This window comes from Saccostrea cucullata, unplaced genomic scaffold, assembly GCF_032062105.1.
Source record: "Saccostrea cucullata isolate Sc308-1 unplaced genomic scaffold, CSIRO_AGI_Scuc_v1 ctg3511, whole genome shotgun sequence".
Classification (NCBI taxonomy): domain Eukaryota; kingdom Metazoa; phylum Mollusca; class Bivalvia; order Ostreida; family Ostreidae; genus Saccostrea; species Saccostrea cuccullata.
Genome location: NW_026925935.1, coordinates 5,187 through 77,275, shown reverse-complemented (window position 1 = coordinate 77,275; position 72,089 = coordinate 5,187). Strand labels below are relative to the sequence as shown.

Sequence of the window (72,089 nt, the reverse complement as noted above, 5' to 3'; positions counted from 1 at the left end):
CACCCCAGTCCCCCGCCAATATTTCACTTCACAACTTCGGCTAGCTCTTAAATTTAGCAATTTAGATCTTTCGAAATATCAGGCCCACAGTTTCAGGATAGGTGCAGCAACAACAGCCGCTGCAACGGGATACACAGAAATTCAAATTCAAAACATGGGTCGTTGGAAGTCCAGTGCCTTTAGGAAGTACATTCGCATCCCTTCTATTACCCCGTATTAAGATTATCTGGAGACAGGGGCTTCAGGTGTTTTTGCCACAACAACTCGTTTTTTAGCTCACCTGAGCCGAAGGTTTAAGTGAGCTTTTCTGATCACATTTTGTCCGTCGTCCGTCCGTCTGTCCGTCCGTCTGTCCGTCTGTCTGTCTGTCCGTCTGTAAACTTTTCACATTTTCGACTTCTTCTCAAGAACCACTGGGCCAATTTTGACCAAACTTGATACAAAGCATCCTTGGGTAAAGGGGAATTTAAATTGTTAAAATGAAGGGACATATCCCCTCGCAAGGGGAGATAATCAAGAAAAGACAAAAATAGGGTGGGGTCATTAAAAAATCTTCTTCTCAAGAACCACTGGGCCAGTAAAGCTGAAACTTATGTGGAAGCATCCTGGGGTAGTGTAGATGCTAAATTGTTCAAATCATGACCCCAGGGGGAAGGACGGGGCCACAATGGGGAATCAAAGTTTTACATAGAAATATATAGGAAAAATCTTTGAAAATCTTCTTCTCAAGAACCACTGGGCCAGAAAAGCTGAAACTTATATGGAAGCATCCTGGTATAGTGTAGATTCTAAATTGTTCAAATCATGACCCCCGGGGGAAGGGCGGGGCCACAATGGGGAATCAAAGTTTAACATAGAAATATATAGGAAAAATCTTTGAAAATCTTCTTCTCAAGAACCACTGGGCCAGAAAAGCTGAAACTTATGTGGAAGCATCCTGGTACAGTGTAGATTCTAAATTTTTCAAATCATGACCCCCGGGGGAAGGGCGGGGCCACAATGGGGAATCACAGTTTTACATAGAAATATATAGGAAAAATCTTTGAAAATCTTCTTCTCAAGAACCACTGGGCCAGAAAAGCTGAAACTTATGTGGAAGCATCCTGGTATAATGTAGATTCTAATTTGTTCAAATAATGACCCCCTGGGGATGGGTGGGGCCACAATGGGGAATCAAAGTTTAACATAGAAATATATAGGAAAAATCTTTGAAAATCTTCTTCTCAAGAACCACTGGGCCAGAAAAGCTGAAACTTATGTGGAAGCATCCTGGTATAGCGTAGATTCTAAATTGTTCAAATCATGACCCCCAGGGAAAGGGCGGGGCCACAATGGGGTATCAAATTTTTACATAGAAATATATAGGAAAAATCTTTGAAAATCTTCTTCTCAAGAACCACTGGGCCAGAAAAGCTGAAACTTATGTGGAAGCATCCTGGTACAGTGTAGATTCTAAATTGTTCAAATCATGACCCCCAGGGAAAGGGCGGGGCCACAATGGGGAATCACAGTTTTACATAGAAATATATAGGAAAAATCTTTGAAAATCTTCTTCTCAAGAACCACTGGGCCAGAAAAGCTGAAACTTATGTGGAAGCATCCTGGTATAATGTAGATTCTAATTTGTTCAAATAATGACCCCCGGGGGATGGGTGGGGCCACAATGGGGAATCAAAGTTTTATAAAGAAATATATAGGAAAAATCTTTGAAAATCTTCTTCTCGGGAACCACTGGGCCAAAAAGCTGAAACATATGTGCCCATGGAAGGATCATGTGGTAGTGTAGATTTCAAAATGTCTAAATTATGATCAGTGGGGTAGGATGGGGATGCATTATGTATAACAAGGGTGAAATCTGCTAAAGAACAGAATGGTCAAAGCTTCTCAGGTGAGCGATGTGGCCCATGGGCCTCTTGTACCTTAAGACAGGGGCTTAAGGTAATCCTTAATATGAACATTGTTACTTAGAGACAGGGGCTCTAAGTATGGTTAATGTTAGTAGTTTTTCTTGAGACAGGGGCTCAAGTAAAACCTTAACTTCTAAAGTATTGTCCTTTCATGTATTTTGATTTTGTGTTACACTTTCATTTGATCCTTATAGTAATTGTCAGCAAGAGAATGGTGTGACATTTAATTTTTGTTTTGTCTATGATGATGTTGTTGGATGGGGGCGGTAACAAGCCAGCATGAGCTTCTTTTCCTTCTTGCGCCGGTATTACAATGCTACCTTGTTACGGTGGCAGATGACGCCCCATATTGTCTTTGTGTTGTACATGTATATATGCTGACATTTTTTAGATAGATGTTTTTTGGATTAACAATTTTTACAATTGAGACTCAGGGACGTTTTTTTAATTTTAACACAGGTGCTTAATTGTTGTCAATAGTATTTTTTGTTTCTTTTTCTAGTCAGAATCGTGCACCGACCTTGCGGTTTCATAGCATAATATTTTTGTCTTTAGTCCTTTTAATTTGATTGTATGTATTTTTATTGTTTGTCATTTATTGCACTTGTTTGAATAAATGACCATTCTTATTCCTCTACTTTTTGTTACTGTTATATTTTCGGGGAGATTGCCAAACAACATAAAACACATTTATATATATAAATGGTTTATGGTGGTTGCACTGTGTGTTCATTTTTAGTTTTATACGCAGTACTAGCTATTAATAGATTCAGCTACTGCTCTACATAGCTCCTAGTGGAATTTTCCATGCGCATGCGCATTGGTTATTTTATTTGTAAACATTGGCTGCATTCATTGTCTAACCACCACCCTCCCCTTTACCTTTTTTATTTTGTTGTATATATTTTAAAAATGCCTTCTTTTTTAGGCCATTTTAGCCGCCAGAGCAGATGACGCCCCATATTGTCTTTGTGTTGTACATGTATATATGCTGACATTTTTTTTTAGATAGATGTTTTTTGAATTAACAATTTTTACAATTGAGACTCAGGGACGTTTTTTTAGTTTTAACACAGGTGCTTAATTGTTGTCAATAGTATTTTTTGTTTCTTTTTCTAGTCAGAATCGTGCACCGACCTTGCGGTTTCATAGCATAATATTTTTGTCCCTAGTCCTTTTAATTTGATTGTATGTATTTTTATTGTTTGTCATTTATTGCACTTCCCATATTGTCTTTTTGTTGTACATGTATATATGCTGACATTTTTTAGATAGATGTTTTTTGGATTAACAATTTTTACAATTGAGACTCAGGGACGTTTTTTAGTTTTAGCACAGGTGCTTAATTGTTGTCAATAGTATTTTTTGTTTCTTTTTCTAGTCAGAATCGTGCACCGACCTTGCGGTTTCATAGCATAATATTTTTGTCCCTAGTCCTTTTAATTTGATTGTATGTATTTATATTGTTTGTCATTTATTGCACTTGTTTGAATAAATGACCATTCTTATTCCTTTACTTTTTGTTACTGTTATATTTTCGGGGAGATTGCCAAACAACATAAATGAATTTATAACAGTTTATGTGACCACTTTTCATCACATAGCTTCATCGTGAGAAGCTGGGAAACAAGGGCTATTCGAGACACTGCATTAAGAATCAGTAAACTAGAGTGAAAATAAAAGCTTCATTAAAGCACCTGTAAAACGTCTTAAAAATCCCAAAGAAATTTTAACTGAAATATGTGACATTTACATCAACCAATGCCTGTTTTATAGACAAATAAGCAAGTGGATTTCAATGATAAAAAATTATATAATGGGCATCAAAAATGGGTGCCGTCCTTGCCAACAAAAATTACAACAACTTATGTACAATTTGCCCAATTTCAACAAATAATATCTGATGATGTATGACTGACTTTAAGACACATAGCAAATTTGATAGACATCATATCGGGAGTAGTTTACAATGTTTATAAGAAACGTTTGACGGTAAAAAAGCTTGGTACTCAAAGATCACCCTATATTTTGAAAAAATGAGTGAAAACGACAGTGTGTAGGAATGTCTTAAAAATTATTTTAAAATATCAGTAATTGTAGTTATCCTTGTTTGTTTTATATTCAAATAGATAATGGAACAAAATTCTATTGCTTAAAACACTCAACACAAAATTTACCATAAGACGTACTTGATAAAAACAGCAATGGTCCGAGAAGAGCAAAGGTATACAAGAGCACAAAGACAGATTGATATGCATTTTTAAAAAAAATATTAGTGGTACTGTTGTTCAATTTCGTATTCGGGGAGACAGTTTAATTTCGGGAGAAGTCTAGAAAGCAATTTTTTTACAAAAAAATCGAAAGGTTTACTAGAGGAAGGATCTAGAATCAGGAATCCACTTCAATAAATTTCTTCATGACAGCGTCCAAACCCGCACCCCTGAAGAGTAAAGGGGTTTTCGGGATAAAGGAAAGTTAATATTTTTTCACATTAACAATATTCGCCAGATCTTTTGACTTGTTTCTATTTCCAAACTTGAAATATCACCTTTTAGAAAGAAAAGAACAAGTCCAGGAAATCATTGGATCTGCCATTTTCCAGTATACTAAGGGTCATACCCAAAAATGAGTTCTAAATACAATCAGAAATTAGATGAAATATTTTACGGACATCTGTTTTAATCAAAAGAGATTAATAAGTAAAATCATGAATACTAAATCATTGAAAAGCGTCTTTTGCTTCTTTCCAAGCCCGATGACATTATTTATTGAACGTCCCTCGTAGTATTATATAAAAAAGCGTTGTTGAAAGTGTTTAAGGAATCTTGTTACAACAACTTAACTGCTAGGCCTTACTTGCTCTTGAAAACTTTATAAGGGGGAGGGGGGTTAACATCCATCTTTACGTAGCCAGTACATATGCCTTGATAAAATGAGACACTTCTTTGAGGTCAACGTGTCTTTTTCCTTGATCTTAACGACATTAACTTTATCATTCCTTTCATAAGGACAAGAATTTTCAAAAATAAAAGTTTCAATAAAGTAAAATCTTGAAGCGAGGGATTGTGTCAAACCAGAAGCGCTATTGATAAAGCATCTAGCCGTGTATATTGATTGATTGATTTTATATTGTTTAACGCCGAGTCGGCAATATTTCAGCCATATTCCGGCGGTCTACCCGTGTATAAAGTAAAGCAAAGGTTTATCTCATGGGTAGTATCCTCCACACGTATGAGATAAAAATGTATACTTTTAACTTTTTAACAAGAATCTGTTATTGACAATTAAAAGTGAAAAGTTTAGATAAAAGACCCAATACTGCCTGAGGACGAAACAAAAATATGGGAGAAGGTTGTTTTTGGATCGAAAAATGAAGAGACACTTCAGTGCACCATCGTCTTCTACTGCTGCAAATTTTTCGGTTTGAGAGGACACGATGAACGCAATTCTCTTGAGTGCAACCAGTCTGTCGTGGAAGAAGTCAGTCGAGGAGACATTGAGTTCACTGGAAAATAAAACAAAACTTTTAAGGGAGGATTGGCGCATAAGGAGCTTTACAACAAACAAATAAGACATTACTGCCAGCCTGGAAAGTTAAGTTCTGATTATAAATTATTGCTAGCAAGTATATTGTCTTTTTTACTTTATAGAGAATATTATATCCGCCCCCTTCATCTCGTAATGCCCCCACCAGATTTTTGAAATACCTCCCTTTTAATTTTTTTTTCTCTTACACTTACCCTAACAAAAAAATACTATAGTTAACTATAGTTTACTATAGTTAACTATAGTGATAACTTTGACACTTTGAAAAAAATTATCAAAAACTTTGACACTTTGAAAAAACTTTGGCGAAAACATTAATACTTTGAAAAACTTTGGCGAAAACTTTGACACTTTAAAAAAACTTTGGCGAAAACTTTGATACTTTGAAAAACTTTGGCGAAAACTTTGACACTTTGAAAAACTTTGGCGAAAACTTTGACACTTTGATTTACTATAGTTAACTATACTATACTATACTATATTATTGTAAACTTTAGTTAAGGTCAAGATCTAGTAAATAACTTTAGACTACTTTCTTGGTGCTAGATCCATTATGACGTCATAATCAATTTCAAGTTTCTTTTTCCCGTACTTTACATCTTTAGCAGAATTATGTAGCAAATAGGTTTTGACATGACATTCAATTTGAAATCATATGAAAAGTAAACCGGATACCTATATTAAATTTGATATTGATTTAAAGAAGAGGCCATGAACATACTAATTACCGTTTTCTGAGAGACTGTAGGCAATCTGGATGCATTTCGTATGGCGAATATGAAAAAACTCCTATATTTATGACTGGTTTTCTTAATTTTTCATTGAAGATGACAGTTTAAAATACAATTTTTCATCTTGTTTACCTTCAATTTATGCCCCGAAACACCTTATTTGACCAAGCTAAAAAATGTAAAACATCAATAAAGGAATTTATTTTTCAACTTTGATAAATCTGTAGGCACCCTTCATTTACTAGATCTTGACCTTAACTTTTGTAAACTATAGTTTTTTTTGTTAGGGTAGCCCCCCCCCCCACAACTTTCATTTTGCTTCCAATGCCAATGGAGTGTCGAGTATAGGTCTAAATTTGCAGCCCTCCACCGGCAGTACGTGGCGTTTCCATATGAGTGAAAAATCTCGAGAGGAACATTTAACAAAACACAAACAAACAAACAAACAATTCCACTACGGGACGTGGAGACTGTTTCTTCGGATGAGACCGTATAAACCGAAGTCCCCCGTAGCAGTTGGTGCTGACATGAAAAAGATCCCGCACTGCTCAATAGCCTTGAGTGTCGAGTATAGGTCTGAATTTGCAGCCCTCCACCGACAAGTGGTGGCATTTCCATGTGAGTGAAAAATCTCGAGAGGGAAGTTAACAAGCAAACAATTCCACTACAGAACGTGGAACATGGTCCTTCGGATTAAACTGTTTAAACTAGGTCACGTGTAGCAGTAGGTTCTGGCATGAAAAAGATCCCTCACTGTTCAAAGGCCGTAAGTGCCTAGTACAGGCCTAAATTTACAGCTCTCCACTAGCAAATGCTGGCAGCTCAGGGGACTTTAAGGAGGAATGCCACATCAAAATTTTAGTTCGTAGATCTTTAAGACATCCCTAATTAATTATGGTGTCAGCATTGAAAGGCCGATATTAGCTCTTGATTATTTTATATGATTTTTTTTTGTATTTTTTTCAAAGAAAATGAAAAAAAAATGATTTCTATCCCAATTAGATATTTTAGAGTTGAAAGTTTGCTGTAAATGAATGCATCATATGAACATTTAATAAAATATGTAAATAAAAGCCATATAGACTTTTGAATTTTTTAAATAAAAAATTATTTATGAAAATAAAACACACTATTTGTGAATATTTTTTAAACCTTTGGTTAAAATCTTCACAAAACCAGTCGCAACTAGGGAGAACATGTTAGTTTATCATATTTAGAAAAGAAATTGAAATGAAATCGCCAAAATTTAGAGAAATTAATTTTTTTTTTAATTTTCGGCCAATCCGGATCAAAATTAAACCGATCCCAACCAGAACTATGCAATTTTTGGAAATAAATAATATTTTTCCAAGAATACTAGTTTGATTAGATGTAATAAGGGTTAAAAAGTAATTGATCTTGACAATCAAATACATTTCTTAATTGTAAATACATGAAGGAGGCAATTAATTTTTATTTTATTAATTTTGTTTTAATTTTGATCGGGATCAGTTGAATTGTGCTGGGATTGGTCCAAATATCTATAAAAAAAATTTTCCTCAAATTTCACAATTTCATTTCAATTTCTTTTTAAAGATATCATTGACAAACATATTCTCCCTAGTTGTGACTAGTTTTGTGGAGATTTTAACCATAGGTTTAAAAAATAATCACAAATAATGTGTTTTATTTTCATTAATAATTTTTTATTAAAAAAATTAAAAAGTCTATCCAGTCTTTCTTTTTATGTTTTATTAGACATTCATATTATGAAATTATTTACAGCAAATTTTAAACCGTAAAGCACCTTATTTGCAAATAAAATATTTTTTTTATTTCTTTGAAAAAATACAAAAAAAAATCATATAAAATAATTGAGAGATAATACTTGTCTTTCAATGCTGAAACCATTGTTTAAAAGGGATGACTTAAAGATCTATAAAATAAAATATTGGTGTGGCATTCCTCCTTAACAACAAACAGACAATCAAACAAACATTTTTGTTCGACTACAGAGCAGAGCAGCACTTAGTGATCAATTTACCTGGCGTCTGACTGTCTGTCTAGCTGTCCGTCCGTCTGTCCGATTGTCACACCTTATATCTCGATAACTGCAAGAGGTATGGATTTCATATTTTGTAAATATATAGGTTGTCACAATGGCTTGTGTATATTACCATGGTTTCTGACCTAGATATCCTTGAACTTGACCTTTGACCTACTTTTTAAAATAACCAATAATGCCGATATACCACTTTTTTTATATTTGAGAGGTAAGTCTATGTTATTTAGAATGCGCACTGTTTGCCGTAAAACATTTTGAAAAATTCCAGCGTTACAGTCCACTTGACCTTTGACCTATTTTTCAAAATATACTGCGGAGGGTTAACTTTAACTAAATGTGTCTTTTGAAATCAGAGAGGCAGGTGTTTGATAATTGACTTTCATATATGTTTATGAGCTCATGACAATATACTTTGACACTGTATGAAATAGAGTAACCACAAAAACTAGAATTTGGTGCTATGAAAATACAACAGGATCGGTATTCCAAAATGGATGTTGAGGACTGATAATTGCGTATTGACAAACTGAAGTCTTCTTTGAAGGATTGTTGAAATCACGTACTTGATTAATTTATAAATAATTATTTATTACTAATAATTTTATTCAAGTTTCATTCATATCCATTTTACATGTTTTAAGCTCACAAGCCCACAAATTGAGGTCACATTGTTATAATGTAACATTGTGTATTGAGACATCAAAATACATTTAAAAGGTATTTGTTTACATTATTTGAGTTTTATTTCATTTACCAAAACATAATTCATACAGATGAATTGCTAGGACTTTAATATACATAACAACTATTTCCATTTGATTTTTTGTGGTTTCTTGCCAATTGCAGCTACCTTTTTGTCCGTTCTTTTGAAAGCAGTAGCTCTTTGCAGAGACATAGAACGGGTACAGTACAACTACTGTAACTTGTAATTTCTGTGCATTCGGACTCCTTAGCGCACGGTTGATAAAAGTATATTTCATCTGTTTGACTGCTTTGTATGTTAATAAGAGGCATTTTCATAGTCACCTTCTAAAATCTAGAATCGTGAAAGATTTATCCCACAGCAAAATTTTAACTTTTACACCGTAAATGCAGAAGAATTTTCCTTTTCATAGAAAAAATTTAATATTTAAAAAAAAAACAATACTTCATAATCTTACCCTGTAGTATGTTTTCTTTCTGCAATGTTATCCCTTTTCAGTGCTATATTTCGACAAAACCCAGATAAGTATGGTGAATGAGCAAAGAATTTTAAAATATACTCACATTTAAGAAAAAAAGTTTAAATTTTCAACTACATTGTATCAAAGAAAGCACGTTTTATATTATTTGTAAAAAACCTATGGTAGAGGCCTTAAGTAGAAACATCGTACCATTTATTGATAAATTCTCCTCTAAAACATCCACTTTGGAAACTTAAGATTATAATTCTAAAGGACATTCAGCCTGACTTTATAATGTAATATAAGCAGGGCTATGTCATCGTTCTGAGATTCGAAAATAGTAATTTTTATTGCAAAAATGAGATTCTAATTTGTTCGAAAAACCATGTGAGCATAAAAAGTGCGTTGAGTTGTATCTTAACCACAACCCCCTTTTATAAAACTGAATAAAATTTGATGATATTTTCACAGAATCTTTATTACATAATGCCACTGTGCACTTCCTTTCGTACTATTTGATCCAACGCATATTTTTGACACTTCCAGTTTAATAATATGAGGGGCGGGGGTATTATGACCGAGTTACATTATGATGGAACTGTAATTTTGGTTTCTATATATATTTACATAACAAATAAGCTGATTCTTGTGCGAGGCGGTAGTCTAGTCAGAAATCGCCGGAGCTGCAGTAGTTTGAATTTAGATTTGGCCTGCTTATATTACAAAAGAAACTATCGGATTTGATAGTTCATTATGATAATAGCCAATGAAAATTCTTAGCCAAAAGCAAATTATAGAGAGTGTTCAACTCAATCCACCTGCGCACCAAACCTAGCTAGCTTAACGTTCATTCTCAATAACATCGTCAAATTACTTATTTAGAAACATGTAGTTTAAAGGCAAAATTTTAATAAATATATTTGATTTATATAAGTCCACCTACAATATCGTTTAGTGAGCTCATTGCTCACAGTACCTCCAGTTTGATTTTATGAGTTCGATCATTGTTTATTATTGTGTCTCTTTTCCATATATATATATTAAAGCTTGATCTAACATTCATCATCTGATTTTTAATTTAACCGATATTGCAAAAAATGTAAACTTTGAATAAAATTTTTATATTTTGGAACACTAAATAAGGGATATAGAGTCAAAAGTTTTGTTTTTTTTTAGATTCAATAAAAATATTGAATATAACATTTAAAAAAAAAGATATACTACATTTATGTAGAAATCCCATTTAATTTAGTCAATACTTTGATTCTGAAGTTTCCAAAAGACCAAAATGTTTGGATCACGCATATGGAAAATACGTACTGTTTCTTTATAGACTGTTTCAGAGTAATCGAATTCTATTGAATATTCTACTCTATCACGACACACATTTTATTTCTATATATTTAGAGATGATAACTTATCTTCTCATTTTTGAAACACTTTTGTCGGAATAAATAATATCTTCATTTTGGATTTTACTGTTCTTTGTATACATTCAATCAGCAGATCAAATTGATCTACCATAGGATTTTTCTCAAATTAGAAATAAATTTATCTCTTCTTATAAAATGTTTGGATTCGGCAAATGAAGAATATGTATAAAACACATTCTGCATCATCTGCACCTTGTCATAATATGACTCGATCACGTATCTACAAATAACCAAAATATCTAATAGTATTTATGATATCTAATGGACAAACACCACTAAATGTTTTCCCATAGACTTCCATACAAACTTGAGCCCCTGTCACTCATACATATATTGAATTTCGGGCAAATGGCCTTTTTGTCGTGAAAGTTCGAGATATTGGAAAACAAAACATGACAGAAAAAATATACCGTCACGCGGCACTTTTACTTTCAATTTCCATTTGTTTACAACAAGGTGCGTTTGACACCAAATGAAAATCTCTAACCAAAGGGCACCCCTCCTTTCAAATTTTTACCTGTAACTCCTACATATCTCAAAGAAACCCAAGTCTTGATATTACATTTTTATCAACTTTATTTCACTTGTCAAATACATATCAAGTCTTTTCTCTTATTGACCAATCACGCGCCAAGTAGCATTTTCTCCTCCGCACAACTTTGGGTGTCCAAAATGTCTGCGCCCATGTATTTGTTTATGTAGGGGTTTTTCCTATAGAGTAAAAGAAACATTTATAAAAAGTGGTCAATTTAGTAAATTTAGAACACATATCCATTGCTTATCTCACCTCTTGAATATTGGGACTGACAGTCTTAGCTTAAGTACACCATTGGCTGTTACATTTCACACCCCAGTCAATCAGACCCTCATCTGTAAAACAGAAAAAATGTCAATAAATTGAAGCATTTTTCTATTTTTCTTTCAAACTTTTAAAATAAAATGATTAATCTCGCATATGTTTTGCTTGTTTTTCTTATTATCTCTAATAATTTCTCAAGGTAGATCATGTTAATCATTCAGGGTAGCAGGTACCCGTTATTAATGAAAAATGAAGAAAATCAGCAGATTTTTGTAAGAAAAAGCTGGGTTATGGAAAGAGTGAAATCTAATGTAGATTAAATAATCAATGGAAAGAAAGAGAATTATATGTAGTTCAAATGTACATAAGATTAAAAAAAAATCTATCAGCAGTGGGTTGATGGCATCAGAGAATCAAATACATCCCCACTGAAAATTTTGTAATTTTGAAGGGGGGTGACCTACATTTTAGCCAATTTTCATGGACATTTCATGGAATTGATGTTAAATATGTATATTCTCATGAAAGGCAAAGATATTCATTTGCATATCATTTCTTATTAATGACATAATTAATAAATTGATTAAATGCCAAGGGCAGATCAATCATATTGTCTGATTGAATACAGTGCTCAATTGTAAGCAAAGTGCTTAAATAACTGCAGTTCTGAAGAAATTTATTTTCTAATAATCTATCAAAAGTTCTAAATAACTTAAATATTAAGAGATTAACTAGATTTTCTAGGAAAACCATACCTTGGAACTCTTAATGAAAGCAAAGGCACCATCCTGAGAGTGTCCATGTGTTGTTCATTGTAAGAGGGGAGGGTTCATTAATCTCCTCCTTCTTGAGAATGCATCGCTGAAATACATTTTATTTTATTAAAACATACTGATAAATGCTTGTAGTAGCTTATATTATATTTTTTTTATTATTTACACCATCTTTTGAATTTTTTATAAGCATTAGTGATGAAATAGCTTTAAAATATTCATGTCTAAATAGAATTTACTGAGATAATTATTTTTAAAAATATCTAAGAAATTGAAAAAAAATAACTGCAGATAAGCATGACTCTTGTTGTTCAAATAAACCACATTTTAAAAAAATTCCTTCATTTTCCAGCATCATTAGAGTACAAAATCCACCCCCCCCTCTTTTCTGCAGAATAACAAGATTGGATATGGCAAGGAGGAAGGATATTCAGACATTTTTTTCATCATTTTTGCAATAATAATTTTGCAAATTTCTTAGATTTTCAATGTATTTTCTGCTAAGATATATTTTACAGTAATCTCAATTAAATTTCCTACTAGTAATCTCTCAGTTTTCCCCAAACTATAATTTTTATATCAAGCCAGCACTGATTACATGACTGAAATTGGCTTTGTTGCTGGATTAGACCCCTTAAGTAAAAACAAAGTAACCTAAATTACTTAACAGCAGTCTAATTTTGTTATAAATTATTCAATCAACTCTAATTTACACAAATTTGAAAGAGGATTAGTCAATCTGTTCCAATGTCTGCACTCATAAAATAAATGGATTTAAATGAATTTCTCAAACTGCGGGGGGGATATTCATATGTTCTGTGTATTGATGATGCTCATAAACATCAATTTTGTATTTTTTACAATATTCACAGTAAATTTCAGCTGAAATATTTATTTAAAATTATTTACATGTACATTTATTGAAAATATGAGAGCTAAGGCAAAAATTTTAGCATTTTTTCACCATGTGCAGCCCCCATTGTGGGCCTCAATTTACCCAAACCCTCTAAATTTTTTAAGAAATAGTAAAAACTAATTAAAATATGATCTCAATGCCAAAAAAATAGGAACTGATTGATTTTTTGGCTGTAATCAATGTTTTTCCATGAAATACATACCTATTCTATAGGACAAACACCACTAAATGTTTTCCCATAGACTTCCATACAAACTTGAGCCCCTGTCACTCATACATATATTGAATTTCGGGCAAATGACCTTTTTGTCGTGAAAGTTCGAGATATTGGAAAACAAAACATGACAGAAAAAATATACCGTCACGCGGCACTTTTACTTTCAATTTCCATTTGTTTACAACAAGGTGCGTTTGACACCAAATGAAAATCTCTAACCAAAGGGCACCCCTCCTTTCAAATTTTTACCTGTAACTCCTACATATCTCAAAGAAACCCAAGTCTTGATATTACATTTTTATCAACTTTATTTCACTTGTCAAATACATATCAAGTCTTTTCTCTTATTGACCAATCACGCGCCAAGTAGCATTTTCTCCTCCGCACAACTTTGGGTGTCCAAAATGTCTGCGCCCATGTATTTGTTTAAATGTAGGGGTTTTTCCTATAGAAGTATCATAATAACAAAAAGGGAAATGTTTATGTAATTAAAGCGTCTATATATCAGCCCCTAGAAACGAAGAATAACTCATTCTTCTTTCTCAACTTGGAAAAATAGAAAAAAAGAGTTATTTCTCCTTTTGATATGTCAATAAATTGATGAAAGTGGCCGATAGATTTTTTTCTTTATTTTTTTATTCTTTATTCGTTTGTCTTTAACTGAACCAGTCATATTTTTTTATCGAGCATTTCGAGTTATTCTTCTTCACAACAATGGCAAAATAATCTCATTGTATCAAAAAAGTTATATCAATAAGTACTAAAATAATAATTGTGTAAACATTCGTTATTGAAAGAAAAAGTTGTGATATGTTATCATTAGACACCAATACTGAAAATACTGACGCGTACAGAAAATATCAAACTATTTCATTTTAACCTAATTTGTCTTAAGGTATGGACAAATCATACATGTAGGGTCTATGCACAAGTATGTATCACTTTATTCCTTAGTTTTCCTTCGAGTATTTGCAGTCTGTTCAGTGCCCAAAACATACTCTCGTCAACTAAAAAAAGAAAGAAATCTGTGACATTTATACTCATACACAACTTTTGATGTAAAGGTGTATATATTTTTCTATTTTTTCAGCTTTTATTTAAAAAAAAACTCCAAGTGCAAATTTGTATTCCTACAGTCGCTTCTCAGTGACGTCCTGAGATGTTATTTTTAAAATTACTTCTTGTCTTATCCACTTGAATTCAATCAAGGAAGCATATCATAATTTGGTTTTTAAAATGATGTGACTTATCAATATTCGAATATGAAATATGTTAAATTTACATTCCACTTGTATTTTGCTAAGAAAGTGTATGGAAATTTGTGCTTCACTTGGGTGTTTCAAATGTTCTACGCCGTACAAGCGAACATCAGTGGTGAAAATCAGTTCAAGCTCACACTAAACAGAAAATGACGCCTGATATGACTCCTCATAGAATTATCAATTACAAAAAAAAAAAAAAAAAAAAAAAAAAAAAAAACAGGAATTTTGAAATATAAATGACATTTGCCAAAAAGAATGCTATATTATTATGATGTATTACAATTTCATTAATGAAATTTACTTGACCAATTTCATTACTGAATTTTTTTTGACCAATTTTTCAGTTTTATATTTCAAATAATTTTAATTTTAACGTTTAAGATATGTCATGATACATTTATTTTTGTTAATTCAAACTATCTGTATTTATTATGGAAATATTTTTTACGGAAATGGTTGAAATATTGAAATATGTCATAAGGAAATGTTATATGTACATGACAAAAGTCTACCCATTTTTTGAATAGCTCTTGTAAAATCCTGTTAAAAATCAAGTTTATTTTATTGATAATAACTATATCATTATAGAAAAATATGTTTTAAAAGAATGTGATATGAAATATTTGATTATACTGTTTCTGTAACTCAGTACAACCCACTTATTAAAATTTTTGTTTAATCCGGATTATTGTCTTAATTAGCTACTATGTATACGGAAAAGAGATTATGTACTGTAAAAAAAACTGAATCCAGTTGTCCTGTCATAATGGAATGTCGAAGAGCATTTGATATTGAAAAAGTGCTTCCACTTGGATTGTTATTTTATAATAAAAATCACATAGGAAAGTATTTCATTCAAAGACAAAACTCTTCATCTTCTAAACATAATTTTAAATGTATTTTTCTTTTTCTGATGATTCAGACCACGTTTCATAGGCACAAAGTCAAATTATTTTAATTCTGAAATTTCTTTTGTCAACCTTGTAATTTGGAGTGTAGTTTTCCTCTTCACATTCCGGGATGTGTTCTTTAAAAATGTATAGTTTTGTGATAAATACGCAGTATTGGAAAATAAAGTACAGTAAAGGAAGTTTCTAGATAATAATTAGATAATAATTTTTCCAATAATTGTATAATTTTAAGCTAGCAAACCCACACTCTGATTCTTACAAGTTGTTCCTATTAGTTTAACCTAGATTTACCATGTCGTGTTTCCTTAAAGAAATTGCATTTCAAGTACAAACTAAAACAATTATATGTATATGTCATGGTTTAATAGTTTGGTCAGTGATACGTTGGACTTTTTATATTTTAGCAGCACAGAATTGCAATTAAATTGTTTGCACGTATTTTTGTTTTCCCCGAAATTTCGTTCAGACTATGATTCCAAGTCATCATCATAAGTTGAGACAAACTTTCATTGAGAAAAAATAAAATTCCTCCAGTCTAGCCTTACAATTTATTCAGACAAAAATATGGGAATAAAAGATATTATGAGTACAAAGCAACAAGTAAAATGGATGTAAATGACTACTTATATTATGCAAACCATTCAACATGACTATTATTTTGTTCGTGTTAGTATATATTTAGAATGCAAATTATTACAGGAAATTCATTACGCTAACATATTTCTAAGTATTTCTTCATTTAGACAGATTTATTAAGGCGTTTATAAATTAACAAAAGCTACGTAATTGTGGCTTAATATATACAGATGATCTCAAAGTAATCATTACCAAGGAATCTGCAACATTCAATAGTACTATTTGACCATAGCCATCACAGTAGCTCAGTTGGTAGAGCTCTAGTGTCGCGAGGCAAGTAGTTGATCCTTACGTTATGGGTTCTAATTCCACTGTGGGATGTGAAGACCGAACCTTCGGATGAGACCGTATAAACCGATGTCTCGTGTCCCAGTAGCTGCTATAACGATATATCCCTTCGATAAGAAGGCTTATAATTTACTGGCATGTTTCATATCCACTTTTAGGATATACTCGTACTGTTTATGAACGGATATGTTCTTTTACCCGATCAATACAGAGGAGTCATGGCGGCAGTGGGCGGTGGGAAGGGATGCTTAAGTGTACTAGGCACATGATCCAAAAGTCAGATGTTTCTTGGTGTCATTGCTTTCCTTTGCTCATTATTTGTTTTTATTACAGGATTAAAGATAGAGATCAAAATTTGTTATAAACACTTTATTACTAAATGTCATATAATCCAAACAAGTGATAAGAGTTGACATTGTAAACATACATAGCTATTTTTGAAACAGTTTCAACTATTTACTTCCTTGAGTTATTCAATATAAAATGCAAAGTATGAATGATACTTAACAGAGGAACATAAATGATACTTATATATTTATTATTGAGAGTTGCATAAGGAAAGACATGCTAGTCTTAAGTTCTCGAAGTTGTGTTTATATACAAACATGAAAGTTCTCATTATTACTCTGATTTTGTTTTCAAAAGGAGATTTTGCAAAATCACGATGTTCTGGGTGGGTCTTTTAAAAAAGTGAACTGAAAACAATCTTGTATTGTAATGTGCCACTTTTCTAAGATGCAATTATATATATTTTTCAGGAAGGATGGTCTGGTCTGTTGTTCGGGTACGGTATGGGACAACTCAAAACAAGAGTGTGTCGGTGGGTACTTATCAAATGATTAATATAATAGAGAATATCTTTGCAATAATTAATATAAAAGTTAAAAACTATTGTATGGCAAATCAGTTTTCACATTACATTGTACATGTTAGAGATTTTATGCTTGTTTATTTTGTAGAATGCAACCCAGGATATTACGGCTTAAATTGCACGAGCGTATGTCAGTACCCTACATATGGCAAAACCTGTAAGTTTCTGTGTTCCTGCAAGAAAGAGTTATGTGATATTGCCATAGGATGCCAAATAAGAAAAGGTATTTTTTATCCTTTCGTTTCTAGAATATTTTTAAAATATATCCTTCCTTATCATGAAACTTTTAGAGTAACATTTAAAGATTCAAGGAGACTGTAAGAATTATTTCCTTTGAGTTTTAAATTTAAACTCTCTATACGATAATCAATCTTATCAGACCCACTTGTGTTGTATTTAATTTCATCAGATAATTTTTTGCGGAAAAATGTTAAATCACCATGGTTAATACTAGTAGTATAGCATAAACAAAAAAATAATAAACACAGAAACATTTATGCGTAAAAATAATAAGATATGCCCAATGATTTAATTCGGCTTGATATTTTCTTTATTCATTAATAAATGTTACCTAGCACTTTAGTTTCTTTTAAAATAAGACTTGCCCCGTACCCTTTTAAAAGTATCACAAATTAGGAATAATGATAATTTACTGATGATATCCGATGAATTGTGATACTTTGCTATAATCTCTTTGTTCCGCATCATATTTTATGTTTTTGTAATATTACATTGCTTACCATATATATTCTTTGAAACTGAAATTTAAAAGGGTTCTTTAAAATCAAAATTATCTAAGTTAAACAAACATCTTTGTTTGGATTTTTTTTTTGATAAATGTGATTCTTCACCTTCATAAATTTGCCCTCGGTTTCTCTTCCAATTGACAAAAACATTAAAATTCAGCATTATAAATAAGTTTTATCAAATTTATTTCCTCTCTGTTATGCTGATCACTTTTATGAGTATATGGCAATTTCAAAAAATGTTTAATACTGGAACTAAATATGAAAAAACTTCACAAACAATCTACATTGTTTTGGATTACTTACAAATATAACTTATTTTTTATAGTTATAACAAGCTAAATATCTAGGTGGAAAATATCACATCTGAATTTTTGAATTCACAGAAGAGAATGCAGACAGACAAGATTCAAAATTGGAGGGAGAAATAGTCGTGTCAAGAGAATCAAGAAAAGAAACATCCAATCATGAACTTGAAGTATCTTCTCTTCCCGTAAATGGTGGAAAGACTTTCGAGTCACTATCAATTGACGACATTAAACGTATAATAAAAGAAAGTGATACACTGACATGGAGATTAGTATTTATAATTTTCGCCAGCAGTAGCACTTGTGTCACGTTTACCATCACATGCTTCGTTTACAAGAGTTGTAAACCAATGGAAAGATCCAAACGGGAACAAAGTAAAACGTCATCGGTTGGCTCGGGTGAATATACAGAGTGCGAATTGATGGAGTTGAACATCAAAACGGAGAATATTATTTTTGAAGGATTGGTTAATGCAAAGATAGGACACAATGCCACTAAAAACGTTTATGCAATTCAACTACATGGGGCTTGTCCAAATTCTGAAGTCGATCCGAGTGCACAAAAAAATGAAATCAAATTTGGAAGTTCTCCACAGTGTTGCAAGTGTCATTCCCTTTCTCATGAACATGGATATGTTGAACCAAAGATACATGATGAAACCAGTAATTTTCTAAGAAAATATTCTGACCCTGAAAACAGTGTTACAGATGTTCCGTTGTTGGCCGATGAGGATAGAAATCATTATCTCATTGTTACAAAGTAACGAATTCAATTGCTTACTATTTCTTTATTAAATACATTATTGTACAGGCAAATCATTAAAATTAAGATATTATATCATCAATATTCACTTTAACTGTGGTAATTATATGTCTTACAATATCAAAATTCTTACTAAACAAAATGCATGCCATTCTAAATAGTTTTTGTATATTTTTGGTGTGCCCTCGGGAAAAGTTGCCTGTCGCAGGTTTGATAAAAGAGTTATTCCACTCAGAACTACATGTAGTTGATAAGACGTACACTGTATCTGCATCGTTATATTGCGAAAAATCGTTTGATTTACGTGTGTGATCATGCAGGGATCATGTATGATTTGCTATTTAGTGTATGTGATCATCCATAGAGCACCGTAACTTTCTATACCACCCCCATTTGAATAGCGGGAGGGTATATGGTATTCAGGAGGTGTGTCTGTCCGTTTGTTACGCCTTGGGGTTCGTTGTCTAGTTTGTTGGGAATGCTAGGGACATAAACGATAGTTCAAAACGTGGGAGAATTTATGCATATATAAATTTTATTTTAATTTCAAAAGCGCCGAAAATGGGGAGGAGGGGAGCTAGGGGGATTAAGCCCCTCCCTCCCACTCTCCACTTTTTTGCAAAGGTGGACATGATATAAAAATTAAAGATTTGGACGTAGGTTTAGCCTCCCACTTTCCACAGGCACGTTGCAGTATAGTCAAATTAGGGTAATTGGTAATGTTTGGTACTGAAAAAATGTAGCATTCTACCCCCCCCCCCCCCCTCCCGCCCCCTCCATCTCCAAACAAAAAAGCACTACCACCACAAAATAGGATTTTTGGATTTGGAGAATGGACAATTTTTCCTTTTTTTTTTTTTTTTATAATTTTTTCTCTCTTTGAATTAGCCACCCTACCCACTTTCAATTTGCTCCCAACGCCAAGGAATTTGATGAATCAATTTGAGTATAAGGGCCTGTGTACGATGGCCGATATCAGCCTGTACATATTTCGACTGCTATTGAAATTTGTATTGACATGTACATTTTGCAATGACAGTGCACACTTCGTGTTCTTAACTTTTTTCTGTACATGTACATTTTGCAATGACAGTGCACACTTTCTGCTCTTAACTTTTGTCTGTACATGTACAAAATGACAAAAAAGGCAAATGTCAAAACGTGAACGGTTGAAACACATTTGCTTCTGATTACAATTCCTGGTCGGCGAAAAACGATTAAATATGAATTAAATTAGACAAGGCACTGAGAAGATTAATTTTGCGATAAAAAGGATGAGAAACATTAAAAGAAAATATAAACATTCTTAAGAACATTAAAACTTATGATAAAATTTGTCTCCTTTTACTGAAAAAAATTAAATTCCCACAGATTAAAATCACCTTCCACAAACATTTCTTGTACAATGAATTGCCCCCATCCAACCCAGAAAATGATGACTGTATAGTTTACACTCCTTTTTGATCAAAAGTAAAGGGAAGTTGCAAAGGACATTTTATAATTGAGTAAGAGTCTAACCATAATATAACGTAAGATTAATTTGTGACCTCAACTGTAACCTTTGACCATCATTTGAAAAACTATAACATTGCGTTTCATAAAGTGTTCAGTAATTAACCATATCACAATACTTTCTTGAAAAAACAAAAGGTCTTAAGTGTTTTCGACTTTGCTAACCTTAAAACATCTTACAGGTGTATACTACGTCTACGTCCCACCCCTGAATTGTGTTATCATTGCTGGCATATAGTGTTTTACAAAACAAATCTTGTTTTGATATTAATTGTTCAACTTTTCCCCGTTGTACACTTTTATTCATATCTAATGGTTTTTCGCCGACCAGGAATTGTAATTAAGAGCATATGTGTTTCAACCGCTCACGTTTTGACATTTGCCTTTTTGCCATTTTGTACATGTACAGACAAAAATTAAGAGCAGAAAGTGTGCACTGTCATTGCAAAATGTACATGTACAGAAAAAAGTTAAGAACACGAAGTGTGCACTGTCATTGCAAAATGTACATGTCAATGTACATTTTAGACGTACAAATTTCAATAGCAGTCGAAATATGTACAGGCTGATATCGGCCATCGTACCTGTGGCATGCGTGTCAATTTCTTGGCATATTATTTTGTCTGACGTCAGTAACTAGGATTTTTTTATTAGACTAGAATGATTGTTTGTTTTTTTTTTTCAATTCTACTAGACAGCATTTTTGACTTTTATTTACATTTATATTTTACAGAGAAATGTATATATAAGGAAACACTATTTAAGACATAATCGATCTTTGCAAACATGGGATAATTAATGCATAACGGGTTTCGCCGTTATGCAAATTATGCTGCGTTACCTGCTGTCGTTAATTTATGCCCTTGTATCCAAACAAATTAAACTATAATTTAAAAATAAAAATCATTTAAATGGAACTATATTTAATTTAAGTTTTAGCAAATATTTGAAATGCAATAATTAATTTATTAATGTTAACTATCTGGCATATTTAGCTATTTTTTCTATTTCTATTAGATTGTAAACATTGCTCTAATGAAAATAAAAAGGAAAATACTTAAAACATGTTTTTTAAGTTGATGCATAATTATATAGTCTGTGTGATTATATTCATGCTATAATCATCATTATCCCCCTTCTTTAGTTTTTTTTCTTTAATTATAGACGTTGCTGCTACCAATGTTGAATTTCTTCTCGTATGTATATATATTTCTCTTTACTCGTATGCTCTGGTGGGCCTAAAATTAGTATTAATAAAGCTTATCTTGCCTTATAACCATCTCTTTTGTTTTAATTTTGTGTGCAATCATACATATAAACCGTTTTCCCCTGAACAGTATATACATGCCAAGTTGGATTTTAACCTCTTCAACTAGAAGTAGCTAAAACCACAACTTTTAAATCGGACTTTATAAAACACAATCATAAACTTATTGTCGCCTGGAGGGTCTGATGATAAAACATATAAATAAATATTACCGGTATATTAAATTGTTTTGACTATCAGATGAAATCCTAACTTTGATATTTTTCATGTTTTCAACAACAAAAACAAACAAACAAAGCTTTAATAATTTGATTTATATATGCAAAACATTTATTGATGTTACGACAAATAGATAATCCCATCTCTGGGAATTGTCAAGTTAAAACAAATAAGTTTATTATTATTATTATTGGTGCTTTCATTTTCTTGTGTATGTTTACGACATTGATAAGAACGTTAGCTCCCTTTGAAGCATTTAACCAATCAATGACTAATATAAGAAAAACTCAAACGTTCCTTAAATAGCTTTGAATTATTGGTAAGTCATATTTTGTTTACGAATCTGAGTCGATTGTAAAACAAATCATTAATTTACATATCTTGTTTTAAATATATCCTTTTTAAGTGGCATAGATGTAAGTCAAGGTTAAAGAGGTCAAAATTGGAATGAGGAAATAGCGTTGTTTTACAAAACGAAAGTAAGTAATTTAACATCTCGGGAAAATATGACGTGTTATCATGCATAGAGCATGGCACTGAAAAGAATGCATAAGGCCTGTGTATGATACAAATTTATATATGTATAGAAATTGAAATGTTTCAAAATAACAGTAATAACTAGAAACGGATGCCGAGCGGATTAAAAAATGCGAGGGCTGTTCAATGTCTATAAAACAGGCATTGGTTGCTGTAAATGTCACATATTTCAGTGAATATTTCTTTGGGATTTTTAGCAAGTTTTACAGCAGCTTTAATGAAGCTTTTATTTTCACTCTAGTTTACTGATTTTTTACCATTCATTTATAATGCAGTGTTTCGAATAGCCCTTGTTCCCCAGCTTCTCACGATGAAACTATGTGTTGAAAATTGGTCACATAAACTGTTATAAATTCATTAAACATTCAATAATGAGAGAAAGTCAAGTTTAATGCCATATGATATCTGTAGTGTATGTCATACAGTTCAGGACATTATTTATTGAACAGCCCTCGTATAAAAGAAAGAGACTAATATATAGAGAAACAGGTGAAAGTGAGAGATAATGAGAGAGAGGGAGAATATTATGAATGTAACATAGGCTGCCCTGCTTGTGTGTCTTCACCACCTTATTAAATACATATAAAAAATGGTTTCTTTTTATCGAAACTAGGGTCATGGACGCATTTAAATCTAATTTTTTATGAAGCAATTTTAGTCGACTGGAAATATTTTATTTGTTGCTAACTTGAATTTAACAAAATATTTAAGTCTATAGGATTTTTAGATGCTAACTTCAGTTATTACCGTCATGTAAACGTATAGTTATTTGTCAAACGGATGTGCATTAGGTTGCATGTAGCTGTGTTTCCCTTGCTGGTGCTCTGCACAAACTAAACAAATTAAACCACAATTTCCGCTCTCTTCATCAAAACGTATTTTATCGAGTGCTTAATGTAAAAGCATATTGTTTTAAGAATGGAAGTTTTATGAATCCACTCTTAATTCGTCTTGATTTTGGGAATTCGAAGTGTACAACAATTCTATATAAAGTATCTTTTGTGAACAAGGAATCAATCAACCTATTGTCGAAAGAAGAAACATGTAAACAAACGACAGCTTCTCTTCTTATCTTGGTTAAAGGTGCATGGACACAGATTTGAAGTTAATATTTTCTTTATTTTATGTAATGAGAATACAAAAATAAAATATATATTCAAAATTTTATTTCATCTTAAAGTTATTGAAACATACATCAATGCACTCTCACTTTTACTTTTATTCTTAATACTTAAGAAATCGGCAATTTTGGTGTGTATTGATGAAAAATATTAGAACTTTAATCCAGAAAAATAATTATATTCGGAGTAGAAATGTTAGTAAGCAAAACATCTTCACAAGTATCGTCATTTCGCGTTAAGTGTTGTGTACAGAGTTTGGCAAATTGATCACACCCATGACATGTATACAGTTTTTGTAAAAAGGGCACGAGCTCTGTTATTTGATGCTGATGTTTACGATGCATGCGTTCAATTGTTAAAGTCTGCTCACCAAAACTGCACGGACTGACAACACACTGTGTGTATACTTCGTTCTCGAACATTTCTACTATGAATTTTCTGTAATCTAGTTTAATATTTTTTTCATTTATACACAACAAGATCGCCACTTTTCCAAAGTATTCAGAATAAAATCAAAATTTGTGAAAGTGAAAGGATTTGTCAATCAAACCCGTCTGAAATTTGAAGCTTTAATAACTATTAGAGGAAATAAAAATTTTGAAATGTTTTTGTGAAATGCTGTTGAAATATATAAGTCGTAATATTATACAGAAAATATTAATTTCAAATCTGTGTCCATTCACCTTTAAACTTAAATGAATATACCGTATATACTCGCCTATAAGTCGGTATTTTGGGAGTTAAATATTGGTCTAAAACTCTATGTCCGACTTATAGGCGAGTCATAAAGAGATTGGTATTTTTCTTGAGACTAAAAGGTAGTATCTTATTTGCATTTCCGACCATTATCAAAGGAAATGTCATGATATGTAAGACAATTTATGTATTCTAAGATTATATATAATTAAAAGTACACGTATTTACATATTTTAATAAATTTTATTTTGTATTTTAAGAGAGCATTGCCTTTTTGTTTAATAATTTTTATTAAATATCAGTGTCATGTCGAAAAAATATTGAAACCAGGTTAAAACATCAATGAATTTACTTCATATTGTCACTAAATTTTAGCAAAAAATTGTACCGACTTATAAGCGGGTCAAAAGTAAATCCCACCAAAATAACGTAAAAAAATACAACCGACTTATAGGCGGACCGACTTATAGGCGAGTATATACGGTACATGCATTATGTGTGATCTAATAGAAGATGTAAATGTAAATTGTTCACATATTTTAACAGCAAATGCTTGGTTCAAAATGTAATTTTTTTTTTTTTACATATTTCAACATATTTCAACAGCAAATGCTTGGATACAAAACTCTTTAATATGGTTATTCTACTACTAGCATTTTATAAGCGAGTCTTACCAGTAAATTGGTACCAAGTAGATTAGGTGTATTGTAACATGTTTTTATGAATAAAAAAAGGAAGAAATAATTTCTGATGAAAAGGTTTGTTTCAAACAGAACTGATCTAACAAATCTAAGAATGATATCAAAACATTAATTATTTTGTTTTTAGCTCACCTGAGCCGAAGGCTCAAGTGAGCTTTTCTGATCACATTTTGTCCGTCGTCCGTCCGTCCGTCCGTCCGTCTGTCTGTCCGTCTGTCTGTCTGTCAATCTGTCTGTCTGTCTGTAAACTTTTCACATTTTCGACTTCTTCTCAAGAACCACTGGGCCAATTTTGACCAAACTTGGTACAAAGCATCCTTGGGTGAAGGGGAATATAAATTTTTAAAATGAAGGGACATATACCCTCGCAAGGGGAGATAATCAAGGAAAGACAAAAATAGGGTTGGGTCATTAAAAAATCTTCTTCTCAAGAACCACTGGGCCAGTAAAGCTGAAACTTATGTGGAAGCATTCTGGGGTAGTGTAGATTCTAAATTGTTCAAATCATGACCCCCGGGGGAAGGGCGGGGCCACAATGGGGAATCAAAGTTTTACATAGAAATATATAGGAAAAATCTTTGAAAATCTTCTTCTCAAGAACCACTTGGCCAGTAAAGCTGAAACTTATGTGGAAGCATCCTGGGGTAGTGTAGATTCTAAATTGTTCAAATCATGACCCCCGGGGGAAGAGCGGGGCCACAATGGGGAACCAAAGTTTTACATAGAAATATATAGGAAAAATCTTTGAAAATCTTCTTCTCAAGAACCACTGGGCCAGAAAAGCTGAAACTTATGTGGAAGCATCCTGGTATAGTGTAGATTCTAAATTGTTCACATCATGACCCCCGGGGGAAGGGCGGGGCCACAACGGGGAATCAAAGTTTTACATAGAAATATATAGGAAAAATCTTTGAAAATCTTCTTCTCAAGAACCACTGGGCCAGAAAAGCTGAAACTTATGTGGAAGCATTCTGGTATAATGTAGATTCTAAATTGTTCAAATAATGACCCCCGGGGGAAAGGCGGGGCCACAATGGGGAATCAAAGTTTTATATAGAAATATATAGGAAAAATCTTTGAAAATTTTCTTCTCAAGAACCACTGGGCCAGAAAAGCTGAAACTGATGTGGAAGCATCCTGGTATAGTGTAGATTCTAAATTGTTCACATCATGACCCCCAGGGGAAGGGCGGGGCCATTATAGGGAATCAAAGTTTTACATAGAAATATATAGGAAAAATCTTTGAAAATCTTCTTCTCAGGAACCACTTGGCCAAAAAAGCTGAAACATATGTGCCCATGGAAGGATCATGGGGTAGTGTAGATTTCAAAATGTCTAAATTATGATCAGTGGGGTAGGGTGGGGATGCATTATGTATAACAAGGGGGGAAATCTGGTAAAGAACAGAATGGTCAAAGCTTCTCAGGTGAGCGATGTGGCCCATGGGCCTCTTGTTATAATTAAAACAAAAGCGGTTTAAAGTGAATAAACATGATTTCCATTTAATCAACAGTGAAAGACACTATCAAGATCTAGAGAAATGAGTTTGTCAGTTTGGCTCCTGGTCTTCATTCTGGTTGTGAAGATAAAACATGTAACTATGAAAATATATTTCTTAAATCATATACTTATTTCATTTATCATTTTTACCAAGATATACCAATCTGACTTATATTTAATTTGATTGACACGTTCTTTATTTTTAATGGTTAAGTTCATTCTAACCCCTTATCTAGTTTAGTTTATCAATTCTTTATGAATTTAATTTTGGTAAGAAGTGTAAAAAAATCAATTGTTCCATACACTTCTTTCAAGTAACATTCAAGTTGATGCTGCTATATTATTCCTTTTCACTCCTTTAGAAGACTTTTTTGCAATCATTATAGATAAACATCAAAATCCGCATTTCCTTCAATATGATGTTGTCATCTATGTGAAGCAAAGGAAGACATCCCATTCCATTTGAAATATCATCGTTTTTTTCTCCAATTGTTTAGGTTTATGTTTTGACACGTTGTCCAGAATCCTTGTCAACGGTAGTAAGAGTAGCACGCTGTCCTAGAAATAAAGCTGAATGGGAAAATCAAGCAAAGAAAAAAGATTGTTCAAAGGTTTCCCAGTCTTGTGTCAAACCAGCAGAGTTTTTATACCACTGTTTGATTAACGAGTACATGAATATGACGATTGAAGTCTGTGCACCTTCAGTTCCCATATTAGGTAATACAAACGGTCTAATATTAAAAATGCATTTCAGCAGTACATTACATGCATTGTATATAGCAATTTATAGATTGTCTGATGAGTATAGTACCAAATTAAATACAAAATTAATTTCCTTGATTATTTTATTTTCATTATTTGAAAAATGAATTGTTGTTTAATACAAATATAAAAATCTTTAAATTGAAGGTCAAAAGTGTGCAGAATTCAATACGGTTGGAGCAATTATTCAGGATAACGTACATACCAAATGCGATGACTCAGATCCACCCTGCCCATTCAGATACAACTCCACTGACGTGTACAAATGTAAGAAATATGATTAAAAGGAATGAAAAAGCTAAAAAGTATAAACTAAAATGTTTTCATACTCATACACATACATTATTTTTTCCTTTTTAGCTCACCTGAGCCAAAGGCTCAAGTGAGCTTTTCTGATCACAATTTGTCCGTTGTCTGTCGTTGTCGTTGTTGTAAACTTTTCACATTTTCGACTTCTTCTCAAGAACCGCTGGGCCAGTTTCAACCAAGCTTGCCACAAAGCATCCTTGGGTGAAGGGGATTCAAGTTTGTTCAAATAATCGGGAATTAATGAAAATTTTGTGGTATCTTTAAAAATCTTCTGCTCAAGAACCACTGTGCCAGGAAAGATGAAACTTATGGGTAAACATCCTCAGGTAGTGTAGATTCAAGTTTCTTCAAATCATGACCCCCTGGGGTAGGGCGGGGACACAATGGCCGATCAAAGTTTTACATTGTAATATGTAGGAAAAGTTTTTAAAAATCTTCTTCTCAAGAATAACAAAGCCATAATTGATCATATTTATTTGAAAGCATCCTCAGGTAGTGTAGATTCAAGTTTGTGCAAATTATGACCCCCAGGGGTAGGGCGTTGCCACAATGGCTGACCAAAGTTTTACCTAGAAATATATAGGAAAATTCTTTAAAAATCTTCTCAAGAATAACAAGCTATATTTGATCATATTTATATGGACTCATCCTCAGGTAGTGTAGATTCAAATTTGTTCAAATCATGACCCCCAGGGGTAGGGTGTTGCCACAATGGCCGACCAAAGTTTTACCTAGAAATATATAGGAAAATTCTTTAAAAATCTTCTTCTCAAGAATAATAAAGCCATAATTGTTCATATTTATTTGGAAGCATCCTCAGGTAGTGCAGATTCAAGTTTGTTCAAATCATGACCCCCAGGGGCAGGGCGGGGCCAAAATGGCTGACCAAAGTTTTACATGGAAATATATAGGAAAAGTCTTTAAAAATCTTCTGAAGAATAACAAAGACATAATTGATCATATTTATATTGAAGCATCCTCAGGTAGTGCAGATCAAGTTTGTTCAAATCAAGACCCCCAGGGGTAGGGCGAGGCTACAATGGCCAATCAAAGTTTTACATAGACATATATAGGAAAATTCTTTAAAAATCATCTTATCAAGAATAGCAATGCCATGATTGGTCGCGGCTACTTTTGGATATAATCTATTCAATTATAAACCAATTTCTACCTTTCCCCAGCCACAGTGCTCGGGTGAGCGATGCGGCCCATGGGCCTCTTGTTTTATTACTATCAGAAAAGTTTTCTCATTATAAACAACAAGGCTGTTAAAGTGAAGAGTGGAGTGCTTGAATAAGTATAACGTGGATGTCCATTAAATCTATCCGTATTGTAGTTTACTATCATAAATTGTAACAGATATAGAAGATCAAATTGATTGTAAAATGTAAAAGATTAAGCAAATTACATGAAATATCATTTCTTCGTCCAATCAAATATATCTTAATAAAACCAGACTTATTCTTATATGAATATGTGCATGTTTAGAAATGATGGTCATTAAAACATTTTTGCAGTGGGAATTATAAATTTCCAAATCCTTTCGCACTGATTCTCAGCATCGATATTTTATACAGAATTGTTTGCAATTATCTTAACGGAAAGTAAAGCATAAAGGCATCACCAGTACTTAACATGATTATAATATAATAATAAAAACCATATAGTATAAATAGCATAAATTTTCGTGCAATAAAGCTATTTTTTTATTTTGTTTAACAAAGGTTTAAAGTTACATGTATTATCTGAATGTTAATGAATTAGACATACAATTTGATAGCTAGTTTTTCCTCATTTCTTCACGTATTATACCATTTATTTCAGTATTTGATAGTGAATGTAAATTGCAACATTAAAAGCAATGCCGTTCGAGCAAACATACAAATTTGTAATGCAAACAAAATTCATAAATCTTATTTCTTTTGAATTATATGATCACTGTATGATACACTTATATATACTAATTATTTTTTTTTAAGTCTTTCTTGACTTTACACGTGTATTTAATTAGCAACAAATCTTTATTTTAATAATTTGTACAATAACATATAATACATGTACTGTATTTTTTAATATTTTTTTTGATTTGCAAGGACGAAGGTAGCCCAATATCAACGTATTTTGTAATCAAATTAACACCTCAATCTTCGCTTTCAATTAGTTTGTAACAACTAAAATTGCAAGTATGCATAAGGACAAAGTTAACTCTTATTTTGCAATGCAATTCTGTACAAATTAGAAGTTAAAATGTGTTTTCATGATGATGAAAATGACATTCTGTACCAATTATTCTAAATTGAAATTTCAGACCAACGGTGTTATAGCTACATCAATAGCACAAGCAACACACACGTCTTACCAAATTGTCCTGATTACATAAGGTAAACTTACTTGAAAACTATAATTCTTACAAATCTAAAATGCAGTGTCTCAAACTGTACATTGTATTGAAATTTAACAATTTTTTTTTGTTTTTTGAAGGGAAAAATGCATATGTTCCTCTGACCAAAACGTATGGCTGGCCATTTCAATAGTATTTATCACTTTATTTCTGATAAGCTGTGGTTTAGCAGGGATAATGCTTTATAAGTATAGAAATCTACTTCACAGCACTCCCGGTCAAGAATACGAAGGTAACCCAAATTCAAATAAAATTATCTTTTATTTAACCTATATTTATTTCGAATATATTAGAAGGAATAATACATATAGAAGGGCGGATAAAATTTATTTTTGTAATTTAATAAAAATATAGGGTAAAGAACAATTTTCGAGGTCATGATTTAATCCTTCTGATACATTGTGTGTAATCAAATGATATTTTTCTAGTAAAATACTTTTTTTTACTTTGAAGTGCTTATTGTGCTATTGTTTGTAAATATTATAGAGAATTACATTATCAACTTTTTTTTCAAAACATGCATTCACATGTTTTGAAAAGTATTATTTTTATCATCATCATTTGTAAATTGATGTATCACTTATCTTTGTTTTTATGAAATTACATGAAGTAAAGAAATAAAAAAAGTATACAAGTCCATGTAGATATAAAAACGCTAACATATCTCCTTTTTCTTTTGTCAGTTCATCCACTATTTTCAAAAGGGGAAGATGGTAATTATATTATTAATCAAATCATATTGAAGCATGCCTTTGTAACATTATGTATATATGTATAAGCTAAACATATTACATGATCATTCTTATTTTCAGCAGAAGAAATTCATGCGTATTGAAATTAAGGTAGAGCTTCTAAAATCTTTAATAAAACACTTTCAATATTAACGACAAATCTATTCAATGGGTCATTTCAAAATAGGACTAAGGCTTCTTACATGGCACAAGAATCTGTATAGTGCTTACCAATAACATAATTGTCTTTTTATTGCCCATCATCTGTGAGATGATACGCCTGTATATTTTGCACAATTGCCTTTTAAACTTAAGTTGTAATAACAACATTTATATAGACGCCGCTGCTTGGAATATCTATAAATACATGTGCAATAAATTTCAATTGTAATAGACAAAAATTAGCTGAAATGTATGAAAATTTTACTACAGTTTATTTTTATCTAACTTTATTATTTCAAATTACGAGGGACTCATATGTAGGAAGCATAATATAATACAGGTTTTTGTATTTTTTTTTTATTTATCTATATCCTTAAAGGCGACAAACAACTGAATCAGGAAAATGCTCAGGGTAATTTTTTACTACATATTTATCTTCTTTTAATTTTTAAAATCATTAAAAAATAATACATCCCGTCCGTTTTGGCCGATATCTACCTACAGAAATTGATAAAGGTACATTAATATTTTCCTCCAAATAAACATTACTTTAAAAATTAAAATTCTATTTGTTTAGTCAAGTGTTGAAAATGTGATGAAAGTATATATAAGGGGTGTTAAGAAAGTTCGTTCCATGATGAAATATTTTCAAAAATTTCCAAATAGTGCCTAACTAAAGAGATTAATTTTCAAGTCTGACAAAATCACAAGAGTTTGCTTTAAATTTAAAGGAATTCATTTCTAGCAGAAAACTATAGAATTGTTCATCCATACGAAAAAATATATAACATCTTTAAATCACCCGAATGATAGAAATGCTGGTCATTTTGAGTAAAAATAAAGGCTAATTTACTTTTGTTTCTTCATAGCTTATCTTGCATCAGACAAGCTGATGAAGGATGGAATAACAATGATAGATAACTTTTCAACAGAATAGGTTTGTCATTTTAAATTTTCCACAGAATTGATAATTTTTGCATAGTATTTGAAAGGATGTCCTGACTTGTGTGCTTAATAAATGTCACAAATTTACGCCATCTCTGATTTTTTCTGAACAGACATCATCTGTTTTAATACTTGTCCTTCCCTTATTGATTTAACAAAAGACAGTTAAAACCTTATCATTAGCAAGAATGGACTCTTTAAACATGAAATATCACAAATTGTAAATATCTTCTCTTCGTATTTCTTTTCGAAAATAAAAGAAAACATGTGGAACGAACTTCCTTAACTACGGAAGCCGGTAGGTGCCAGGTAGAAAAATATTTTATCTGACGGCCGTCAAATGAATTATTTTTTTTTTACCTGGCACCAAATCGCCTTCCGTACCTTAGTTAGCAAGGGGAGAAGTTGCATGTGATTTTTTTTTTACCAGAAATACAGGATGCAGGAATACAAAGAACAAATTAAATAAATAGATGAAAAATTTCTACAAGAAATCTTTTTTTTTTTTCTTTAAACAGATACCAATGTTGCTCCACTTAATCCAGAAGAGAAAGGTATTTTTATTGCAACACTACTCAACTTAAATCCTGATTCTGCACAGTCTGTGTATTACTGGTTATACGCATTACGAGGTCATTCTAGTTTCCAGCTATTTTGATTTCATAAGTTTTGAAATAAAAAACGGATTGTGAAAAATATTTTATGGGGTTCTTAAATAAAACACTTTCCATTTTCTGATGAAAATTTTTTAGTTTCTTACCAAACAAAGGACTTAGGGGGTTCTAACGTGAAACACGAATGGAAAGGGAGTTTGAAAGTAAATATTATTTAATTAGCAAAATAACTGAAAAATCACTCTGTTACACAGAAGTACTCTGCAGCTAACATCAACAAAGTGCTGGGATTCCAATTGGCACTAATTATGCTCTTTTATACGCTGACCTGTTTTACAATCATTTGATGCAGAATTAGTTTATAAATTTTTACACGAGAAGAGGAAAACACTAGCCCCGGCCTTCAATTCGACATTTACATTGTAAATGTACAGTAATTTTGAGTATTCCAAATCACCTTTTACATTTTGACTGCAAACAAATTTATTAAAAGTTTATATAAATGGTTGTTTCGTACAGCGATCAAAGCATGAATTATATTTACATCACCTTTTCAGTGTATTGCATGTCACTTCCGGGTATTTTGAATGACCGAGTAAATTTATTAAAATGGAAAGTTAACTTTATTATAATTAATAAAACTTTTGGTATTATTTACCAAAAGGCCACACAAATAAAACGAATTCTAAATGTCCTTGTTAATTGTTCTTGTAAATGTTAAAGTTATTTAGCCCCCCCCCCCCCCCCCCCCGGTGTAGTTGCACTATTTAACAGTGTTCTCGAATGCAGATTTTACAGAGAAGAAATTTTATACCAACAAAAATGATAATAATGGATTCAAAAGTCGTTCTTGGATGTATTCCTGACTACAAATGATAAAGACTGTAATATCTAAATTGTATGGCAAACAAGATGTTTTCATTTTTTCCATCTTCACCTTCTCTTATTGATATAGTAATATTCCAGTATCACATGCTTCTGGTGTTTATATCTCTTTATTCGCTAAACAAGAGCTTGCTCTGAATGTAATCAATTTTTAAAGCAACTCAAAAGTTGATGGTACGAGGAATTCAAGAAACTTGTTTAAAGTCGGCATTTTGAAACTTTTGGGCTTTGTAAATGAAATTTTTAACAAATTTATTTAAAAATTGGATCGTACATGGATTGCCTTGTTTTAATGGTTTTTCCCCTTTGTTTTAATACTTAATTGTCTACCTAATCTCGAAACAAAGGGCTTAGGACAGGAGTGACCCGCATGCAGGGTTTTTTTTTTTTTTACTTCTCCTTAATTAGCACCTATTCCCACCGCAGAAATTACCAGGGTTTTAGTTTTATGTCTTTGTCAAATATATTTATGGGGTTTATAGGTTTTTTTGAAGTCCATCACTCTTCGTTATCTTAACATTTTACTAGATTAAAACAAATTTACATATCGACATTAATAAAATGCATAACACGTGTGATATATTTGTTCATTTCCTTTTGGAACTATTGTTCATAGTCCTTGTTATCAGAATAATAAAATACTACAATCAATTCAACTGTAATAGACAAATATAAATTTTCTTTTATGAAACTCCTCTATGTCAAACACCAAGGAACACAGATGCAAAACCGTAATTGTAACATATGTACTTTTATTTTTGAAGGCACTTTTAAGACGGATCAAAAAGCTGTTCCAGGTAGGCCTTAAATGTCCCTTTTGTTTGTTGATATATTTATTTTCTACGTAATCGAAAAAATGCATCAAGAAATTAATTTGATATTTTTTTCTTGAATTCATGATGAGACTAGCATGTAGCTGTGCGACATCTGATAGAGATTTAAACCCCTACTGATATTTTCTCACTGTCTTTTAGTTTATAAAAGGGAGTAAACTATTTTTAAGAACTTTTTTCAGAAGAGGAAAATTAGGGGCGGGGGGGGGGGGATAACTACACTTTAAATCTTATTTCACTGTTAAAAGGCCCCTGCGGTGTTTTCACTGCCCTTCGTTGCGCCGTAACGTCATCAACCGTCGCCATTTTACGTCTGATGTTTTAACCATTTTTCAATTTTGAATACTTTTATTCAGGAAACTGCCAGAAATTAAGCAAATGCCTTAAAATTTTCCAAGAGACTACACAATAGATAGTGGATTAAAAATAAGATACTTTTTATCCCAATCTTATTTTACATTTTTATTTTTTTTTTAATTCTGGTTGTAACACTGTATTTGATTAGATAAAAATTTACTTTATATCGTATTAAATGGGTTGCCTACGTCACAATGACTTGTGTTAAATATGAATTAATTTCAAATTATGTAAAAGTCATTAAAAAAAAAAAAACCAATCATCGTTTTTTCTTACACCAAATGAATGAAAAATTAAATTGTAAGGAACGAATTGAATAACTACTCATTTTATAGGGTATAAATTGGTTTAAAACAGCATTGCAAGTATATTTAACTGGTTGACACTTTAGATCATTTTGTCATTGCAGAAAACTCAAGGGTGTACTCGATTTATTTTGGTGACAAACATTTTGGAATGGCTTATTTCGATCCAAGATATCCTAAAGATGTAAAAAGCCTAGGAAACCATGAAATCATTGGAGCTCTTGTTACAAATACTGGGGAAGTAATAGAGTTTGGAGATCAAGCTCGTAAAATGTTTACTGAAAATAGAGAAGATTGCAGAGATTATATTTTTCTTGATCATCACGAACTGGATAAAGAATACTGGAATGATAATGTAATTATACAGTTGCGCATAGTCCTGTGTCTCGAGACAAGCCCGTGTCTGTAGGACAATCAAAATTTTTTGAGGGTTTTTTTTGTTGTTGTTGTTGATTTTGCCAACTTTTTAATTTAAATACTTCTTAATTTCTAACAATTTTATTATCACAGATTTCTAAACTGGGTTCGATGAAAGTGAAGGAAGTTTTTCAGAATATAATTGGCTTCCTAGTGAAGAAGATTCTCAAGGATATTGCTGACCATGGTTCTCAGACACAAGAAGAGTCGGGGTTATTTAACATGCACTGTGTGATCACTGTACCTCATCACTGGATAAGCCACGTCGTAGATCTTAGAATTGCTTTTGACAGAACAATGGTAATAATTATTCATGTAATTTTTACATGTACATATAATATTGGAATGATTTTAATTGTACACAATAGTACGAAAAAAAGAAGCCTTAAAAATTTGAGAATATTAAAAATACGAAAGCTGACATGTAAAAAATATTTTATTGATATTTAAACTTTCAGACCTTGGAGCAAACATTAAAGCATTGTAAGTTTAAAAAATTTATTAACGTAAAGAGTTTTAAAAACATACTCCTAATAATACAATTCACACATGGTCTAGGCCAAAACGTAGTAGAAACTTTCTATACCACTTGACCACTTGGTATTTTTTTTGTTTTTTTGCAAACAAGTGTATTTATCATTGGCGTTGCAACAGGGGGCTATTGGAGGCTTAGACCCCCCCCACTTTTTTTTTTTACAAAAATAGACAATATATAGGCATAGAAAATTAGAATTTACCTTTTTTTGTTGGTTAAGCCTCTCACTTTTGACTAGCCTCTCCCTTTTCAATCTGCTTCTGACGCCCATGTTTATACATGTAGGAAAGTTGCGTTTGTCAGTATTTTTCTCATTACATAACAACTCTTCGTACAATCTTATTAATGCTTATGATCAAATAAAGGTGTATAGCGTAACACAACACAGGTTTCAATACTAAAAACTGTCTTTAAACACAAATGTAATGATTTTGACATATTTTCCTGCAAATATGTATGACCTTTAAACAAGTGCATTCATTGTAAATTCATGATGATTTTAAAATATTTCTTGATACATTTCAAAGTTTAAATACCTTACAAACGAATCAAATTTATTGCTTAAACATGTTTAACAAATTTGGATAAAATATATGTACCATTTACTAGTATGAAATTTAGTAATCTAACTTTTCAAATAGCTCTCATGCATATTGTATAGATATGTAAATCATTCTGGCATTTATTTTTGTTACCAATAGAAAGATCTGAATAAAGACGTACAGAGAGACCAGTTGCACATTAAATCGAGAGAGGTGGCCATTTCTCCATATATTCATGATGTTAAAGCGCCTGTCACTTGTTTGATTTTCAAAGTTGACAACTTGATATTCAAGGACAACACAACATATGTCAATTTACATGTGGGATCGAGTAAGTATTTAGCAAGAGCCCATTAATCAGCAATGCAACATATGGTTTTTCCTAATAGAAGTAGATGCACTTAAATGGATTACTCTCAGTATTATTTTTTTATTTGAAAGTTGGAAGGTTCTATTCAGGACCTCTTCATCACCAATTAAAAACATGATTTTTCCAGATTATGTCTTTAAAAATCACATAATAAAAATATACTCAGCTCTAAATTATTTCGAAATGGTCTCTGTCAATACTTTAATGAGGGCGTTTGAAAATTCGAAAACTTTACTTCAATAAGAAATAAAATCGCGCAAAAACCACATGAACGTATGTTTAGATATATCAGAAAAGACTACTTTTTAGACTGTATTAAGCAGTCGTTCAGATTGTATATTTTTATATGTATGCCTCTGTGCTTATAAGAAAAAACTAAATGCTTTCATAAATCAGTTACATCCACACTATGTTTGCTTCTAAAGACACATTTCTTCAAATTTCGATGACAAGAAAACGTCACAAATATTGTATAATTACACAGGACATGTATCATCAGGTGAAACTATGGCCTATGGGCCTCTTATCTTATACTAAATTGATTAACCTTTTGCTTGTATAGAGGGGTTATATTGGTTATGCCTGCTGCCCAATCCATTAAAGTTTTTATTACATAATAAAATATGTTCAACTAAAAATAAACATTATAACTAGTCTGAAATTGAAGAACTTAACTAATGATGAACATTATGGGTTTTTTTTTTCATAAAAAGAGGGAGGATAAAAACCTTGGCACAAAATTAAAAAATTATATTATTGAAGTGCATATTAAGTTTTTGATAAACCAAAAAAAAATGAGACCAACTTTCAGAGGTGATAAAATAATACAACCTTTTATCAATATATTGGTGGAGAAAGCCCCTTTTAGAATTTGAACCTGATCAATCTTTTTTTCAAAACCATCTCCGTCCCAAAGATTTTGCCTGGTTTTTTTTTTTTTTTTTTTTTTTTTTGAAATCAATGTTATGTTAATACATCTTTTGCAATTTTGATAAATAATATAAGAAATGTGTACCCCGGGGTAAATGAGGCATGTTTCAACTGTGTGAAAATCTCTAGACCTGCACCTCACATTGACCTTAAACTGTACGTCACCATCCGGGTACTAGTTTTACAAGTATCATCTCATGTTTGCATTGTGCACATCATTGCTGTAAATCACCAGTGGCGGATTTAAAGGGGGGGTACCCGGCGCCACCCCCCCCTCCCCCTCTAAAATTGTCAAAGTTAACGTAAATTGCAGTTTCGTCTAGAAAATGTAAATATGTCTACTTGGTAGACCTTATTTTTACCCTTAAAAATCTCTAGAACCCAGGACCTTCCGGGGGCTTCACCCTTGGGCCCCCACCAGGGCTTTGCCCTTCACCCACTTGGGGCCTCAAGGCGGCACCAGACCCATTGCCTACTTTTGACGCCCCCTCTAACTTCAATTCCTGAATCCGCGCCTGATAACGTTTTATTCGTTAGAACTTTATTTTTGCGAAATTATGCGAGACAGTGAGCACGCAAAAATTTCATTCTCGTGTAGAATAATTTTCCTTTAGAAATAAAGAGAAATATTAACAATTCATGAAAATTATGTCTCCCCTATAAAGAGTCAATGACTATCTTGCGAAAATAAAGTGTCGCAAATATTTAGTGTGCTGCAGTATATTAATAGGATAAAACTCATTGTATGTTGTAACTTGATTATATCAAATGATGTTAACAGTACTTATAACAGGCAGTAAGACGTCGAAGAGAGTAAAAATTCTGAAATGGAAATGGATAGGTTATAGTTTTAAAAAAGGTCAAAGATCATCGGATGTCACATAGAGTTATACATTGAATCTAGTTTCGAGCTATGGATATGGAAACAATGAAATTGTTTGAAATAAAATGGAAAATCTAAAAGCAACAGACTTAACCAAAGGGCTACTATAAAATAAGGATATACGTTAGAAATTGTGCATTTGACAAAAGTGACATTAAACTTTATTAAACAAATTAAGGCGAGGCTAAGTTTCTATCAGTATATCCTCTTTGCACAAATGTTAAATCCATCGCCAAAAAAATGCAGAACTGTTTACTTTTACGATTTCGCCGTATTTTGTAAGGATTTTTAATCCAAAATAAGTCTCACGTTTTGCTACTATGAAAATACAGAAATCGGAAATACATTCATTTGGAATTAAGCAAGTCGTTTTTAATGATCTAAAATAATGCCAACTCGGCGTAAAGCAACAATTTATCAATAGATATGATATGGTCCCCGCGTGGCGCAGTGGTTAGAGCCTCTGCTCTAAGAGTCGCGCAGTAATGACTTGATCCTTACGTCGAGGGTTCGAATCACACTGTGCAACGTGGAGACCGTATTAACCGAGGTCCCGTGTCGCATTAGGTGCTTACACGAAAAAGACCTCTCCCTGCTCGATAGCTTGAGTGCTGAGTATGGGACAATTTGAAGCTCTCCACCAGTAAGTGATGGCGTCTCCATGAGAAAAAAAATCTTGAGAGATGTTAAACAATATTCAATCCAACATACATCTTTATGATCTGGCTAAGTTTCACGCCTTTTCATCGCTATAAAAAGATTTCAAGCACATCTTAAGGATACCCTTAATCATCTTTCAAAAGATAATACGTAATGTGGCGAGTACATGTACCTCGTAGTTACCCAACTTACTTAACCGCTCAAATTTTGCAAGATTTCTGGGGCAAATGACATTGTTTACAGAAGTGAAAATCGAATGATTCGAACAATTTTATGCAGAATGTATATGTTCATGTATGTCATTTTTCTTACCCCGTTAAAAATGAAAATTGAATCCTTATTGCACATAAACAGCTAGGATGCCAGCAATCATCTTCTGCTTAAAATAAAAGAGGAGTTAAGGAATTTTAAGGAAAGAATGTGTGACAGAAGGACGGACCAGCGTAATAAACATGTGCGGATATAATCAAGAAAATGGCCATATAATGGTTTCAACCTGAAAGGAAGTTATTTTACCCCACCTCTGTTGATTTTTCCGTGAAATCCTGGCTTACGATTGGTTGAAGTCTGTCACGTGAAGGCGGTGGATTACTTATACCCGGTCAGTTGTAAATCCATACCCGGTCAGTAGAAATCTGTACCCGGTCGATGTATAACGTCACAAACACAAACGTGACGTCATAATAGGCACAGTATAAGCGCGATAAAGCATTTAGCAGAGAAAACATTTATAAACTACAGATCAAACGTAAATGTTACATCGGTGGGGTAAATTCGTTACATAGTCTTTTAGAGACAGGGTATGGGATGATACCTGGTTAGTAAATTTCATACCTGACTCGGCCCCGCCTCGCCAGGTATGAAATTTACTAACCAGGTATCATCCCATACCCTGTCACTAAAAGACTATGTAACTAATAATACCCCCGCTCCAAACTGTTTTACCCTTGTGTGTTTGTCTGTCCGTCTAGCTGTGTATATAGCTGTCTGTTCGTTACAATTATTTCGTAGCAGTTTTCTCGGGAACTATTCATTGCAAATGTTTAGTTTTAGAACAATCTTTGTTAATGCAAGTCATATGGTGAGGCTGATTTTTGTTCAAATCTGGCCAGTGTAACCATCTTGTTTATCCGCGTGTATGTGCGTCCCATACATAACAAATTTTTGTCACAGTTTTCCCTAGAACTACTCATTGCAGACGCATGAAAATTATTTTGTACAAATCCTATGTCAGCTTCCTGTTAATATGTCCCTCCGTACCAAACATAACAAATTTTTGTTAAAGTTTTCTCGGCAACTACTCATCGAAGATGCTTGAAATAATTAAGCGCATTGACTAGGCATGCCATATTGTGGGATTCATTTTTGTACGAATCTTGTGTCGACTTTCTGTTAATGTGCTTGTCTGTCTGTACCTTACATTACAATTTTCGTCTGTGTGTCTGTTTCTACAATTTGTAGTGGATTTTTTGACGGTTTTCCCAGCAACTACTCAAGTTTGAAATGTAAGAAGTGGAAAGACACAGCAATCAAAGGAATCTGTCGTAGCGTAGTACGCGCTTGCTAATATAACCTCCTATTTCCTGTCACATGACTCGAATTATCCAATGAAAATATGCCGTACGAAATATTAACCAATCAACAGCTTGTACGGGAAGCTGAGTCCCCACACAAGTTCCCACACAGAACTATTTTTGCTACACAAGATACCGCACAACATCGTAACAAGTAAAACTCTGTAAAACAAACAAGTGGAAATATAACACATAAAATAAGCTTAACTAGACGAATTAATAAATTCCTTCAATGTTATTAAAACATCCCTAGATTGTACAGTATATGCTAAACAATTTAGCGTATGACTATCGTAACTACCGACACTAGCGTAAACAAATGTAGTCCCGATAAAGCTGACTGATCATAAAGTTAATGCTCAAAATAAATAACAACTTGTAGCTTCAAATTACAAAACAACTCAAATCAAAATGTAGAATACGTTCCCATATTCATAACTTCAATAGAACAATACATTACTAGTAAATACATATAGGTCAACAAACCGGAAATGACGATCCGAGTAAAGTATGATGGCTTCCAAAACATGAAATGTAAAATCCACCCTCTATTCCCCTATATTATGACTCCTACGATATTACATGAAGCGACAACTGGTAAAATATGATGATAATAGCTATTACTAAAATCGTATCTATATAAGCTGACATATTATTTTCAATAAAATCATAAACGAACAACTTTTCTGGCAGGCACATGTTGAACATAGATTTAACAAGAACTGGACGACCGCATAATATTACGTTTAAAAATCAAGTGATATAACAATACATTTTATTATCTTCATTTCAGAATATTGCAACCTAACATTCCTTAGAGCTGTGACTTCAGAGAAACCAGACGAGATTATTGGTAATCCATACATACGGAAATGGAGAATACATCTAACAGCAGAGGGACGATTTGAAGAGTTGTTCGAAGATATATTTACACGAGATATTTTTCATAAATGGAAAACAAAATATGAAAGGGATTATATTTCTTTGCTTAGTCTATTTGAGGATCGAAAAAATAAAATGCGCGAGAACATGGACGAAAATGAAAAATATGAATTTCCTTTGTCCTCAACGTTATTCGAGCTATTTCAAGAACGTAGATCAGGTACGACTGATCTTGAGGACCGTGTGGCAAAACAAAAAGGAGAGGTTAAAGTGGAAAATAGTGGACGAACCATTATTTTTAAATGGTCTTTATTGAAAACATTTTTTACTCATGTCAAAGACAGTACCAAGGAAATCATAAGAGAACACAAAGAACAATTTGAGGAGCAAAACGTGCGTTGTGTGATAATGACTGGTAGTTATTCTCAAATGAAACTGTTCATGCATGAGGCTGAGAATGAGTGGTTTAATGAATTTAGTTCACCAGTAACAGTTGTCATTCCAGTGCATATTGGTTCAACATATGCTATGGGCGCTGCATATTTTTTCAAGAAATATCCGACATGGATATTTCATGACCTTATAAATTTAAAGTGATTCTTAAGTGCTCTTAAATTTGCGAAATTTATCAAGACAATGCAAATGAACTTGAGTCTTATGTTTTGTGCAATTTAGGCCTTGTTGACATCTTTATATTTACATTTATACTGAAAGGAAAAAAAACGCATGATAACATAATGTGCGAAATATTTTGGACTGTTTTCCCAAAAATAATGAAAATTTGCCACTGATGTTTATTGGTTATTGTGCACTTAAATCGTCTTTCAGAATTACTCCAACATGAAATGCTGCATATTTGTAGTCAGGATGAATTTCTTGCAATCTTGGTACAGCTAACTGAAATATCACTGGGTCTAGTAGTTGAATTGCCTAAGAGAAGAAAAATGCAACAACATTTTGAAATTGTTATATGTTTCTCAAGTTTTCCATCAGGGAACATTTTTGTCAGTTGTCAGAAAGTAGCTTGATTGGTTTCCAACCAACCGTGACGGTGGCTTTGGCGCGTAACAAAGTCACCTCATGATAGGGTTTTTAGCTCACCTGAGCCGAACGCTCAAGTGAGCTTTTCTAATCAAAATTTGTCCGTTGTCTGTCGTCGTTGTCGTCGTAAACTTTTCACATTTTCATCTTCTTCTCAAGAACCACTGGGCCAATTTCAACCAAACTTGGTACAAAGTATCCTTGGGTAAAGGGGATTCAAGTTTGTTCAAATGAAGAGCCAGGCCCTTTTCCAAGGGTAGATAATTATGAAATAGAGAAAAATTAATGGCATTTTTAAAAAATCTTCTTCTCAAAAACCACTGGGCCAGGAAAGATGAAACTCATGTGGAATCATCTTCAGGTAGTGTAGATTCAAATGATGGGGCAGGGTGGGGCCAAAATGGCCGATCAAAGTTTTACTTAGGAATATATAGAAAAAATCTTTAAAAATCTTCTTCTCAAGAACCACTGGGCCAGGAAAGATGAAACTCATGTGGGATCATCCTCGGGTAGTGTAGATTCAAGTTTGTTCAAATCATGACCCCCGGGGGTAGGGTGGGGCCAAAATGGCCGATCAAAGTTTTACATAGGAATATATAGAAAAATCTTTAAAAATCTTCTTCTCAAGAACCACTGGGCCAGGAAAGATGAAACTCATTTGGGATTATCCTCAGGTAGTGTAGATTTAAGTTTGTTCAAATCATGACCCCCGGGGGTAGGGTGGGGCCAAAATGGCCGATCAAAGTTTTACATAGGAATATATAGGAAAAATCTTTAAAAATCTTCATCTCAAGAACCACTTGGCCAGGAAATATGAAACTCATTTGGGATTATCCTCAGGTAGTGTAGATTCAAGTTTGTTTAAATCATGACCCCCGGGGGTAGGGCGGGGTCACAAAGGGGAATCCAAGTTTTACATAGAAATATATAGGAAAAATCTTTAAAAATCTTCTTCTCAATAACCACTGGGCCAGGAAAGATGAAACTCATTTGGGATCATCCTCAGGTAGTGTAGATTTAAGTTTGTTCAAATCATGACCCCCGGGGGTAGGGTGGGGCCAAAATGGCGGATCAAAGTTTTACATAGGAACAAATAGGGAGACCTTTTAAAATCTTCTTTTCAAGTACCTCAAAGCCAGGCTTCTTTATATTTATAGGGAATCATCCTCAGGTAATGTAGATTCAAGTTTGTTCAAATCATGACCCCCCTGGGGGTTTAAAATTCAAGCGCCCCCCCCCCCCCTCCAGTTTACTTTCAGTTCTGATCTGATCTGTGTTTTTTACTAGCCAATTGCTCAGGTGAGCGATGTGGCCCCTGGGCCTCTTGTTTATTCTTCTACCCCTGAAATTGTTATTGAAACCAAAATTAATACAGTAGGCAAGCATAATCGTTAAATCATCATAAAAATGAAAGAAACTTCCTTCTTGTATTTTGCCTCTAGAGCTCGTCAACTTTACGTCGGCATACATTTTTCAGCATTTTCTCCCCGCCAAAGTGCAGTCTGAGTTCGTCAATATCTTTTTAAAATCATTTATGTTCATCACACCATTGAACTGGTTTCCATAAAAATATTTTTTCCAATCGAAAATCTGTGGAACTCACTGGACAGTAGGATTAGAAGGCTATGGAATGTTCTAGTTACTCAAGACTAGCTGAGGGTTGCTCTGTCGGAGGGGCTGAATAATATCCCTTTGAGAAAGATCATTGTACTGATGATCTACATGCATAGATAAACAAGGCTGAGATAGATGGGCAAGGGAGATAATGATTTTTTAGTTTTACTTTTGGGGGGTATCGTCATATGAATTTCAATAACTCTTGAATAATGGGTCAAAATAAAAAAAAATTGTAATTTTTTTTAAAAGATGAGTTTTAAATTTCGGTAAGAATATTGGAAAATGCCTTCAAATTAGTAGCTTTAAATCACTTCGAAATTCAGAATGCGTTTTTTCCTTATAGTAGTACAGTATTATAGTATATTGTTATCATGTATTACATTTATCAATATTCACATTTGCTGTGCTTTTCTACTAAGCCATTTATTGAATTGCAAGTCATTTTTGGATACGAGGAAACTCGTTCTTAATTGACATGACACTGAGGTTACAGAAAAGTTAATGAAATTAATTGTTACGATATAAGGCAGCAAGAAACTTTATTGAAATTTTGAGTATATTGTTCTATTAAACTTGTAAAAATCTAAATATAAGGAGTGTTTTAAGTACAGTGACTGTGAATTTTTGTTGTATAAATCATACAGACTTGACATAGAGTATATTGTATTTCAGTGTGTTTTATACTTCAAATCAATATATATACTTAAAAACATTCCTTATATAACGTCAGTTCATCATCATTAAATACAAATGTTTCTTCTTTTATATTTGAAATACATTGGTTAATCGCTTTATACTATTTTGTGTATTAAACGTATTAAATAAAAATCTCTGACATTGTGTACAATCGTCTCTCCGTGCTTTTCAAGACAATATCAAATACAATGCATAGATGTGTGGTATCTTAATGCTATATTAACATCCAGAGAACAACTAATTTCTTACTTTTATAATGATCAGTCGACTGGGGATGTTTATATACTTCCCCATTTCACCTGATCCCACCTCTGATGTTTTAAAGGTTTGTTTTTGCATTGCTCAAAAGCATTGTTTCAATTAATGGACTTTTGAGATTGATTTCATTGAATTTATAATCTTGCAGCACACTTGCCCGACATCAACGTGTTTGTTATGTCCATTCAACCATGTCAGGGAAACAACTATACTAGTACATAAATTGTGTTGATGTTAAAATAATAATAATAATGATGTTATAATAATGTGAGAAAAACGATTAAAAGAATTAAAACAATAGCTTAAACACAATGTCAAGTTGAAAGTCTAGATTTTCCTTCCTCATGCAATTCTAATCAATCTAATTTAGTGTCTCCCGCCCTTTCCGCTTTATCTTGATCAGTTAGGAAATAAGGCATAAATTTTAGAATTTTTTTTTTTACTTATATGGGTAGTGTACATGTACATTTTACTCTGAAATCTATCAAGCCTATCAAGTTTTAAACAAGACGTTAACTACAAGTCAATATTTAAAGTCACTAATGATAGATTGTTTACGAAACAATTAAGTTCATTGTAATCACCTTATGATTAGTAAAACAATACTTTATAGATGTCGTGAATATTATGGTTCGCAGCTAAGTGTAAAGTTTCAAATTACGTCACGATCTTTTTCGTCAGATGCATTCTGCATAAACAATTCACGTGATTGGTCAACTCAAATTATCAACATTGACACGGAAATATCTGTTGCATGAGCAACCAATCAGGGATAACTAGAAAGTACCAGTCGTAAAGCTTGCGGTTAGGAGGCGTGTACAATTTACCTTGAGCGCAGCTGTCAACTAGACCGTGATGTAACGTTAAACTTTACACTTAGCTGCAAACAATAATAAGAAAAAAAAAATAATGATTAAATTTGTAATCGATCATTTACTTAAACTAATTAATATGAGAAAACTTTTCTGACGTAATATTTTTCACATCATACGCTTTTTTCCTAATAGTTTCTTGATTATTTTTATTATTATCTTTTTTTGTTTATTCATTCGTTTATGTGTAGAAATATAAGACACTCAAAAGAGCCATGGCGCATTTGATTGTCACTTTCGTACGGCGCCGCTGGAGGGCCAGGTAAAAAAATATTTTTATTTGTTCGGACAAATTGGAAATTCGTTCGGACGAATTAGTTATTTGTTTGGACGAATTGGAAATTCGTTCGGACGAATTAGTTATTTGTTCGGACAAATTAGATATTCGTTCGGACGAATTAGAAATTTGTTCGGACAAATAAGTTATTTGTTCGGACAAATTAGATATTTGTTCGGACAAATTAGAAATTCGTTCGGACGAATTAGTTATTTGTTCGGACGAATTAGTTTTTTGTTCGGACAAATTAGATATTCGTTCGGACGAATTAGAAATTTGTTCGGACAAATAAGTTATTTGTTCGGACAAATTAGATATTCGTTCGGACAAATTAGAAATTCGTTCGGACAAATAAGTTATTTGTTCGGACAAATTAGATATTCGTTCGGACAAATTAGAAATTCGTTCGGACGAATTAGTTATTTGTTCGGACGAATTAGATATTCGTTCGGACGAATTAGATATTCGTTCGGGCAAATTAGTTATTTGTTCGGACGGATTAGATATTTGTTCGGACAAATTAGATGTTTGCACATATTATCTTGTAAAGAGAGATATACAATTTGTCTATTCAGGAGGATTCATCCCTTTTTAATACATAAATAGCTCTTTGGACCATGACATACACACGTAGCAACTAGACATGTGCTATTAAAGTCGGGTATGTTGATTGTAAATATTTGGAAATAATGGTTCTATACTGGTATATATTATAGGCCTAAAGTCTGCCATTCTGAAAGTATACTTATATCTGAGAGCCCACTATTAAATTCAGAGGGTCAGTTACTTCTTATCAAACATCTTTTCACTCCAATCCCTGACATAAACTCATAAGATTTGTCATAAATAAACATCATCTGGTTCTACCAGACCAACTTTTGCTGGTGGTGTTAAATTGGTAACACTGGGGTGCCAGTGGTCAGTTACCGCTTCTTTGAAAAGATGAGATCCACTCCTTAAGGTTTTTATTCCTACTGCAGGCAATTGGTACGGGAAAAAAATGGCATTGGAAAGGTAAGCCCCCCCCCACGAAATAGGACTGTCAACTTTGGGCAACTTTTCCTGAGTCCCCCCCTTTTTTTTTTTGCTCGTCAACTTTTCTGGTAGCTATTTTTTTCTCAGGCTCCCCCACACACTTTCAAAAACGATGCTACGCGGCTGCATTGTATTAATTTATATTAAGTAAACTTCGGACTCGAAATATCGAACCTCTTATTCGATGGGTCTATTTTTTTTAAAGGTGGGGCTTACTAGCTAGGACATTTGTATAGTTTTGCTTCTATACCGCTGTTCCCACATTTAAGTATTTTGCGATAAAGGAACAAAAGAGGGAATCTCATAAGTCCATCTTCAATGGATTCTTTCTAAGATTTTTAAAAACTATTTTTAAGTATATATATAAATTTATTTTATATTTAAGTATCAGAAAAGGCCATAAATTAAAACATGCAGGTATAATATTGACCAAATTAAACACACGCCCGTTTCCGGGAAAAGGATAAAAATAGATGAATACATGTACGTTCCTAGAAAGTGCAGTAAACTTTAAAAACACATCATAATTTAAAGCAAGTTAAGCTTCTCAATGATTAAGACAATCGATCGTTTTTAAATAGAGGAGGGGGGTTGTTACTTGAAAATATTTTGACTTTATATCATTCATTCATGATTTATTTTCCCCATAAAAGAGGTTGGTTTCATAATTCCCCTTTCTATGTGAGTCATTAGCCTATCAAACCTTCGAACTGGTACTCAAATGTTATAAACAAAATTAAGAAATGCTGAAAGTGAAATTAAATAGTTTTTTCAACTACATGAACCTCTCCAATAAGGGGAGGGGGCTATAATTATGCTCTAAAATCATTAGACTAGGGAATATACCAGATTGACCGGTTCACATCTTAATTCACCGGCTCGCGAGTCATAGGAACAACCTGGGATCAATACGAACAGGTTCATTTTTGTGAAGTTTTCTTAATTCACAAACAGGAATATTTAATTAAAAACTCAATGAGGACCTTTATTCATTTTATACACTGCATATGTACCAGATTGATTGATTGAATGTTTTACGCCGAATCGGCAATATTTCAGCCACATATCGGCGACATATGTGTCAGAAATGTATTTCAAAAATCATTCACATGTCATGATTAATAAATGCAGGGTAGTGAATATGTACATAAAATTATAAGAAAGAGATCAACATTAAAACGACTTATCTTCAAAATATTTATTGATAATGTTGTTCATTAAAGTTATTTTGCAAAGAATCAAAATAAAATGAAACGTCTTGGTGCAAATCGCACATTAATCGCGGTGTCCTGACAGTTGTTCACAATTTCTCTAATTTGTCCGAACAAATAATTAATTCGTCCGAACGAATTTCTAATTCGTCCGAACAAATAACTTATTTGTCCAAACAAATTTCTAATTTGTCCGAACGAATATCTAATTCGTCCGAACAAATAACTAATTCGTCCGAACGAATTTCTAATTCGTCCGTACAAATAACTAATTTGTCTGAACGAATTTCTTATTCGTGCGAACAAATTTCTAATTTGTCCGAACAAATATCTAATTTGTCCGAACAAATAACTTATTTGTCCGAACAAATTTCTAATTCGTCCGAACGAATTTCTAATTTGTCCGAACGAATATCTAATTCGTCCGAACAAATAATTAATTCGTCCGAACGAACTTCTAATTCGTCCGTACAAAGAACTAATTTGTCCGAACAAATAACTAATTTGTCCGAACAAATAACTTATTTGTCCGAACAAATTTCTAATTTGTTCGAACGAATTTCTAATTTGTCCGAACGAATATCTAATTCGTCCGAACAAGTAACTAATTCGTCCGAACGAATTTCTAATTTGTCCGAACAAATAAAAATATTTTTTTTACCTGGCCCTCCAGCGGCGCTGTACTTTCGCCTACTCTAGTAGTGATTTTTTAAATACATTGTTTAACCAAATTTTTCATACAATGTTATGCTTAAAAGCAAATTACACAAAAAGATATTCAACTATTGATAGTTCCCTCATATGATAGATATAAAGATCGTTCGGTTTATATGAAGAATATAGTAAACCCCTAAACAATGAAAAACTGTAGCAAAAGATCACCCTTAACCAGAAAAACAACTTCTGGATAAATTCTGAATAATCTTATTTGGATATAATTGCACTTCATTACATTTAGATAATTTTGGGTAAAGGTGGTCTTCATATTGAAAATGCTGTAAATATGTATTTAATTTTTCCTCTCAAAATTATTTTAAGATTCAACAATCTATCTTAAATTTGTCCGTTCGATTACAATGACTTCGTAGCCGTAGTGGTATGACTGGTGGATTGTAGACATAATGATCGTAAGTTCGAGTCTCACCTATGTTTCCTTTCATTATTTTACAATACATGTATAAATAATTAAAGAGATATATAATACAAGATTACATCTTGAAATTATCTCGGAAAAAAAAGATCTAAACTATTCAAATGACCCAAAGTCATAGCTGCTAGCTTGTTTTATTTTTAATATTTTCTAAAAATCTTGTTTAGAGTAAGAGTATTGCACTTAAGTAAAATGATTGTCGTGTAACAAACTTACAACTATGAAAATATAACACTGGTCCACAAATAATTACATACATGTTGTTTGATCTCGAATTGAAAAGGCACATGTAACTATAAATAGAAACAGGTGATTTCCTTTTAAATACTTGAGTCGGCCGTTTCGTCGGTAAGACAGCTTTCGCTCTTTCTGTTTTTACTCTAAGCAATTTTTATTCTCTGCTGTATTTATCTTAAATTTAGCTACAACGTTCGATGATTGTATATATGTTCGACAATTTTGAAAAAGGAAAAAACATCATCATGTGATGATAGAATAATTTTTTTGGAATTTTCCTTATTATGTAAGAGAGCAATTAGACATAAAATTAAATTTTAGAAGTGTTTCCTGGCAATATCAAACAATTTTTGATACATTTCCTTTTTTTTTATTTGGAATTCACACTATATGGTAACAGGAACAATGTATATGCATCTGTCATAGTGTCTTATTTTGTTTGTTATATGTTATTTGTTACGTAACTTTTTGCATTTATTTAGTCCGAAATATTTGACGTTTCCCTGGCTTATTTACGATTTCGATATTTTACGTGCCAGGAAAAAAAACCTTTATATATAAACAACGTGGTTTATGAGCGTTTACTATATTTATTTTAACCTATTTTGCACACAAAAAAGGGGACATTAGAAGACAATGTATTTCTTTTTCTTTTACTTTTAAGTTTTGCTTACAAAGACATGCAGCGCTTTATTATAAAATGTGTGTTTCTTTCTGGAATTAAATAATTAGTTTAGCAATTTGCATCTTTTTGTTTTAAAAAAATGAAGCAATTTGGGGATTATCATTATCATCTCAGACTCATACATGCCATCTTAGCTTTACCCTGGACCAATAAAGTGCGTTAAGGTATACCTCTGCCTCATACAGGTGCCATTTATAAGGAGTCACTGTCCAGTAAGTAAAGAATGCCAGGGCATTACAGATAGTTTGAAATGTGTGATAATTTATGCATAACGGGCGAAGCTATTGTTCAACTATCTCTAGCTAGACAGTGATTCCTTCTATTTCCATTTCATTATGAAGTAAAATTGTAAATTTATATCTTAAAAATGTAGACTAAAAGATTTCATTTTATTAATCCTCGCAAAAACCAAGAGAGTCGCCCTAGATTTGCATGCATATTTATAGGTCTCCTTAGCTCCTGACTTGTCGATTTGCCTAATTTACTTTCCGGTAGAAATATCAAAAAATCAACTCCACTAAATTTCAAATAGTTATCATAGAGAAAACAGATAGAAATATATACTGTACCTCACTGCCTAATCCGAGTCTTTGAAGAAATACTTATAACATAACAAAAACGTGCACAAAGATATGCGTGGATGGGGTGGTGGTTGGAGTTAAACAGATGTTTGAAACTTGAAGAGCGTTGGAGCCTTCGGGCCGCGACACTTGAAGGGACAAAATAATTTCAAACGTGTTTTATAAGAAAAAAATATTTTATCGTGACATATTTCAACGAAAGTGTTCTAAAACTTCAAATATACTCTTCAAAAAAAGAAACGCATAGTAGAATTTTAGTGACAAACTGAACATAAAGATAATTTAGTAAAATGATGCATTGATAAAACAGAAATATGGTAAGCAACAGGAATACTATGTCATAATTACTCAACAATTTAAAAATTAAAGTCAGTTTAAACCATTAAAGATCAATATCTGGTATGCCCCCTGCAGACACAAATGATAGCCACAAACGGCATCTATTGAAAGCAAATGTTTTAATAAATAATAAATATTATGAATAAATGGGAATAAATGTGTGTCAGCTGTTGCAGAGTCTGGGGATGCGATTGTCTTTGGCAAATCATGTCAATATATTTTGTCCAATGCTGCTTAATTTGGATTAAATCTAGCGATTTAGATGACTGTGACTGAAACAGGTTGTTGTTTCTTTGCAAGAAAAGGTATGTCAAACTAGCCATATGTGGCTGTGTATTGTGAGATTGCAATTAATACGGCTCTAGGATGCTGCAAATTTGAATGGGTATGTGTAGGTAGAACATGGTTAGAGTACCTTTTTCCATCAAAGTCCATTGTATTCAAACTAAATCAATCTTACTTTCTTATAATATCGTTTTCCATATCATTACACTACCACCACCAACTTGTTTAACGTCCTGAAGGCAGTTATCTGTCTAACATTCATTACAATGCATTAGCACTTTTAAACTTATAAGAGGCTTTCAGATAAACATTCTGGACGTAATTAAACCAAAATGTTCAGCAGTGATGCTGTGGTCATACTCTATTGATCTGAGATCTTTGATGTCGATATTTGGGGTGTTGTGGGGTCGAAGCAATGGCATGAATAATCCTCTTGCAATAATTCGTAGTCAACTGAAAACGGTCTTGTTAGATGATCTGTGCAGTTAAGGGATAGCTTAGATGACGTCCTTGCATTACATTCATGCAATTAACGTAATCCTCGGAAGTGATGCTGTGCTGCTGATGTCACACGTAGTCTACCATATTTTTTGCGAACATTGGGTGTTCGATGTTAATGGTTTATGTTTTATAGGTTAGATATGGTCTGTGTGTAACATTAAAACCTCTTGCAATTGTAGATTGCGGTACCCCTGCTTCCAGTCGCCCATTTTCCTTTTTGTGCCACGCAATATTCAGATGTAGCAATTTTAGGAAGCGTCAGTATAAAACCAGATTCAAAATATCGAGAACCCCCGCTTTTGATAGCCCCTTTGTACCTGAAGGAAATTTATCAGAATACAACAAATGAAAATGGAGATAAAAATGATTGGGGGAAATTTTGCAAAATCAGGTCTTTTAGTCTGTGAGACTTGTAGAATAGCTGTAAAGTTAACAATTGCATTAAAAAATCATGTATTTCACTCGAATACATCGTATCCATACAAAAATAAAAGGTATGACAAAACTATCACACATTTTTCAGGGCATTTTTCCTACTATACGTTTCTTTTTTTGAAGAGTATATTATTTATTAATTGAAATGTACCCGTAAATATTCATATGTTTGTGTGGTAAGAGATCGAGGAAGAGAAAATGCAAGTTTAAACGTTTTTTTTTCAATGAAATTATGTTTGCAATATCTATACAAATGAGCGATTTTTAACTCAGGTAATAGCGCATGAGAATCAGTAATGATATAATATGCAAGGATAGATTACTCGTGTTCAATTTTTTGAGAGCATGGTCTGCTTATAAGTAATTTCTACCCCAAATTAAACAGAGAAATATCAATTCTTCAATCGTAAAGCAGTGAAACAAACCTGGATTTCAGATATGCTTAATATCAATTGAATTATTCTGCTAATTTTTAGAAGTATTTATGATTATCGCAAATTTTGCACCCGGGTATTTACTGGAGCAGGTAATATTGATTTTTTTTTTTACATAAAATTCAAAGAATACCGGTAATATGCAAAAAATTTAAAGTGTTATTTTTTTTTTTTTTACATACCTCTCCAACCCCCTGAGAAGAAAACAAGAATTTTCTTCGATACTCCTGTACTCGGATGCTTGAAATTCACCAAAGACGATCAAACACTTATTTTGGTTTCTTTCTACATTACCACCCCTAAGCATTCAGTGGCGGATCCAGACATTTCAAAGTGCCAACGACTCGAGTTATGTACGTATAAAATGGTTTAAAAATAAATAAATAAATAAATTTAAATAAAAGATTTTTATTACATAATACATGTAGCATTGGATGCAAGCAATAATTCTTATGATTTTTTTTAAACTCATGTCATTCATGCATTTAATTTTAAGTCATTTTTCTATTGTAAAATTGTTTTTTTTTATGATATACAACCCCTAATTTGCCCTGCAAACCGATGAGGGGTGTAAATGTCGCATAATTTGGGTTTCAATGTCATTGAGAGTTCCAGCGGTATACATGCACTTGATAGAAGGCCCTGAGAAGCAATTTCAGTGGAATTAAATGGGAGAGAGGGGGAGAGAGGGAGAGAGAGAGAGAGAAAGAGAGAGAGATAGATAGACGCACAACCTAAATCAATTTGATGAATTTAAGGTAGAGATTGATAGCTTGTCAACAAAAAAACTACCCATTGAATTTTTCTGAATTTTTTATATGTTTGTGTTGAGTCCTTGTTCTAAATCATATAAAAAATTCAGGGCAGGTCATCGGGCTAGTTTTAGAGAAATTTGACAATTTTAATATAGCCTTAATCAAGCACGGAAGGGCTGAAAAAGCAGGGTAAAATAATATAAGAATATGATATGAAAAGGGCTGTAATTTTTTTATTGGTATATCAATTATCATTTGTCTTATATGAATTCAAACATCTGTCTGTATTGATTAATATTTGACATCAATCTTAAATTTATCAAGCATTGTTAGCGAAAAACAGAGTTACATTTACCAAGATGCATGGTCAAATTAGGTTAAAATATTGCCTATTCCTTGCACAAAGTCTCACACTTCTGCTTCCACTGTGAAAAAATTACCCATCAAATTTCTTTTTTTATTGCATATTATAGATAGCCTATAAGTGTCTTAAATTTTAGAAAAAAATCATACTACATAATGGGGTTTAAATTCAACCTGGAACAAGTTTATTATCTTATACCCTACCCTACCCCCTTCCTTTAGAAGGTTGCAATTTTGAAGAATATGGTGACTAAGAGAGATTATCAAGAATTTATCAAAATATTTCACAGAAAATTAATAAATTCATTGTAACATTCTTCTAAATTACATTTTGTATCATAAAAACAATTTATACATGTACACCTAGACACATGTTGCCCTGGTTGACCTTTTTGCACTTAAATTAAAAAAGATAAGTTTTCCTTATATCGTTCAAACTGACCTTAATAGATAGAATATTTAATCAAAGTATTTCAAAGAAAATGAGTTAAATTCCAAGTATTATTCTTCTAAATTACATTCTATATCACAGAAAACAATTTATACAAGTACACCTGTACTTACGTTGCCCTCCTTGACCTTTTTGCACTAATATTAAAAAAGATAAGATCTTTCCTTGATACCATTCAAATTGACTTTGTAGATTTATTATACATATGATTCTGGGATGAATTATCAATAAAAATATGTTTTGACTAATTCTGTGCATAAGTAAACTGGTTTTTTTTATCTTCCTTTGACAAAAATAGCATGATTAATTTCACTTTTCTTTCAACAATTCCTTTTTTATTCCAAATACATGTACACATGTACAACATAAATAAGAAAACCCAGTGATAATGAAATTTTGAACACAGAATCAATCCACAACATGATATCCTTGTTTTAACAAGAGGCCCATGGGCCTTATAGGTCACCTGAGCATCAAGCAACAACTTTTCAACAATGCATTGAATTTGGTTCATATATTTAACCAGAGGCCATGGCATACACAATTTTGAAAGAGGTGCCATTGCTCATCATAACTATACACTTAGCATGCTATGTTTAGTTATTTAATACCCTTAGGCAGAGTAGAGAAAAAACACATTTCAACTAGTCAGTAATATTCAGCAATAATCAGAAATGCCCTGACCCACAGGAATTCCTGACCCTGGGTTCACACATGCACAATTTTGGAAAAAAGCACCCTTTCTGATCAGAAATGTTTAAAGGCATTAATTCATTTTCAAAATATAATAAGAGCCCCTTCCTCTATGTTATCCTTAACCCACATGACCCAGGGGCCTTGAAATTCACAATTCTGAAAGAAGTTCCATTGACTTGCATTTGTAAAGATTTAAATCTTCAATTTGTACTCATTTTGTAGGTATGAACTTTTTATATATATCTTAATGTGTTTTGTGCAATTTATTAAATAAGCTGCAATAATGTAGCCCTCTCCGATCTTTTAATCTGATATTTTCTGGATACCTCTTCCCTCCTCCCCTCAAAAAAAAGGGAGAGGGCTACATTTTTGCAGCTAAATTTAAATATGCATACTTTAAAAAATAAACTGTGATATGTGATCCATGATATACTGTTAATTAATCCTTTCCTTTCCTATTCCTGAAAAACTAGTGCAATAAAAGTGGACACATACAAAACAAATTATATCAGATTTATTGAGGTTTAAATTCATTCAGTATATAATGAACTACAAGTAAACTATAAAGACATTTATATTAATTAATCAAGTTCTTCATCATAACAGCAGTTTGCAATAAAACGTCTCAATCTTGAATCATAAAATATATCTATGTGCATATAATATACATTGTGGTACTCTATATATTGGTCACATATAAAATGAATATTAAACAAGCTAGTGTACAACACTCACTAATATATCATCATGTCATATTTAAAACTTCTGCATTCAATAGTTGTGTCCAAAAGCAATGTGTTTAACATTTCATAGAGTGTTATGATTTAAATTATTTCATTTAGTTTTGAAAGGTAAAAGGACTTGATTGGTAAAAACGTTTTGCAAATGTCTGAAATTTTACCATAAAAAAAAAATTCGAAGCAATTTTCACTTTTATTTATATATCATCTGAAAGAAGCAAGGTTTACCTCCCTTTACGGGCTGGCCAGTGACCCTTTCTTTCGAAACTACTTACCTTCAAAAAGTGTTGCTTCATGTAGGTAATTTCAGACACTTACAACATTAAAACAGATATTTTGAAATCTAACTTGATAAATTTGAGTCCATTACACTGTAGTAAGGTTTGGGGCATGAACATGCACATTGGTCCCCTTAGCATATTTTATACAAATACATTTCACTGTTTTTGGACATCTTCACATGATGTAAAAAAAATTTAACCATAGAGTTATTCAAGTTTTTCACAATATTATGAAAAGACTGTATTGAACCAACAAATTTAATGCAACATGATAAGAAGAAAAATATTTGAAATTATAATATTGTTTAAACCATCTTGCTCTGGCAATAGCCCATACCAAAAAAAAGTTATAACCAAGTTATAACTAAAGTATATAACTTAGTTATACCTAGGCTCTGAGGTACAAAAAAGTTATAACTATAATGTAACCTTTTATGGAATTTGCCATTTTCATATACATGTATAACTAAAACATAACTTTTCTAGGCTTCGTCATTTTCATGTACAACTAAAATGTAACTTTTTGGACTTAGCTATTTTCATATGTAACTAAAACATAACTTTTCTGGACTTCGTCATTTTTATGCATAACTAAAAATGTAACTTTCTTAGCCTTAGCTCGCATTTCAAAGCATTGCAGAAACAAAAGAAAACAAAAAAGTTGCATAAATATTTCCTACATCATTAAATGTATATACTGGACTATCTGATTTAGTAATTCAACTTTAAAAAAGGAACTCATATTTTTCATATTTCAAAGAAACAGCTGCATTCATTAATTCATTTTTAGAACAACTTTTTTAACCTTATACACCGAAAACGAAAAGAAAGATTAAAAGTTGTTCATATAATGAGATACAAAGGCAATATGCGGTTTCATGATCATAAAAACGGTTCCAATATTAGACTCCGTTAAGTCTAAATTTAAGTCTTTATAGAATGAATATTACAGTGTATATACTAGCTGACACTTGAAAAATTACTTCTAATATGAATTAATAAAAATTGTTAAAACAAATAACAAACTTAAGGATAAATAATAAAAACTTTTTTCTTCAAAAATTCAATTATCTCAGGTGTTTCTCTCTTTTTTGATGAGATATTTGTTTACTTGAACAACAAATGTTTGGCCAAGCAACATAATTTGGTGAAAAATAGGAGAAATGCAACTTAACTGATCAATAAGTTTTTAATTTCATTTCCATTGAAAGGAATATTGAAAAAAACTATCAATGTAACTCTTCTCTGTGGGAGATTAAAACAAAATTGTTCATGGTATGTATCCTTAAAGAAACAATTAGACTGTTTCTGAGGGTGAATGTGGTACTAATACAATGTACTACATTTATCAAAATTAAAAAATTCAAAATTGTCCATGTCGAGTTTAGTAACAGTTCAGTATTAACAATAAATAATAAATAAAACTTAAACTAAATAACATATGTTTTCTTAAATATGAATTTGAATAACAGAATATGTAGACACTTTTGTTTTACATGTAACACAATGAATTAGCAAAAAAATTGATTAACATTTTTATAAATAATAGAGCTCAAGAGTATTAAAGTCTTTTCAGAAACAGAATGTTCATTTAAACATTTTAGATGTCCACTGGAGCAAATGTTTGTTTTCAGGGAGAAAACCATATTCTGGATATTTACAATGTCTTTGCAGATCGAGATACTGATAGTCACTTGTTATATTGGGTTACAAAGTAAGCAATTACTTTTATGAAAGTAGAGAAATATAAATATCATAATAATTGCATAGTTAATCATCATTGTATAATAGCTAATAAATACTTAGGTATAATACAACAAGTACAAGAATGCTTTCTATTATATCTACAAAAATTGAAAATTTAAATGCCCATGAGATGAAATGTTAATTGTTAAACTGTACAAAAAGATACATGTAGTACATTAAAATACACAAAATATGTAATATTGTAACGAGTAAAAATTAAGAAAATAAAAAATATGAGAAAGAAGTTATATTTGATTAATTGTATATTCATTCAGACTTAATGGATCAATCACACAATGCAACACAGAAAAACATGGTATAAAAAATAATTATCAATCAAATCTTGCAAACATATATCCATATATCATTCTTATTCAAAATCATAGGTATACATATTTCACTTAAAGTATGTTAATTTGGTTATTATTGAACTTTTGACATGTGAATTTGCAATCTGTTAGGTATAAAATTACCTCCTATACCAAATATGTAACACAGTTTTACAATGCCAGTGGTTTTAATATTGTGGATTAACAATAAATAAAAAGTAGACAGTACAAACTTTCATAAATAAACAAGATAATTTCATCTCATGGGCATTTTAATCTAAATCTATTTTTGTCCCAATAACTTCCAAATAAAGAAAAAGTTAATCAATGTGATTTTAAATACATTTATTATATATATGAAACATACTGAAAGTTATTGGGACAAATAAGGTAGTTGATGAGTGGCAACCCTGATTTTGTCCAACCACTCTTGGCAGTTTGTAAATATTTAGCTTCCATTGGAAACTAAATATTTACATACTGCCTGTTTTGTGCTCGAGCGGGTTTTGTTTTACTATGCAATGTAATTAAAATGTAGTTCTGTCATTAGAATAGTTTGCTTAAGTCATATCTGCAGCACAATAAATCATATTATGGTCAGACCAATAAGCCTGAAGAACATCTGTTTGTAAATCCATAAAGTTGGTAAATATTAGGTCTAACTGTGTCTTATTCTTTGTGGTTACCTTGTTTATGATTTGCACACAACCAAATGTTTCTTTCATAAAGTTCAGGAAATGTGCATACTGACCAGTACTTAAATCCAAATTGAAATCTCCCATTATCACAGTCTTTTCATCTTTGTCAACAGATGGTAGCAACCTTTTTTTCAAGGTATCATAAAAAAGTTGAAGAGTACAAGAAGGCTGTTTGTATAAAACAACACACTGTATTGGAGTATTGGACAGCATAATTGAAATGATGGAAAATTCCACAGACTTGGAAGTAAAAGAGTTGTATGAAACACACTGTAATTGATTTCTCAGATATATGACAATACCATGATGTGGTCTGCACTGGGAAGAACTTGCATCATTCCTGAACATTGTAAAACCCTCTAAAGTAAAGTCTTCATCATAATCCAATTCACAAAGCCAAGATTCAGCTATACCAATAACATCTGCAGCCAAAACACTTGGTTCTGATTTTATATCAAGGAAGTGCTTGTGTAGAGATCTGGCATTGTTGAATAAAAATTTTATGTCTTTAAATACCGAGTATAGTGGTGTATATGAGAGTTGCAATCTATTTTCTCTTAACCTGTCCATCTCTTTATCAACAGTTTCATCTTTTGAAAGACTTTTTTCATTGAAATCCAGAATGAACAGACCATCAAGTGACCTTACTCTTGAGAGTGCAACATAATGTATATGCGGGATTCTGCGCTGCTTTGTCTGTCCTAAGCTGATTACTGCCTTTGAAAGAGTTGCTCCTTGTGCTTTGTGGATTGTTTTACCAGCAGATGGTTGCAGTGGAAACTGAACTCTCTCATATGTCTTTCTGTTATAAACAAATGTTCTTTTAGCTTCAAATATGGGAGTCCATGCAAAATTAACATTTGTGGAAAACAAATGCCTGTATTGATGTCTTCGTGAAATACCTATACTTGAATCAGCAAACAGTACCCATACTATGGCAGGTCTGAATTGTGATTGTTTATATTCAATGTATTTCACAACACATGAAGCACCATTTGTCAAACCGTCTGTAACATCAAGATTTACTGATATGTCATAGAGCATATCTACAGCAATAACCAAATTAGTTCTTAATTGTCCTGTAGATGCTGGGTTTTCAGGCAAGTTTTGAACTAGTTTCAATTTCACTGATGCAGAAAGTTTTGTCTGTGATAACACATCTGTGTCTGCTTTTACATTTACTTTATTCGTTGAAAGGTTTTCTATAAGATTGTTATTAAAACAATCAACAAACTTGTTCTCAATAAACAGATGAGGTGCCTCCTTAGGATAGTCTTGAGAGTCTTGCCTGATGAAACGTTGAGAAATGAGTTCTTTGTCTTCATCTGTCATCTTGTTTTCACGAAGTCTATTTAACATTTCTGCAAATCTAAGGTCATCCTTTTGTCTCATAATTTCAGTTAGTTCATGCATATAGAAATGTTCATGCCACAAATTGTTTGCTAAACTCTGACCAGGATTAGAAAGGTCTTTGAAAATCCACTTGTCTCCAACAGGTGGCAACTGATACAAATCACCAACAGCTATGATACTAATACCACCAAAGTCTTGTTTTCTCCCAGTAAGTTGTTGAAGTCTATCATTTATAAATGACAGCATATTATTGCCTACCATTGAAATTTCATCGATTATCACAACAGACAAATTCTGGTACTTTGCCCTAAATGAGTTCAGTTCATCTGCACTCATGTGCTGCTGAGTTTGATACATTTTTCTGTGAAAAGCTGATGATATAGTAGTCCCTTTGATGTTGTATGCAGCTTTGCCAGTGTGAGCACAAAGTAATATTCTAATATCATCAGGGTTTTCACCTTCTTTTGAGTACAATATTCTGTGTAATGTTTGAAAAATGGCATCAATAACCACTGATTTTCCTGCTCCTGCACCACCAGTTAGAAAAGCATATAATGGTTCACCTCTGGTTTGAATCCAGTTTGTTACATGATTGTAAAATTCCCTCTGCTTTGTATTCAGGGATTGCAAAAGTTTATAATACTGCTCATCAGGAATGCGGACAGCACTCATTTCTGTTTCAGTTACTTTTGAGGACAATCCAAGTTCTGGCCCAATATCAAAATCTCTATGTTGAACTGTATCAGGATCAAAATGAACAAATTCCTCGGATGGTTCAGAACCTATCTCTGAATCTTCTGCCTCAGTATGTTCTGTATTTGGTGCTACTATCTCCAGATCATCAAGATCTTCTTCAGCTTGAAGTCGAGCTTGTTCTAATTCATCCACAAATGCTCATACTGTCTTTGTTTCACTTGTATCATACATGCTTCTGCTTGTAGTGCTGTTCATAAGTTTGATGACTACCAAGTAGGTCAGCATTCTCATTTCTCCATGGCAGAAAGAGAAGAATTCTTTCTCTGTAATACTGTTCAGAATTTGTTTTTTGGCTGTAGCCTACATATCTAATAACTCGTTTGTTTTTTCGTCTCCTGATCTTAATTCCATTTTTCAAATGAACTAACACATCCTGATCAGTAAACTTCTCTTGCGAATTATCTTCTGGGTTATCATCATTCAATTCCTCTTGTATGTCTTTTCTGATTTCTTTTGGGAAAGTCACTTCCAATTCAGAAACAACATCAGCTAAACACCAATTTTCTAACTGTTTTGGTCTTCTTGCATACCTTTGAATCATACTATCTGCCTTAATATCAGTTGAATCCTTGGGTAACTCATTCAGTTCATCTTGATGTTTGAGTAAGAAAACTCTGTCTTCAGGTGGCGAGGTATTGATAAAAACAACTTCTCTACTGGCTTGTGCAAGTGGCATCTGAAGGATTAAGTAACTTGCCTCTTGTGCACTGACCTCAACAAAATTTAAGAACTTGTTTCCAATATGTCGAACTTGTCGCTTAAGATCCATATTTCCTTCTGCAGCTTCTTGAGATGCCTTATCTAGCATTGCACTGATTCCTCTCTGAGATTTGCTGATATATGCAACAATGTATGTGGCACAGGCATAAGGATCAAGTACAAACTGAATATCTAAGTTAGCATTCCAGGCCTTTAACACTGATGAATTATAGTAATTCACTCTCATCTCAGATGGACTTCTTTTCAGAAACATTTTGGGACCTTTCAAGGAAGCTCGAATACATTTTATATACTCATCTTCGCACATTTCTACAACAGTCTCTAAGAAGGACTCATAGTCTAAACTACAACCATCTTTGTAATCATTCATTTTCTTCTGAATATCAGAATATATCTTTCTATAATGGTCAACGTCAACATCCAAGGGTTCAAGAAGCATGGTCTTGGGCAAAGGTGGCAACGGAAAACCGAATCTGCATACAGATCTACCTCCTTTTTTGCAAGTTTTTGAGTGTTTATGTACTTGAAGATCTACAAGCTGCTTCATTTGAGAATCATTTTCCTGCAAACCACATGTGACATACTTATCTACATAAGCTTCTATTTCCTCATTGCTATTTTCTTTGTGCTTTGGAGCATCACTTGTCCATACCAGCATATGAATATGTGGCGAACCTCGGTTTTGGAATTCTACCCTTCGAAACACATCAGTGACAACACCTAGAGGATTGTGAGGACTTTTAAGAACAGTATTGATGAAAAGTTGAACTCTGTTGTCAAAGAATCTTGCACATGTCACTGGATCTTGTTTAACTAGTTTTGATTTATCATTCCAATTCAAATCGTCTAGTTCTTCTTGTGACAGGGTTTTTCCATCTAGTGTTGCCAATGTTTTCAACAGATCTTGCCATCTGGTATCAGCTGATGAAAGTGAAATAAACCAAGTTGGAAGACCTAACTGCCTAATCATGGCAAATACATCCTTCTTTTTAGATGAAAGATATGCAGGAGAATTTCGAAGTGTTCTAAATATATAATACCCTTCATTTAATCTGACAATTTTTTCTGCAGAGGATGGATTCAAAACTTGTTCTGCAGTGATTTTCTTACCGTCTGATTTACATCTTCTTAGTGCCAAATTAACTTTGTCACTAACTTGCTTAATTTGAATTTTCTTCAACTTAAAAAAGATGTTGGGTACAGATTGTGCTGCCCGTCTGTCAACACTGCGCAACTCCCATTTTGCAATATCACTGTAGTGTACTGGAACTTCTCTATCCTCATTTTCAATTCTGCACTGACCACAAAATATTGTTGGAAAACATAGATATTCTGCATCTTTATCTGTAAATAAACTTATTGGTTTTTGGTTTTCTCCAGGAGCAAACACATAGAGTTTATTTGTATCAATGTCTGCTTCATCAACAAGTGTATCAGAATTGCCCTGAATGCAGTCATCTGAAGTAATTTCACAAAAACCATCATCATTACTTTCTGATTCACGATCATCACTATCATTTGAACTGCCCATCAGTTCTTGTACTGTTTCCTCATTACTTTTTTCAATTTCGTTTCTCCAAGAATGATCTAACACTATACCAGAATCTTTATATAATGCACTATTTTTCATAAGCCATTGTAAAGCATTCATCACCATATTTGGGCGAACATTTTCTGTGAAGCATGCTGATTTGTGAGATAATCTTTTCTTTAATTTTACAGCTATAGTTACATGCTCATCTATTTGTCGTGGAAGGGCATTCACAGTTGCGGCTGAATATCAACTGGAACATTTACAACATTTCCTTTGACTGACATCTGACCTCCTCTTGGTAATTCTCTTATTTGCATAAATGGTATGCGTTGAGATATCAACCTCTCTTCCAGTGGATGTAATTTCAAAGCATCTGGTTGGTCCGGCCATTTCATTCCATTTCTAACTGAAAGTTTTGGAATTTTCTCATCTTTCAAAGCTGAACAGCAAGTTAAACATAGCCATTCTATGCCATCTACTGATGTAAATCCAGTACAAATACTTTTACTACTAACACTAAGATTAGTTGTATTTAGCTTCACAACACTTTTCCGAAACCAAGTCTGATGACAACATGTACACACATAAATTGGACCAATTTTCACTTCTTCATGAAATTTCTCTATACAATCTTCCAACGATTGACCATGACACCTTTTCTTTAATAAATTGTTTTCATGGTCTGTGAATTCTGCATCAAGCCTCCTTTTAGCTTTAGATACTCTTTCACTCTCTCTTTCTTTTTCTCTGTTATTTTTTCTACTTTCTTGTTTAAATAGCCGTTCTTTCTCAAGCTGCTGTACATTATCTCTTTTCTTTTGTTTTGCTTCTCTTTCTTTATTACAGAATCCTGTACTTTGCCTTGCCTTATTCATACTTTTTAATGTACGTTCTCTTTCCTTCTGCTTTGTTTCAGAATTTTCTCTTTCAGTTTTTTTAAAAGCAAGTTCTTTCTCTTTAAATTCTTTACTTTGTCTTGCCTTGTTCATACTTTTTAATGTACGTTCTCTTTCCTTGAGCTTTGTTTCAGGATTTTCTCTTACAGTTTTTTTGGAAGCAAGTTCTTTCTCTTTAAATTCTTTACTTTGTCTTGCCTTGTTCATACTTTTTAATGTACGTTCTCTTTCCTTCTGCTTTGTTTCAGGATTTTTTCTGATATTTCTCATGGAAGCAAGTTCTTTCTCTTTAAATTCTTTACTTTGTCTTGCCTTGTTCATACTTTTTAATGTACGGTCTCTTTCCTTCTGATTTGTCTCAGGATTTTCTCTTACAGTTTTTTTGGAAGCAAGTTCTTTCTCTTTAAATTCTTTACTTTGTCTTGCTTTTGTCATACTTCTTAAGGTACTTTCTTTGTCTTTCTGTTTAATCTGTGAGTTTTCCCTCCTTTTTTGCATATAGTTTCTCATATAATCATTTCGATTTCCTTGTGACGATTCAGAAAAGGTACACTTTCTAGACATGTTCCCTTGAAACTCAAAATACTTGTCAATTAAGGAAAGTCTCTCACTTCCTAAAATGGACACATTTGTTTTCTGTTTTACAGACACCGGCTGAATCTCAAACTGGCTCACCATTGAAATATTGCAACTTTGATAAAATGCAAACATGTAGTCCACAAGTTGATCAATGTCACTAAAAGTGATTTTAATAGCCCTACCATCAGCACATGAAAGGCCGTCCTCTCCATGAGAATGTGAATCAAAAAATACAGGACAGTTCTTGTCATTCACATATATTGCAGAGCAAATTCCTCCAACTATAATTAATCCCTGATTATACCTCGTAAAGAGCAGCTCAATACCTTCCTTCAAATTATTACTTTGGCATGACTGATCCCAATCTACATGAGTTACTGTTCCATAGATCTGTTCAAAATAGCTTATTTCATACTGGTTGTCATGCAAGTAAACAGACTTAGGAAGTTCTTGAAATTGAAGCATTTTTGAAACAAATTGGACAGTTGATTGCAATTCTGCAATTCTGACTCTAAATAAATCATCCCCAGCAAAGAGCACCTTATCGAGTTCTGTTGAAGTGGATGCATTTTGCAAAATGATAGACATCAAAGCATTGCATGTGCACTGAACTCCTCTAGAAAAAGATGGAAATAAATTATTTGCTTGATTAATTGTTCCAAATAATCTAATGCCCAAAGGCAAACTGGCAATGTTACTGGTGCTCAAAGGCAAATTTGCAATGTTATTCACACCCGAAGGTAAATTTTTAAGGTTTGTAGAGCCCAAAGGCAAATTTGCAATGTCATTCACACCCGAAGGTAAATTTTCAATGTTTGTGGCGCCCGAAGGCAAATTTGCAATGTTTGTGGTGCCCGAAGGCAAATTTTCAATGTTTGTGGCGCCCGAAGGCAAATTTGCAATGTTATTCGTGCCCGAAGGCAAATTTTCAATGTTTGTGGCGCCCGAAGGCAAATTTGCACTGTTATTCGTGCCCGAAGGCAAATCTTGTACTCTTTTTAAGGAGGCAGTATCCCCCCAGTCTTTAGCACTATTTTTTACGTGGCTAGCTTCCACGAGTCTCAAAGGTCCGTCAACTGTTACGTTAATCGTTGGGTCCTTCGTACTATTTTTTACGTGGCTAGTATCCACGAGTCTATTGTCATTGCTGGCACGACTCTGGTTCCCAATCTTCGCCACTGCAACCCGCCAGTTCTTCTTACGTGGCATGATACCAGGTTTCTGCAAAATACATAAAACAACTAGTAATTCAATCAGTATTGTTTGAATTAATATATACACCTATTTCTTTTACTAATGCCTTTCCCTAAAATAAGTAAAGAACCCTCTCTATACTGCACACTAGAGTTCAGATTCTGTGGTGTTTTCTACAGTTTATGAGTGTTCTGCCCTTTAATTAATATAAATTCAAATATAAAATTGAAATCCACAGTGTATTTCTCAATTTGTAATGAATTCCAGCATTCTAAACATTTTACAATGCCAAGATAAATAAACTGAATATTTAATTTGCACATATTTTCTCCACTGGAGTAAACTAGCATTTTCTGTAATAGTTAATTTGTTGTCTTTAAACATTTTTTATGAGGGTAGATGTTGCCTGCATGGGCAAGTGGTTCGAGCATCTGCTCTAGAGTCGCAGAGTGAAGAGTTGATCCTTTCATCACGGGTTCAAATCCACTGTGGGATGTTGAGACCAATCCTTCAGATGAGACCTCACCATATAAACTGAGGTCCTGTGTTGCAGTAGGTGCTGGCATTAAAAAGATCCTTCCCTGCTCAATAGCTTTGAGTGCCGAGTATAGCACAAAATTTGTAGTTCTCCACCGGCAAGTGGTGGCATCTCCATATAAGTGAAAAATCCTAGAGAGGGATGTTAAACTACATGCAATCACTCAATTAGAGGGTAGTTGCCACACACCATATATTGAAAATTAAAAAGCTCAAAAGTTTAGTTAAATTAACCCTTTTATACATTAAACTTTTCTCAATTCAAAACAAATGTGTTTGTAAAAGACTATGCGCCCGTCAATAAAATAGTATGAAAAAGAATTTTTTTAGTGTATAGGTCACAGTCAAGGTCACACAATCATTGGCCTTCATGCCCTTTGAAATCACTTAATTAGTGGAGTATGCTTACCAAATATGAAGTCTCTATCTCCTATGGTTCAAAAGTGATGGCGAAAGTTCCAAAAAAGCTTTTTAGCATATAGGTTTAATACGGTCAATGTCACAAGGTCATTGACCTTGGTATTATTTGAAAGAGCTTAATTTTCAGAGTATGCATACCAAATATAAAGACTCTATCTACTATGGTTCAACAGTAATGACAAAAGTTTTGGAAAAGCTATTTTTAGCATATAGGTCACAATCAAGGTCACAAGGTCATTGACCTTTGTGTTAAGTGAAAGTGCTTAATTAGTGGAGTATGCATACTAAATATAAAGTCTCTGTCTTTAACAGTTCAAAAGATATGGCAAAGTTTAAATTTGACAACACACAAACGGACAAACAGATAGACAGGAAAAAAACAATATAGTCCGGAATCTGTTTCGGGTGCATAAATATATTTTGCACTGGTGTACAGAGGGCCCTTAATATGACATTTGTCCTTGGGTGAGACACAAGTTTAGAGCTGAAGTTTCAATATGAAAAAATAGCTGAACTTTTCTCAAGAACTGTATAAACACAAAAAATCAACCCAATATAAACCCATGCCATTGTTTTTACATTCAAGTGTGTATAATCTCTTGTTATAGGGTGTCAAATAGGGAATAATAAGTTTCACTCTAAAACACAGAAGAAACTCAAAGAATCTATAATTCTTTTTTTTTTCATGAATAATTGGTATTATGTCAAAGTAATCTAGTAATGGCACTCTAATATAATTAATTTCTAATCCAAATCAAAGCCCTAAACAAGCTAAAGTGGTTCAACTTTCTTCAACAAAATATTGGTAACTAGAAATATAACAAGCTCATAAAATTAATACCCCCAACTTGTGCAATTTTTATTAATGTGAACATTTCCATTTTGTAAATGTGACAACTAGTTTACCATAAGACCTTGGTTAAAAGACACATCTTCTGGTCATAAGTAATCTTTTAATGAAATCTGGACACACAATGTGTCTTCATTAGATTGAAAATTATAGATTTATACTTTTAATATCAGTGTCCTTGAATTTGCTGCATTGATCTCAGATCAAGATCAAGACAACCCCAGTTCAAAAAAAAAAAATGTTGGAATTATGATCTTACGTTGATACTCAATAACTAAGCTGTACTATGGACAACATTTATACTTTGCCTGACAGTGACCTTGATTTACCAGAATGACCTTAGGTCAAAGTCAAGACAAACCCTCTGGTCACAATCTTTATACTTAGTATGAACTAATGATCCCCAATTACAAAGTTATATACCCAACAATAATTTTAATCTACCAGACTTGGAACATGCTGGAATGACCTTGAGTAGAGCACATGATATACCCTCATGTCATGAAGAATTTTTGTAGCAAGTCTGAGCTTCCAATGGTCATGATGGTTGTTCCTTACAATGTTAATGACTATACAAGAATTTTGTTTTCTGTAGTGACTTTGAACTTACTGGAAAACATACAAGCTGTACTAAAGTAAATACACAAATACTCAAATTATCTACCAAAACTGCTTCTGAAGAGATGAAAAAATAACTTATGCTAGCCGAGCTTTTCATATTCGTTATCAGTTCTTACTACTCACAATTCAATTAAACTACGATCCTACATGAAAATTTAAAAAATGTAACACCAAGGAAGCTAAAATGTTATCAATAAATTGAATTTTGAGTCACACAGTGTCCTTAAACTGCATTTAATGCAAAAACTTAAGCACTTGGAATACAGTAAACATGCTTACAGTGAACACGCTAATAATACATTGACACTTACAGTGAAGTGATTTTAATTCCTCATGACTTCACTTTAAAATATAAAACTAGATTTGTTGTAATGCTATAAATGCCCTGCAGGCAGACAATATCTAATATGCCCTATTTAGTTTTAAATTTGTTTGCAATTTCTACAAAATCAAGGGGCAAAACAAAGATACCTAGAAAGTTTGTAAAACACTTATGCCACCCTTTTCCGCATAACTGTCAAAAATGACTTGATCGTACCACAAACAGAACTTCACCTAGATATTCTTATGATAAATCTGAATACCAGTACCAAATTTCATAAACTCAGTCAATGCAAATATACCTATACTTTCATTTTAGATTTACTAGCCTCACAGCAAGTGACAGGCTAACGCAGTATAGATTTATGATAGCCCGACCTCTAAAATTAGTAGGCCCTGCTGTCTGTAATTGCATGACCGTGATGTTAATGTCCCCATTTTTCACAAGTAAGGAAATCTAAAAGGTCAAGGTCAAAGGGTCATGGTTGTTGGTATCCAGTGAAAGGTCTTTCAACAAACATTACAAATGTGAAGTATAAATGTCCTGGTGTCTACTGTTCAAAAGTTATGGTCAACGTACAATTTCTTAAAAAGTAGGTCAAACTCCAAGGTCAAGGTCAAAGTTATTGTTATCAAATGAAAGGTCTTGTCATAAAGATCAAATAAGTAAAGTCTGAAAGCACTAGCTCTAATCTTTAAAAGTTATGGTCAAGATTTGCTTATATAAAATAGGTCAATCTCAAAGGTCAAGGTCAAAGGATCAATGTTCTTTGTGTCCAATGAAGGGTCTTCTCACAAGAATTACATATATGAAGTATGAAAGCCCTAACCCTTACCGTTCAAAAGTTATGACCAAAGTTAAAGATTTTTCACAAGTACGGAAATCTACAAGGTCAAGGTCAAAGGGTCAAGGTTGTTGGTATCCAGTGAAAGGTCTTTCAACAAACATTATATATGTGAAGTATAAATGTCCTGGTGTCTACTGTTCAAAAGATATGGCCAAAGTAAAATTTTAAAATTTTCATGTAAAAGTGGGTCAAACTCCCAAGGTCAAGGTCAAAAGGTCAAATTTGGTGGTACCCAAAGAAAGGTCTTGTCACAAGGAATACACATGTGAAATATGAAAGTCATAGCTCCACTAAATCAAAAGTTATGGACAAGGTTAAAGTTTTTGCGGACAAACAGACAGAGAGACAGACAGACAGATGGACACGACAAAAACTATATACCCCCGAAACTTCGTTTACGGAGGCATAAAAATTCATTCTGTTAATAAAGCAAAACTTGGTTATAACGAAGTCAATGGGACCTATGAAATTTTTACTTCGCTATATCCTTAATTCGTTATATCCATGTGAGAAATTTGTTAAATTTATATAAATGGGGATCCACGATAACTTCTCTATATTTGTGAATTCACAATATCCATGTTCGTACTAAGCAGTTACATATGTTCACATTGACATTATATTTTAGACAGGAGTAACATTGCGTAATGTTATAAACCTTATAAAATTGCAAGTACTCTCTGGAAATAATAAGTTTATTTTTTCATACAAGCAATTATTGAATTAATATTGTAAGCTGTGTATTTGGAGAGTTAATTTTGTCCTGCACTCATACTTATTAGCATACCAGTAATTTCATTTGCCAAACTGCTCTGAGACTCTGCAACTTATTTAAGTGTTTTTTTAAATATATACTTATTTGCTAGTAGCCAGGTGGAATCCTGAATGTTTTGCACCGATTCTGTTTCACGCTGAGATGGTTCGTGCCTATATCAGTGCATAACATCCCATGTTTTATAGTTAATATTCAATCACATTTGGGTCCATTATTTTTCAAATATATGATATAAATGTATGTTGTGTGTTCAAATTCATGACTTAATAATATGCAATGCCAAATGTAGTGGATCGTGTGCAACCAGATCATAAGGAGAAAATTTATTTACATCATTTATAATTATATTGTTGATTGACGTTGGGTAATCCATGCCAGCAATAATTACCTATAATTAGATGGCAGTACTAGAATTAGCATTGTGTTAAAATAATTCATAATTTTAAATACAGACATAAATTATTTACGTCTCTGCTTCAAATATTTCATCTTCTTGAATTAAAAAAAAATATCTTTTAACAGCTGTTAAATGAAATTAACTCAGGAGCACATTTAAGTATTTTGAGTGAAACAATATGGGGTGAACAATCTCAGCCCAAAACAGAGTTGGTGCAAAACAGTGCAGGGCTAACCCTGCATAGGTGCGAACCATCAAGTTACCACCAAGTGCAGGAATAAATGAATTAATAAATATAAACTTAAAGAATCAACTGACAAAATAATGAACATCTTTTTTTGAGTACTTTAATCAAAGCAACTATACTTATTTAAAAAAATCTTACTATATCTGGTGACACACCCTTGTAGGACCTTTTTCATGTTAACGATAGAACATTCCATCTAATACTTGATATGTAAATTATGATTATACACACAAATATAAGAATGAACCATATACTTATGAAGTCTCTGCTCGAATCGTCAATAGGGTGGGACGAAACTTCCAGTTGCCAGTAAAAATCTTGGAACAATATTCAATCAAAGATTTAACCTTTTCAATCTATATTT

The 72,089-nt window shown here is 32.7% G+C and overlaps 4 protein-coding genes and 1 long non-coding RNA gene across 11 annotated transcripts in view; 3 read left to right on the top strand and 2 right to left on the bottom strand.

Annotated features, from left to right (window-relative positions):
• Positions 1 to 3,423, top strand: part of LOC134270110 (mucin-2-like) — an 8,700-nt gene extending 5,277 nt beyond the window's left edge. For 3 of the 5 annotated variants that reach the window (XM_062752288.1, XM_062752289.1, XM_062752286.1), the window contains one exon: positions 1 to 3,423. This exon is cut by the window's left edge and continues 786 nt beyond it. In XM_062752288.1, the coding sequence (XP_062608272.1) occupies positions 1 to 44 (44 nt within the window). In that variant the 3' untranslated portion in view covers positions 45 to 3,423. The other 2 variants (XR_009992727.1, XR_009992728.1) reach the window with 2 other exon arrangements.
• Positions 3,424 to 11,435: 8,012 nt separating this feature from the next.
• LOC134270106 (uncharacterized) lies at positions 11,436 to 13,605 on the bottom strand. Its single transcript, XR_009992726.1, has 4 exons — positions 13,515 to 13,605; positions 12,379 to 12,484; positions 11,612 to 11,694; positions 11,436 to 11,535 (listed from the first exon to the last, which is right to left on the bottom strand). It is a non-coding gene; the product is annotated as an uncharacterized LOC134270106 (long non-coding RNA).
• Positions 13,606 to 17,158: 3,553 nt separating this feature from the next.
• Positions 17,159 to 20,168, top strand: LOC134270105 (uncharacterized). Of its 2 annotated transcripts, XR_009992725.1 has the most exons (5): positions 17,159 to 17,299; positions 17,385 to 17,446; positions 17,586 to 17,720; positions 18,630 to 19,722; positions 19,800 to 20,168. XR_009992725.1 is itself a non-coding variant. In XM_062752282.1 (4 exons), exons 1-4 carry the CDS (start codon positions 17,232 to 17,234, stop codon positions 19,313 to 19,315), a joined length of 951 nt encoding a protein of 316 aa, XP_062608266.1. In that variant the 5' UTR covers positions 17,159 to 17,231; the 3' UTR covers positions 19,316 to 20,168. The 2 variants fall into 2 exon arrangements, 1 of the variants encoding a protein (XP_062608266.1); XM_062752282.1 differs by having other exon boundaries at positions 18,630 to 20,168.
• A 2,393-nt stretch (positions 20,169 to 22,561) lies between these two features.
• LOC134270109 (uncharacterized) lies at positions 22,562 to 42,759 on the top strand. Of its 2 annotated transcripts, none has more exons than XM_062752285.1 (13): positions 22,562 to 22,791; positions 26,881 to 26,961; positions 27,365 to 27,584; positions 27,777 to 27,896; positions 30,247 to 30,319; positions 30,420 to 30,571; positions 31,023 to 31,052; positions 32,696 to 32,731; positions 34,441 to 34,473; positions 35,276 to 35,526; positions 35,682 to 35,888; positions 36,825 to 36,996; positions 41,876 to 42,759. In XM_062752285.1, the coding sequence occupies exons 2-13, from the start codon at positions 26,908 to 26,910 to the stop codon at positions 42,559 to 42,561; spliced, it is 2,034 nt and encodes a 677-aa protein (XP_062608269.1). In that variant the 5' UTR covers positions 22,562 to 22,791; positions 26,881 to 26,907; the 3' UTR covers positions 42,562 to 42,759. The 2 variants fall into 2 exon arrangements, with proteins under 2 accessions (XP_062608269.1, XP_062608268.1); XM_062752284.1 differs by having other exon boundaries at positions 22,571 to 22,631.
• A 16,780-nt stretch (positions 42,760 to 59,539) lies between these two features.
• On the bottom strand, positions 59,540 to 64,163 carry LOC134270111 (uncharacterized). Its single transcript, XM_062752290.1, has 2 exons — positions 61,997 to 64,163; positions 59,540 to 61,905 (listed from the first exon to the last, which is right to left on the bottom strand). The coding sequence occupies exons 1-2, from the start codon at positions 64,161 to 64,163 to the stop codon at positions 59,540 to 59,542; spliced, it is 4,533 nt and encodes a 1,510-aa protein (XP_062608274.1).
• Between the last annotated feature and the right edge of the window lie 7,926 nt (positions 64,164 to 72,089).

Excerpts from the sequence above, each read along its gene's own strand:
- LOC134270105 (XM_062752282.1), top strand. The coding sequence starts at position 17,232 with ATGAAAGTTCTCATTATTACTCTGATTTTGTTTTCAAAAGGAGATTTT. Across the intron at positions 17,300-17,384 it reads GCAAAATCACGATGTTCTGG|GAAGGATGGTCTGGTCTGTT; the intron begins GTGGGTCTTTTA and ends TATATTTTTCAG. Across the intron at positions 17,721-18,629 it reads AGGATGCCAAATAAGAAAAG|AAGAGAATGCAGACAGACAA; the intron begins GTATTTTTTATC and ends TTGAATTCACAG.
- LOC134270109 (XM_062752285.1), top strand. The coding sequence starts at position 26,908 with ATGAGTTTGTCAGTTTGGCTCCTGGTCTTCATTCTGGTTGTGAAGATA. Across the intron at positions 26,962-27,364 it reads TGGTTGTGAAGATAAAACAT|GTTTATGTTTTGACACGTTG; the intron begins GTAACTATGAAA and ends CCAATTGTTTAG. Across the intron at positions 27,897-30,246 it reads CTCCACTGACGTGTACAAAT|ACCAACGGTGTTATAGCTAC; the intron begins GTAAGAAATATG and ends TTGAAATTTCAG.
- LOC134270111 (XM_062752290.1), bottom strand. The coding sequence starts at position 64,163 with ATGGTGATGAATGCTTTACAATGGCTTATGAAAAATAGTGCATTATAT. Across the intron at positions 61,906-61,996 it reads TGAGAATGCTGACCTACTTG|AACAAGCTCGACTTCAAGCT; the intron begins GTAGTCATCAAA and ends TGGATGAATTAG.